At 35.0% G+C, this 60,470-nt stretch overlaps 4 protein-coding genes across 5 annotated transcripts; 2 read left to right on the forward strand and 2 right to left on the reverse strand.

The window, feature by feature from the left end:
• Nucleotides 1–3,100: 3,100 nt before the first annotated feature.
• Nucleotides 3,101–5,991, reverse strand: LOC125668290 (uncharacterized). The gene is made up of 4 exons (XM_048902219.2): nt 5,837–5,991; nt 4,856–4,933; nt 4,556–4,618; nt 3,101–4,449 (listed from the first exon to the last, which is right to left on the reverse strand). The coding sequence occupies exons 1-4, from the start codon at nt 5,848–5,850 to the stop codon at nt 4,116–4,118; spliced, it is 489 nt and encodes a 162-aa protein (XP_048758176.1). The 5' UTR covers nt 5,851–5,991; the 3' UTR covers nt 3,101–4,115.
• Nucleotides 5,992–6,082: 91 nt separating this feature from the next.
• LOC125668288 (L-xylulose reductase-like) lies at nt 6,083–20,823 on the forward strand. The gene is made up of 7 exons (XM_048902218.2): nt 6,083–6,228; nt 9,754–9,851; nt 16,453–16,607; nt 16,990–17,032; nt 18,910–19,074; nt 19,332–19,449; nt 20,451–20,823. Exons 1-7 carry the CDS (start codon nt 6,177–6,179, stop codon nt 20,552–20,554), a joined length of 735 nt encoding a protein of 244 aa, XP_048758175.2. The 5' UTR covers nt 6,083–6,176; the 3' UTR covers nt 20,555–20,823.
• LOC125668287 (AP-4 complex accessory subunit Tepsin-like) lies at nt 20,723–37,949 on the reverse strand. The gene is made up of 12 exons (XM_048902217.2): nt 37,753–37,949; nt 36,712–36,784; nt 34,089–34,180; nt 32,011–32,104; nt 31,782–31,849; nt 30,658–30,727; nt 29,441–29,509; nt 26,938–27,129; nt 23,976–24,096; nt 23,284–23,479; nt 22,557–22,691; nt 20,723–21,599 (listed from the first exon to the last, which is right to left on the reverse strand). The coding sequence occupies exons 1-12, from the start codon at nt 37,810–37,812 to the stop codon at nt 21,525–21,527; spliced, it is 1,245 nt and encodes a 414-aa protein (XP_048758174.1). The 5' UTR covers nt 37,813–37,949; the 3' UTR covers nt 20,723–21,524.
• Nucleotides 37,950–38,021: 72 nt separating this feature from the next.
• LOC125668291 (uncharacterized) lies at nt 38,022–54,010 on the forward strand. Of its 2 annotated transcripts, none has more exons than XM_056162208.1 (9): nt 38,022–38,325; nt 41,481–41,653; nt 43,499–43,564; nt 46,287–46,392; nt 50,142–50,257; nt 50,368–50,459; nt 50,996–51,030; nt 51,546–51,582; nt 52,252–54,010. In XM_056162208.1, exons 1-9 carry the CDS (start codon nt 38,284–38,286, stop codon nt 52,344–52,346), a joined length of 762 nt encoding a protein of 253 aa, XP_056018183.1. In that variant the 5' UTR covers nt 38,022–38,283; the 3' UTR covers nt 52,347–54,010. The 2 variants fall into 2 exon arrangements, with proteins under 2 accessions (XP_056018183.1, XP_056018182.1); XM_056162207.1 differs by having other exon boundaries at nt 38,120–38,325; nt 50,945–51,030.
• Nucleotides 54,011–60,470: the final 6,460 nt, after the last annotated feature.

The raw sequence follows: 60,470 nt of genomic DNA on the forward strand, positions 1-60,470 counted from the left end.
TAATTGAATGAATGCGCGCATTAAATCAATTATTGCTCTCATCAAATGAATTAATGCACGCATCAATTCAATTATTGCTCTCATCAATTGATTTAGTAATGCGCGCAATATATCAATTATTGCTCTCTTCAAATGAATTGTAGCGCGCATCAATTCAATTGTTGATATCATTAAATCATTGGAAGAGATCATTAATTCAATTAAAGCGCGTATCAATTCAGCTGAAGAATTAATGCTATCATCAATTCAATTAATGCGCGCAATAATTCAGAATTGAAGATATCATTAATTATTTGAAGAGATCTTTAAAAAAATTGTTGCGCGCATCAAATGAATTGATGATATCATCAAATAATTGAAGATATCTTCAATTATTTGAGTTTATGTTAATTTGGCGCTCCACATTATGGATCTTCACTTTTCATTTTTGATATCTTGTGTACTTCATTGTTTCTATTAATCAATCGGAACTCCTCGAATGTCTCGCGCACTCGACATAGATCTCGGATGTAATACGATGGCATCCATGAGTGAATTTGATGCATTGCCAACTGTAATACGATGGCATCCATGAGTGAATTTGATGCATTGCCAACTGTAATACGATGGCATCCATGAGTGAATTTGATGCATTGCCAACTGGAAATGCATCAAATTGGCAATGCATCAAATTCACTCATGGATGCCATGATTTTTTTTGTTTTTTTGGCGGCGATATGTGAAATGTGTGGGTCCCTATCTCATCTCAATTTCGATTTATGTAATGGATTCACGCCTTTTGTAAGCTTTAGAAATTGGCCTTCTAACGGTATAATCAAATATGAAATGCCGCAAACAAATCAGAAGGGGGGGGGGGGGGGTAATAGTATTCATACTTCGATGTCTGTGATAAAACCAACCAGTCAACCTTCAACACATGCGTGTAGACAATGCATATAAAACACTGTCTTTGTAGTATTTCTGTATTCAAGCTGCCAAATGATATTCCAGAAGATCGTGACTCCCAGACTTGGTCCGAGCTACCACCTGCTAACTAAGACAATTTTATATATTTAATTTTGTCCGAGCTCTCCAAGAGACTTATTATCCCCTAGTTATTCATTGCAAGAGGTGATATATATATATATATATATATATATATATATACATATATATATATATATATAGTAATGATATATGTACAGTGCCGGATTTAAGGGGGGGGGGGCAACCCCCCACCTAAAATTGTCAAATCTAAGGTAAATCGTGGTCTCTTGTTTAGAAAAATGTAAACGATAAAAGAAGCAATGATTTCTTCCACTTTCGGAGAAATAAATGACAAAATCTTTTGATATATTGAATTACTTTTATTGGGAGAACTTACATTTTTTCCCCCAAAACTCTTAAAATATGCATCATTTTATTAATTTCACCTGATTAGAAATGCTAGAAAATAGTAAATATGACTACATAGGAGATATATTTCAAGTCCTATAAACTCTGTAAAATCCAAAGGGGGGGGGGGGGGGGGGGGGCTTCACCCCATGGGCCCCCACCATTCAGGGCTTTGCCCAGGACCCACTGGAGGACTCGATTAGGTGGCCCATAGATCCCTTGCTTCATAAATTTGCACCCCCTAACCACAATTCCTAGACCCCATGGTGTGTGTGTAACACTGAGCTTGTATCCACTCTACAGGTCACATTTTTCTGGATTTATTTGATACTTCACATGTACAGTAGTCAGTAGCTTTGTTACCAAGGGAAAAAACTTATTGATTTTGGGATCCTAAGGTCAAAGTAACTATGAGACTTCTGAGAAAAAGCTTGTAGACACTCATTGCGAGGGGATACGCCCCGCCTTGTAGACACTCGTTGCAATGGTATACACCCCCACCATGTAGACACTCATTGTGAGGAGATACGCCCCGCCTTGTACATTGTGAGGAGATATGTCCTGTTTTGTATATTGTGAGGAGAAATGCCCTGTCTTAATTGTACATTGTGAGGGGATACGCCCCACCTTGTAGACACTCATTGTGTGGAGATACACCCCGCCTTATACATTGTGAGGAGATATGCCCCACCTTGCAGACACTCATTGTGAGGAGATATGCCCCACCTTGCAGACACTCATAGTGAGGAGATACGCCCCACCTTGTAGACACTCATTGCGAGGAGGCCCTGCCTTTCAGACACTCATTGAGGAGATATGCCCCGCCTTGTAGACACTCATTGTGAGGAGATATGCCCCGCCTTGTACATTGTGAGGAAATATGCCCCACCTTGTAGACACTTATTGCGAGGTGGAACACCCCACCTTGTAGACACTCATTGTGAGGAGATATGCCCCGCCTTGTACATTGTGAGGAAATATGCCCCACCTTGTAGACACTCATTGCGAGGTGGTATGCCCCACCTTGAGGAGATACGCCCCGCCTTGTACATTGTGAGGGGATACGCCCCACCTGTATATTGTGAGGAGATACACCCCGCCTTGTAGACATTTATTGCGAGGGGGTACACCCCACCTTGTAGACACTCATTGTGAGGAGGCCCTGCCTTACAGACACTCATTGTGAGGAGATACGCCCCGCCTTGTAGACACTCATTGCGAGGGGGTATGCCCCACCTTGTACATTGTGAGGAGATACGCCCCACCTTGTATATTGCGAGGAGAAGCTGTCTGCCTTGTAGACACTGTGTGTATTCTGAAACTGAAATAAGTCTAGCTTCTCCTAACTAAAAGTACAAGTTATATTGTCTTTATCAAAAGAACTCACTGTCAAACTAAAGTATTTGGGATCAGAAGGACTATGCATTGTGGCCACAACCCTTGTTTGAATCCTGGTTACAGCACCAAATGTAACAGGGAGAAAATGCAACAAGCCAGACCAGAATTTGAGCCGGGCCCCCTGAATCTCTATTCAGGTGCTCTACCAACTGAGCTATCTGGCCACAGGCGATCGAACCTGGCTGACCGCTACAAGTTTAATAACATCAATACTGGGTCAATGACTTAATAGATGGGACTTTATGATGATCATCATAGTCATCTCCTGTTTGTTGTGGTTAGATTCTAAAATTCTGCTTGAAGGAAATCACTTTTTCAGACACAGAACATCAACAGTCAAGTTTATTTTTAAAGAATTAACAAACATGGCAACTGACACATAAAAAATGCGACTTTAGCTTCAAGAACATGCAATACAATGCGTAAAATCAGCTGATAGCTAAATGTTGCAATACTAAATTTAGATGTTTCCACAGGGATCTAATCAAATATAACACTCCATTCCACAGCTAAATAGACACTAATTTAAGTTCTATAGTTCAAAATATAGGAATCTTCTGAGAAGGTTTTCAACAAATTATGTCAGAGTGAAATGGATTGTGTCACAATATCTACATTTATCAATAAAAATATGCTGTTTCAACGTATTTATTTCTCCATACAAACATTCACCTTTCAACTTTACATAAAATCCTGCAACTGTATGTTTATGAAAAAAAGAGACAAATTACAAAATATAGATTCACTTTTACATGGAATAGCTACAGAAATAGCTATAGGTCTAGTTTGTATTAAAGGAATATAAAAATAATGGAAGCAAGTTCAACAATACTTCCAGTGTTTTTAAACTCTCATAACACAAACCTAGAACTCTTTAAAAAGTTATTCTGGATGTATAAAATTTGTACACAAATCATATTCCAATACATAAACTTGTATGAAACATTTCCAAAGTAATCTATGTGTATGGGGAAAATGTAACTGTAATGATAAAACCTTAGAAAACATCCAAATCAAGCATAAGAATGAATCAGTCCCAGAATGCAATAAAATACATCCATGTTACAGAGGATAACATTCAACTCTGTACAAGAATGAATGAATCCATCATTTAAAAAAAAGATCACTCAATATCGTTAAAAAGTATGAATAATGAAAAATAACTAGTACACTACTAGTGCTCAAAATAAATAACATGCATACTAACATGAATCAATAACATCACATCATATTTTCCTTCAGTGAATACGCCTCAGCAGTCGCTCGTACTTAATCAGCAGTCAGACATAAACAAATGACAGATCTGTGTACAATGATATCACTAGAGAGATTATGGAATAAGTTTACGAGTTGGAAAAGTTGACTCTATGCCGGCCTGTTCTGCTGGCGTGGGCATCAAACAAGAGTCTGTTAATGCTGAAATAGAAGGGATTGTCTTCCTGTGTCAGTTCTGGGTTGTAACCCTCCATTAACTCCTGGTAATATGGATCACCCTGACCCATGTTACACGCCATGCAGTTTGGATTTTCAGAATTTAAATTGTTATTGATGGAGGTGGATGGAAGGTTATTTTCTGGATGTAAATTAGCATCATTGGAATTGGAGTGGATCCGCAAGTTGCGGCACTGTAAATGTAGGTCATCAGATTCATTGGAACGTGCTTTTGGAATACAGACCCTGCAAAAATTGAATACGGAATTAATTTCAGAATACAAGATCATACAAAAAGTAATAAATTATACAAAAAATATATTTCTTATAAACAAGGAAAGAAGAAACTCACCCCATGTTCTGAGCTGCAAGTGTGTTCTGAGCTGGAAGTGTGCTATTTTGATTTGAAATTGTTCTACACAAAGAAAAAACAAATACAAATTTTTTTAATTAAAGTAAAAAATACATAATATTCAGAAATTCAATCAACCATCAGAAGAAGGTAGTCACCGAGAATACCTGCTTTGAAGATGTGTTTGCCCCACCCCCCCCCTCATATAAGTGACCTCTGCTATATGACTCCTTACAAGTACTCTTACTCTATCTGCAAACTGCCTGATAGCCTATAGAAAACAAATAAGCAAGGTCTTACTCTATCTGCAATCTGTTGATTCTCTTGGATATTGGATAACACTCTTCACAGTCATCATCTCTTGGTCTCTTTTCACCCCTACAAAATAAACATCATCAACATTATAAAGAAAATTCAATATGCAACAAGTCAGCTGTAGCTAATCTTTAAAAAAATCTAGTACAAGACCTTTTTCCTACCAGGATAGTAAGCTGCATCATTCTAACCTATTTTCTGTTAAGACACTAGCCTACTTACTAGAGGGCGAAGCCCTCTCACGGCCCGAAGGGCCGTGAGAGTGGAGCTCTCCCTATAGGTAACACGTATATACATGTTTAAAAGGAAAATATAGGGAAATAATGAAAAATTAAACCATACCTATGGAACTTGAAAAGTTTGGTACTAATGGCGTTGATTCGAATATTATCGCGTGGACATGTATTTCTCCATTTTGAATCTCGTCTACCCTAGTTCACGTCGTTCTGAGATGTTACATAAAATTCGTAAAAGCATGTAAATCTTATTTTCTTAATCATGTATAATCACTCCACGATTAACGCCATGTTTGTTGTTGTGGTTCAAACGCTATGTTTGTAAATTTCCTAAATAACGACGCTGAATATGACGTCACAATGTACTGTTTACATCAATTGCGTTATATTTCCCGCGTTCAATATGTAGGCGGATCAAATATCCAAAATTAGGATGCTTTGATACAGTTCCGTCCTCGTGCTAACTTCGGGTTGTCTTTGTTCTGTTTTGGATATAGATACCAATGCCAAAATTTGTTTGCTTCGCCCTCAAACACGGTCACGCCGTAAAACATATTATGTATACATATAAGGTTTCATCACACGCACAACGATCTCGAGCACACCCATTACTTCACAGTGATGTAGCAATTTTTCTTTCTTTCTTTTTAAGTTCTCCATCGTTTCAATAACTAAAATAGTTCGTTTTTTCAAATATCCTTTATTCTAAGATAAACAAAAAAGTACGTACCTCTTAGATGTCATGTGCAATAACTTGGTCCTCAGAATTAAGCGATTATGGTATATATTTTTTCTATCTTCTGTGAACCTACTAAAATTATCATCTATCGTCAGTCTATCACCGGAAGTCCCACTGTGCTAGTAAATTTTGTTATTGAGGTCTCCCGGAATTTTATGTATTATTCAATTTCAGATATGCATATAAAAATATTAATTATCAACACAAAAAAATATCAAACTTGATGCAGTTTCAATCTTATTTAATGAAAAAGTAATTCAAAATCAAAATTGCAGTATATTTACTCGGGTTCAATATTCCTTTAAAAAAATCACGAGGAAATTCGACCGAAATGGAAATCCAGTTTTCGGGAAAGAGAGCTCTTGTCACAGGTGCAGGAAAAGGTATACATTATGTTGATAACACATGTTGTTCATAAGAATGGATATTGTATTGTTTATATTTTACACTGGCTCATTTTGAACACAATTAATTCGTTCTGAAGACACGTCCATGATTTGGTTTCCCATGCCCGATAAAAATTGCACTGCTATATTACAAACCATGAATCTTTATTGTTTTCTGATCTATTGCAAACTCACATGGCCTTCTTTTTAACAAGTTACTTGACATAAGTCACAAGAAAAATAAACAGATCTCTTCTAGAGGACTGACTGATCAATACGGTCAGAGTAGTGAGTAACATATGATCGGGGATATATAGATAATATATCAATTGCTTTGTGAACTATGCATCTCAATAAAGATTTCAGGGTCCTAGGTTCAACTCCAGTCTGGCTTGTTGTATTTTCTTGATGCAGTATTTGGTGCTTATAAATGTGCTACCATGTGTGCATACATGCTGACGACTTAATTGGCCTGATCAAATGTAGATCTGCCAGGGGCTTCCAGCTGCTAGATTGTCTTTGGAGAATACATTTATCGGGGATTTCGCTGTCAGACTAGTTTCATTGCCAGTGATCAAATAATTACCTGGATACATTGTATATGTGCATGTAAGTCGATCAGTATATTATAAATTAAATTATATATATATATATTATATATGTCGTATATAGAATTTTAATACGTACTGTAATTTAACAGTTTTGATATAATGATTCCTAACTGGTCTTACCCGCAATTCTGGCATTTTCTTCATCCCTTCCTGAGACATTTGTATGGACAAGACCAAGATTCAAACACAGGCCGACTTCCTGAATATTTAGACAGGAGCTTTAACAACTACCAGTATATTTATAATTAGCTAATCTGATCGACTTTCACAATTCCTTTATGACCCTTTAATTGTCTTCATGACAGTACTGCATGTAGTCCAATGGTATATATCATGAATCTTGATGAATCACTTTTGAACTGTTTCACTTTGATATGGATTTGTTCTCTACGTAATTGCACACATATATTTATTTTCAAACGTGAGTTTCACTTTTGAAATTATCTCATCAAGTTAGAAGAGAAGAGATCAAACATACTCTCGTGAATGAGTTCTCATGATAGTTGCCTCATTTGCATACTGTTCAAACCTCACTCACAGTTGAATCACATTTGATTCAAATGTGACGAGGTTAGGAAATTCTGTACGGGATGTAGACCTTGGGGGAGATTAGATTATGACACATCCTCATGTACATGTATTATTTTTCTGTGACGTGCTGAAGGGAGGAAAAAATGCAATGAACCATGAGCTAGACTAGCTCCTTGAATCTCTAGTCAGTTCCTCTACCAGCTGTTGAGCTATCTGGCCACCAGCGATTTTACCTGTCTGACCACCACATTCCTCCCTCCTTAATGTCTTCACACTTTGAAGACATCAACCCAGGATCTTTATCCCCTGGCAGGCATTTTCACCTGTCAGTTCAAGGGGCTGGTCTATGGCACCAAATGTAAAAGGAAGGGAGAAAATGCAATGAACCAGACCAAGATTTGAACCCGGGCCTCCTGAATCTCTGTAGTCAGGTGCTCTACCAACTGAGATATCTGGCAACCGGCGATCGAACACGTCTGATAACTACATATATGGCAACACCAGTCTGTTTCACGACATGCTCTCCCCATAAAATTTCTAGTCAGGACCTGCTCTACCACCTACCAGTTTAACAGAGCTATCTAGTCACCAGCGGTCAAACCCATCTGTATGATCACCACATTTACACATGTGTACAGTATGAGCACCTTGTGTTGTTGCCGATATGCATACATACTTTGAATGACATTGTTCAAATCACCTTGATCAAAGCATTATCCAACATCATATGTACTGTATATCTTGACTGTCCTTTTTATGAGGAAGCTGTATAATGCTCTAGGATATAGTTGTGGTTGTAGACTGAGAGGACGTGTGTGTCGGAGAATGAGGGCGAGATGGAAATTGAAGAGAAAAGAAGGGAGGAAATAAAAAGAGAAAAAAATGAAAGAAGGAAAGCAGCAATGGGAATCCCTTAAGCTGAGACATTTTTTTCTCCCAGAGACCTTGACATTGTCCACATGACCTTGGGCATGATCAGGACGCAGTGTCCCTCATGTGATAGGCAACCTCTGGGTGACCTTGGAGACCTTGGACATGATTAAGACACAGTGTCCCGCATATGATAGGCAACCTCTGGGTGACCTTGGGCATGATCAGGACACAGTGTCCCTCATGTAATGGACAACCTCTCAGTGACCTTGGACATGCTTAGGACACAGTGTCCCGCATGTGATAGGCAACCTCTGGGTGACCTTGGAGACTTTGGACATGATTAGGACACAGTATCCCGCATGTGATAGGCAACCTCTGGGTGACCTTGGACATGATCAGGACACAATTGTCCCTTGTTATAGGCAACCTCTGGGTAATGTATGAGCATCTTTTACAATTCAAGTTTCATTGTTGTGTAGATATGATGGTAAGAATTGATGGAAAACTTTTAAATCCTTAATGCAATGAAACATGCATGACTCTGAAAATCCCAGGTGCACAGGTTTAGATCATGGCAGTTGAATATATTTTCATGAATTTGGTGGGAAAACTGTTTGAGATAATTAAAACTCTGGACAAAAAGGCAACAGATGGATAGAGATGAGGATTCCGGGATAGCCCCATCCCCTTCCTTTTCTTGTTCCTCTCGCAGTGTATAAAAATCAGAAATTACCATAAACCCTTTAATACAATATGTATACCTGTGTAACAGGAAAGGAGAAAATTTAAAGGTGGACCAGGAGTCAACCCGGGACCCCTGCGTTACTAGTCAGGTACTCTAACCACTGGACCAGGAGTCAAACCCGGGACCTCTGCATTATTAGTCAGGTGCTCTAACCACTGAGGTATTCAGACTAATTAATATCCATGGTCCATATCGTCCAAACCACTACATTCCTCCCTAGCTCCTTAAATTATTTGCCCTAAAGACTCAAAACTCAGATTCTTCTGCTCTTGGCAGGGCTTTTGTCAACAGCACCATACCGGTATGTATAACAGGAAAAATTATGACTGGACTGGGAATTGAACCCAGAACCCATGCATTACTTGTCAGGTACTCTAGACACTGAGCTATCCAGGCTGATATCTAGTCCATATAGATAGCCCAAACTAAATAATTGAGTTATAGATTTCATAAACTACAGTGTAAGATGCAATTTATGTCTGCCAATTTCAAATTTAGCACAAAACAAGCACTTAATTATCATTGTTAGGGTGTCACAAGCTGTGCAACCAACATGGTGATAGTTTTATGATGATGGTTATAATTGAGAAAGCTAATATACCTTTTTTACTGTAATGTACAAATGTTGACTGAAGCAATTTTATTTTCAATTGAATTAATTGTTATATGTTAATGACATTGATTTATGTAAGTCAGAATTTAACAGATTGAGAGCAATATTCAGTATAAGACACCAGTGGTATTTCTCCATTTTAATTACAGGAATTGGGAGAGCAATAGCCAAGAAGCTAGTGGAATGTGGAGCAGAAACAATAGCTTTAAGTCGAACCCAAGCTGATTTGGACAGCCTAAAAGCAGAGGTATTGAACAAACTCAGCTAAACTAATGAGCTGTGCGTAATATTTTTTTTTTTTTTTTTTTTTTTTTTATATATATATTATTCATTTATTTCCCAGAACCTACTCTATAACAATTTTAAAATAACTAACTAATATAATAGGGCAGCTGCCAGGGATGGGGCCCTGACTAAGCTCCCTCAATATATAACAAAGTTTTTACTAAAGTACCACGCAGGGTACATATTAACTAATTTAGATGTACATTCATTGAATACATGAATTTCATTGCATGTCAGAGTAATATTGTCATAGTTGACATTTAGATATATAGGTTATACAGTATTCATATTGTATGATGATCAATGTAACAATGCCATAATGTTAAATATAATAAAGCTAGGGATTTTCTTAAAACATAATACCACTCATGCTGCCTCAGGGTCCACACACACACAAACTAGAGTCCAGAGATGACCCTAGGGCAGCCTAGCCGGGAGACCATTTTCTCCCAGTAGAGGTGGATTTATATCATACGTAAAACTACATTTACATAATTAAATACATGTTGTACGTGAAGATATCGATTACAAATAAATACAGACATATGAATAGTAAGAAATATATGTATATTAATTAAAAGTATGTTACAATACTGATAATGTCTCACACATTGATTTAATTTTATTAAAGTTTATCCGAAATTCCTAATATAATGTCTATATAATTCGAGTTATGAGTGTTACATTTCTTAAGTACTTTATGATATGTTAGCAATTCATATTTTATATGTTGTTTAACTCTTTCTTGTGTTTCATTTTTGCTCTTGAGTCTACATAACATTTTGAATTTGTATATACGATAAGCAATGAAAGAAATTAAAATATTAAGAACTGATATTTTGTCATTTGTTTCCTGATAGAAGCCAATAACAATATGTTTCCAGCTAATTTCAAATTTTAATGAGGAACTTATCAAATTCCAAATATCTTTGACATTTGAACAATCAAATATTATATGTTTACAATTTTCTGTTTCATTTGGACATGAGTTGCATTTACTGCTTATATCTTGGCAGCATTTACTTAAGAATAAATTATTGCTGAGCAAGTTGTTCAGAAGTTTATAGTTGAACTCTGCAACCTTTTTATCAAAAATATTTGCAATTTTATGTCTATATATTTTTACCCATGATGATTTACACTGAATATGAAATTCTCTTTCATAGAATGACTGATAAATAGGTGTACGTGATTTTTTACTGCATAAAATTTTGTAAAAAAATTTTGAAATACCTTTGCTTAAGTTTAATAGTTTGTTACCGTACTGAAAGCGAGGGATTATTGAAGAGTTTGTGATAAATGGAACAATTGAAAGATCATATTTGTTTATAAATTCTCTAAAGACTGAATATAAAATCTTATATTGGCAAATCCAATTACTTTTGTATTTTAAATTATCAAGAAACCATTTAACAGGTTTTAGACCACTTGAGTCACATATATCTTTGACATAGAGCAGATTACTTTTAATCCAATCAGGGAAATATAGTGTCTTACCTTTATATGTGAATAATTTATTATTCCATATTGGTTGTTGTAAGAATTCTGTAGCTGATAAATGCATTTGTCTCTGTTTACATTTATTGTAACATATAAAAATTTGTTGATAGAAAATTGGAAAGTTTTTGATTAAGCCATAGTTTTTCAAATCTGTTTCATTGGTAATTAGAATATATTTAAAGTAAATATTATTTTTCAGACATAAGGATTCTACATATGACTTTAATTTTCCCTTTGAATTTAGTAATTTTTCAACCCAAGATGCTTTTATTGACATTAATTTTGACTCAACGTCTATCACACCAATACCTCCTTCATTAATGTTACGTATTAAAGTATTTCGTTTTATACGATCTGTTTTATTCCATAGGAACTTAAATATAAGTCTATTTATTGTTTTTATTTCTTCATTGCATGGTAAAGAGAGAACAGAGATTCTATATAAAATCTTAGATAGAGCTAACGTGTTGATCACGCAAGTTTTTCCAAAAAGAGTGAGGTTTCTTGTTTTCCAAGCCTCAAAAAGTTTTTCCATGTCTTTTATACAATTCAAAATATTATTTTTATAACAAAGTGTTTTATCATGACCGATGTAGATTCCTAAAGTTTTTACACAAGAGGAATTTATATTTATTCCACAAATATTATCCGTATAATTATGTTTTAGGTTTCCCATTAAGATACTTTCCGATTTGGATGTGTTAAGAATCATTCCCGAAACGGAACTAAATTTATTTATGATATCTAGAGCATTATTCATTGAGACTTCATCTTTTAAAGGGAGTGTACAGTCATCTGCATGTTGGACAATTCTAATTTCATTATCTTTGTCATTATTAACCATGTTAATACCTTTGATGCTATTGCTTTTTCTAATCTGAATTGCAAGAATTTCAGTAACAAACAAAAATATTATAGCAGAAATGGGACACCCCTGACGGATGCCCCGGGACATTTTACAGGTTTTTGATATTCACCCATTATTTTTCATTCTGAATAAAGGCTCTGTATATAAAATGTTCAGCCACTTTAAGAAATTAATACCGAAATTAAAGGATTTAAGTGCTTTAAACATAAAATTCCATTCCACTGAATCAAAAGCTTTTTGAAAATCAAGAAATAATAATATTCCGTCCTCATTACAATTTTCACAATATTCAAAGATATCAGCTATTATTCTTGCGTTTAATCCTATAAATCTACCTTTAATATATGCAGACTGGTCATTTGATATTAAATTATTAATTACTTTTTGTAATCGTCTTGCAAAAGTAAATGCGATGATTTTGTAGTCAGTGTTAGTCAAACTAATTGGTCTGTAATTTTCTAGCAAATTTTTATCTCCTTTTTTGTATATAATGGATAAAACTGACAATCTCTGAGAAAGTGGTAATTTATTATCATCAAAAGATTTTTGAATGGTAGAAAAGAAATGTTTTTTAAGTTTAGGCCAAAACATTTTATAAAACTCACTTGGTAGTCCATCAAGACCAGGGCTTTTATTATTTTTCATTGCAGAAAGTGCATCTGAAAACTCTTGTAATGTTGGGAATAGTTCAAGTATTTGTCTATCATTTTCATTCAGGATATTTTCAACACTTACATTGGAAAAATATTCTTCTATCTTATTTTCTTCAATATCGTAAGATTTATAAAGATTTTCATAAAAAACACTCATTTTGCGTAATATTTCATCGTTATCAGTAGTTAAAGTATCATCTTCATTTCTTAGCTGTTTAATAGTATTGCATGTTTGCCTTTGATTCTCCAATCTTAAAAAGTATGAAGTATTTTTTTCACCCTTTTCTACCCAATTTGCCCTTGATCTTATTTGCGCTCCCTTTGATTTCTCATTTATGAGGTTTGATAAAGATTCCTCTAAGAAACGTTTTCTGTTCATATCAATTTCACTAGAGTGTAATATTTCAATTTCATTTAGTTCATTTTCAGCTTCTTTAATTTTTAGATTATATGATTTTCTGATTCGTTTAGAAAAGTTTATACAAAATGTTTTAATTGAGGTTTTTAATTTTTCCCAATGTGTATGTGAGTCATCATCACTATCTTGAAAGTTTTCCAAAAATGAGTTCATCGAATTTATAAATTCTTTATTTTCAAGTAGAGATGTATTAAATTTCCAATACCCTGGCCCACGTATGTTACCTGATATATCTAATGTAAGTTTTAAACACATGTGATCAGACATTCTAATACCATTTGAGTGAGAGCCAGGAACTCTCCTCACAGTTACATTATTTGGTATAAAACATAGGTTAGAAGATATGAAAATGTAGTCGATTCTAGAGGTTGGTATATTGTCACCATTGCACCATGTAAAACCTTCTTTATTATACAGTGATCTCCATACATCACTTAATTCAAAACTATTAATAAACTGTTTGAGTGTATATAAACTCTTATCTGCACTATTTTCATTGTCTAACTCACAATTAAAATCCCCTCCTATGACAAAATTTTCTTTGTTAATTGTATATTGATTACACCATGTTGAAATTCTTTTTAAAAAAGCATTTCTTTCTTTTATCTGATTTGGTGCATAAATATTAACAAAAGTGAAAACATTTTCTTCAAATTTTAGATTAACAAGAAGTCTCCTACCATCATTCGATCTATGTACATTTAAAATTTCAACAGGTAATTGTTTTCTAAACAGTATTGATACTCCTCTGCTATATTGAGAATCTGAAAAACTATGAATACTTTTTCCATGCCATCTTGAGTTGTAAATATGTTCATTTTTTTCTATGAAATGTGTCTCTTGAATAAAGATTATATCAGCGTTTATATCATTTAACCATGTAAATAGTTTAACCCTTTTTTCATAAGTGTTTAAACCTCTGCAGTTAATTGAACGAATTGACAAATTTTTCATTTCTAGTATGTCAGATACAAAGAGAGATAACTCTTACATCCAGTTACGATTTTTTACCACGCTGAGAAGCCGGGGCTTAGATTACGGCCGATCTTTCTGTTCTTGATTAGGTCCATGAATATTTTGCCGAGAGTGTTTTTCCCTGGCCATTTCCTCTGTGTGGTGTGTAGAGTGCCTGCTTTGTCCAAGCCTGACCCCCAATAGTCATCATACACGGCTTCGACGATGGTGCTCTGTTTTCCGATTTTTAATAGTTGTTCTTTAAGTTCACTGCATTGATTGATTTTTTTTTCAATGATTTCACGCATCACCACATCTTTTGTGTCCTCCCACTGGTCTGTCGTGGTCACTTGTTTTCCGATCCGTTTTGCCTCAAGTGGGGTGGCAGCTTCTCTAATGCTCGTAGCTCGCAGCATGTCTCCAGACCTCATAGCCTTCGCATATTGAAATGCGTGTTCGGAAGTAGGGTGATTGAATCCAAAAATATCTATCTCACACTCATAAAAATTAGATAGAGGGTCATCTTTTCCGCCAAAAGTAATCACATCCTTCTGTCGGTTTTCATGATGTCTACAATCCTCGGACCCCGGCTTGTGTCCAGATTCATGACAAACTTTACAGCAGGATTCGTATTCGCATTGATGCCTCATATGGTCGTCTCCCCAGCAGTTGGTACAACGCAAATTTCTCTCTCGTTTTGGTTGGCCATGATGAAATATAGAGCACTTTAATCCAGCACAAAAACTTGATTTTGGTAGGAATTTGCCATCAGGGAAGGGTCGCATGTATGCGAAGCGGTTTCCGTTGAGTATGTCCGTCATTTTCCTAGTGGACGGATTTCGTATTTTCTCATACTTGATTTCTGACGTGAGCTTAGCGCCTAGTTTGGTTAACATGTCAGTAACACATTTGTCATCAACAGATAAAGGGACTCCTCTGATTGTCACTCGGAGTATATCCTCGTCGGGCTTCTCGGTACCCGCAGAAAACGGATTATTTTCAAACACATTGATCGTTCTCTGTTGAAGTTCAAATCCCTCTGCCACTAACACCTGTCTGCTTTCTCTAGAATTTAGATATATGCGCCAAAGGTCGCGATCAAGTTGGATGCATTTTATATCATTCACTTTCTTCTGAACTGCCGTAAGCAAGTCAAAGTCTGTTATTCTTGAAGTTTTGTTGCTTTGAAAGTCACTGTTACGCAGATAAACCGGTTTTATCATTTGTTGATTTGTCATTGTGGATATGTTAGAATTTCCTGAGCAGTTTTCACCAGTTTTCACCGAAGGTATCGGCACAAAGAAAATGCACAAAAAACTCCAAATTAAAATAAAGAGAAATCCAAATGTCATCAGAAATTATTAAATTGCACAATATATATACACTATGAACATTTGCGACCAAAAACTGGCATTAAATCCAGGAAAAAATTGTCAAAAAGACGGAGCGTCACAAAAAGCGTGTTGCCTTTTCGCTCGTCACGTGACCATCCGAGCTGTGCGTAATATGTGCATGATAAAAAGAAGGAAAATTCATGTGAGCATTTTGAGATAACATACCTCCTTGTGTGACACTGAACCATGATAATATCAACAACTAGTTCTTACCATTTTTTGTAATCAGACATCAGAAATGAAGCATATCATTTTAGCTCACTTGAGCCTTCCTGATAAAAATTTGTCCTTAGTGTCTGTTGTTGTTGTAGACTTTTCACAATTCCCTCTTCTTCTCCAGAATCATTGAGCCAATTTCAGTCAAAATTGGCACAGAGTATCCTTGGATGAAGGGAATTCAAGCTTGCTCAAATGAAGGGCCATCTCCCCCTTTGAAGGGGAGATAATCAAGGAAGGCAAAAAATAGAGAAGGATATGTTATTTAAAGACCTTCTCTAGAACCACTGGGCAGAAAAGATGAAACTTATGTTGAAGCTTCATGACATAATGAAGATTCAAGTAACTTTTTACACGAAATGAATGATTCAGAGTCAGATTCTCTCATAATTACAAACTGCTGGTAATTAATTGATAACCATGAATTACAAAGTGAACTTAGATTCTGTCTTTTAAAGTTCAGCATCTCTGGAGAGCCATTAAATGACTTCCTGTCTTATCTCTGTAGACCTTGACTTCCTGTCTTTCTCTGGAGAGCTTTGATTTCCTGTCTTTTAAAGGTTCCTGGGATGATCACTGTTCAGTGTGACGTGGTGGATTGGAAGGCTACTAGAAAAAGCATTGAGGACCTGGGTCCCATCCACCTGTTGGTTAACAATGCTGGCATCACACGGCTGAACAGCTTCCTAGAATTCTCCATGAAAGATTTCGAAGAGTAAGTAAGAATAACTGTTTTAATGCCCTGCTATGTAAATGTAGGTCATATTCATCTCCATTTTCTGTTTGAAGGTGTCTGTCCATCCCTGTACTTGTAGATAATTTCTGAATGAAAATTATTTTCATCGAACTACGTACACAGATATGTATGGAACTGCAAAGCAACATACCAGTGTACTCAAGTATTTAAGAGCTAGGTCTCTAATTACAGTCTTTTTAAAAGATAATGCTTAAATAAATCATTGCTCTCTAATTTAATTATGGCTCACATTAAATGAATAACTGCCCTTGAGACTGGATTACTGTGTGCATTAAATGAATTCATGTAAGCACTAATTATTTTTTTTTGATTTTGCATAAACATTGACATTTACTTACAGCGTATATAATGTCAACACCAAGGCCGTCTTCAACATTTCTCAGGCAAGTTCAATAAGTACAAAAGTAAAATAAAATTTGTATTTTTATATCAATAAGCACAAAAGTAAAAGTAAAATCTTATGGTAATTATCGTCAAACGAGATGGGATTATAACTTCAGTATTTATCAGTCTGACTAAAGGCAGCTCCTATTAATTCACTTCATTGTAGTTTTAAAATTAGTAGGGGCTGGCTTTAATCAGACTAACTTCAGTATTTAAATGTGATTATTCTAATAGAAAACCCCTTTATTGTTGTGATAATTAATCTAAAACAATACACAATACAGAATTGTGATGTAGTAACTTTAGTATTTGTTATTTAGAGGATGTCCTTAAGGTCTTTGATTTAATGATATAGCCAACATTTAGTTTTATAAACCATATAATGGATATTTTCTGCTGGTAGCTCCACCCCTCACAGGACTTATTCAAAATTAATGGTCCAAAGTAGAAAAGTTTTATTGATTTCCACTTAATATAGGTTAATTTAATCAATAACTGAAGAAAATATAAATGTTGCCAGGTTTTTAAAGATACATACAAAATCAAATTTATATCAACATCAGAAAATTGCACATTTTCATTAAATAGCATGATAAAAATACATAAAAACTAGTTAAAATGACAAAATTTTAATTTCAGCATTTTCAAAAAACTGCTGCTTTATGAATACATATAACTTAATTGTGGATATCAAGGAAATCATTGTATTACACTATAATAAACATACATTAGAGAAATACCAGCATAGGAGTTACTGCCCTTGACAACATTTTTGTTGCATAGATAATTGATTATTCATAGAAAATATAAACCTTTTCGATATCAAATTGTTTAGCATATTTTTTATAATACCCAGTGTATAAAATCTCTCCTAAAGATATATTTCTATCATGCACAAGTTTTAATGAAATAAAGATTTTGCAAAAATCTATTACATCACACGAGGGTAGAATTATTTCCATTCGCAAAAACTTAACAGAGCTGCAGAAAATAAATGTCCATTATACGGTAAGTGCCAGGTGGCTAAGGCTTGTGATGTAATGTCAGTGTTTAGTTATATATAGGTGGTAGTTAAGGCTTGTGATTTAATGTCAGTGTTTAGTTAAATATAGGTGGTAACTAAGGCTTGTGATATAATGTCAGTGTTTAGTTATATATAGGTGGTAGCTAAGGCTTGTGATATAATGTTATCGTTTATTCATATGCAACAGGGAGGGAGAAAATGCAATGGATCAGACCAGGATTCGAACCCGAGCCCGTGAAATCTCTAGTTAGGTGCTCTACCAACTGAGCTATCTGGCCACCAGCAATCGAACCCGACCTGGTCCGTTCCATTTTCTCCCTTCCTGTTTCATTTGGTGCCGTAGACCAGCCCCTGGAACTAACAGGTGAAAATGCCTGCCAGGGGATAAAGATCCTGGGTTGATGTCTTCAAGTGGGAAGACATTGAAGGAGGAGTGTAACCGTCTGCCAGGTTTGATCGCCGGTGGCCAGTTAGCTCAGTTGTTAGAGCACCTGACTAGAGATTCAAGGGGCCCGGGTTTGAATCCTGGTCTGGTCTGTTGTATTTTCTTCCTTCCTGTTATATTTGAAAAAATGCTGGATCGCGCCAGAGGATTCCAGGGACTGGTCTACAGCACCAAATGTAACAGAAAGGGAGAAAATGCAACGAACCAGATCGGGATTCGAACCCGGGCCCCCTGAATTTCTAGTCAGGTGCTCTACCAACTGAGCTAACTGGCCATCGGCTATCGAACCCGGTTGACTGCTACATATATATAGGTGGTTGCTAAGGCTTGTGCTATAATGAGTGTATAGGTATATATGGGTGGTCGCTAAGGTTTGTGATATAATGTCAGCATTTATTTATATATAGGTGGTGGCTAAGGGGATGGCGGAGAGAGGAGATGGTGGCTCCATTGTAAACCTCTCTAGCATGGCATCCACCCGAGCTTTAGACGACCACATCGCATACTGCTCCAGTAAAGCAGCAGTGGACTCGCTGACCAAAGTAATGGCCCTGGAACTCGGCAAACACAAGGTTATAAATCCATCAGGTTTTTTTACTGCATACACTTCATTTGTTAGCAGAGATTCGTTATTCATGAAGGAGGAACTCTCAAAACTTGTAGATATTCTTCGCATGAAAAAAAAAAGTTGCTTGGCAGTATTTGTTGCCATTAAAACTCTATGAAGTGCAAATGTACAAGTACAGCACAATGAATTGTTTAATACAGAAAAAATAAATGTTGAAGGTGCACATAAAATTGTTCCTGATCGCTATCTGTAATCTTGTAGATCCGCGTAAACTCTGTCAATCCGACAGTAACCTGGACAGAAATGGCGGCGTATGCTTGGAGTGACCCAGCAAAATCAGGCCCCATGTTGGCCAAAATCCCAATGGGGAAGTTTGTGGGTAAATTAATTTTCACATTCCTCCTAGAATAGTTTAGCATATCAGTGACGACCACTCAATTCATCATGCCACACACAAATCTTATTTTTCACATATTGTATAAGAATGGGGTGTTGTTACATTAAAAACCAGTACAACTGAATGTTGACATCAACTTTATACAAATATTTCTGCAGTACAGGGGATATTAAATCAGACAAGTTTCCCTTTTAAAGGGACTGGTTCACGATTTTTGATAGAAATATTTTCCATTTTTGATGGTAAACATTAAAAATAAAACTCATTTAATGTCAACAGCCAAAATTTTGACCTTCTGAATGCAAGAATAAAATCAATATTTTAGCCTTAAATCTGTGTTATGTAAATAAGGACTCTAGTCTTCTTATGTATACAAACAAGTGAAATATTGATTTTGTTAATATAAAGCATCTTAATTTTGCATAGTCACAAATTTTAACATTTAGATGACACATTTTACCCCAAAAATGCTTGAAATGTGAAAGATATAATAAACTTTATAGATCGGTATCCATTTCTTTTGAAAATTTCGTAAACAATAACATCCCGCAATCTTTGTTTACAAAATAAATAATAAACTCTCTAAAATGATTTTCTGTGATGAAGTGTAACCTTAATTTTCATGTGAACTCTTTTAAATACATTAGACAGTAGATTTTGATCATTAAAAGTGAAAAAGAAAATTTTGGGGGAAATCGTGAATCAGTCCCTTTAACCAATATTGTTGTCTATTTAAACATTCGTATGTATATTCATTATATTATACATGCTGTATATACAATAAGACATGCTTATAGCAAAGTCATGAGGACGAACAATTTTGATTCGTTTTAAACATAACTCGTTATATTCAATACAAATGTAAAGTACGTGTTTTAAAACTACAGGAAATGAAAATCACTTCACTGTAAGCATGAATTCATTATATGCATTTTTGCTATATCTGTTTTATTATATCTGTATACAATACATGTAATTAACAGAAATTGAGGATGTGGTGAACATTGTTTTGTTTCTACTGAGTGACAAGAGCGCTATGACATCCGGTCAGCACATCATGATAGACGGGGGGATGACTGCCTGCTGAGTGATTATTCACAAGAAAAGTCAATGTTTTACTGGTCAAAAAACCTGTGATCCGGGGCCACTAGGAACCCTCAAATGACTGGCTGATTATGCATGATTATCCAAATCAGAGCCCGTGATTGGTGAATGAATTAAGAAAGACATGACCTACTGATGACAATATCTGTGATATGTTTGATCATTTATTTTTCAAAATAATGATTGTTGATCAGTTGAATGATACAAAATGTGTAAAACAATGCTAATTTGACATAAAATCATGTTATTTCATACCTATGATTATTACTGATGATCAAAGATATTTGCGTTTTCCCTCAGTAACCATAGAACTGAGATCTACATCACACAATTTACACAAGGCATGAGTTGCTTCATTTTAAATTACATCCAGACCTAATCCAGATATGAATCTGGAATGTATGATTATACCTGCATTTTGGAAATTGATTTCAAGATCCTAAAATTCATGACTCTACCTTCAGAGTTAGAATAGCATGGATCCATGATGGGTGAAAATGTTTTTGTCATGACTGAAAAACATATTGAAGGTTTTTCATCTCTTTTTTCAACTTCATCAAATTTAATCAGATTTTCAACAAATAAGTTATATTCTAAATGGAAAATGTAACAAATATGTCTGTTTGAGTCAGCATACAGTATAATGCTATATTATGGAGGTTTTGATTTTCAGGTGATTGATATAAATAACAAAAGTAGATTCAAATCTGAATATGCATTGTAAATCTGGTTTTGTTGTAATCAAACACCACATAAAATGTTTACTATACACTAGTATGAAATGTTTACTATACACTAGTATGCAGGAAAATGCATGGATATATCTCTTGTTTACTCCAAGAATGTTTCATGCATTATCTGAGTCCACTACTGTTTTAATGGAGTCACACTGCTGGGTTTTTTTTTTGTGGGTAACTATATTGCACAAAATGTCCATCCTTCTCTCAGTGCACTCATGGAGAGACTGGGTGTGGCAGTGTGTCATGTTTTAGCTGGAAGGACTGCAACTTCTCCAAAATTGAAAGAATCTGACAAATACACAAGAGATAACTGATACAGTACAAAGAATTCTAAAGTTGTGTGTGAAGTTACTTTATATGATATCAGCTGGCAGAGTTTTCAATTATTACAAAAGTAACAGAGATGGTACTTAATACACCTGTCATAAACTTATGTAGGGTGTTTTTCTTCAGTTGTAGACCTTTACTTAAGGTAGTATCCGACATCATCAAGCTGTGGTAAACTTTCTTTTGCATTATATGAATAAAATCTTAAAAGGTTCTAGCATAAAAACATGGGATAGATGGATAAACCAAGATCTCTGTGTGTAAAATATATCCCCAAAGTTGAATAAGTTCAACATGTAATTTTTTCAACTATCAAAGAAAACTAGAACATTGTTGGGAATCAAAAATCCTTGGAAGACACACTTCTTCAAGTTATTTACAAAGGCATTAACTTTAAACTGTGAGAGAAGTTAAATACTGAACAAATCATGTACTCAATTTGTAATATTGCCTCAAAACTGACTAATTTCAATAATCTGCATCTAAAAAAATAATTTAAGAATATCAAAATCCTTGCCATACGCACATCTTCAATATCCAGAAGGTCCTCACTTGAAAATTGTGGGAGGAGTTGGACAGATAAATCATGTATCCTCCATATAACAAGAAATATTTCAAATAAAGGAGCAAAAGTCTTGCAAGGGAGGTAAAAATGGATCAAAATTGCAACGTGATTTTGAGTGACCAACAAAGAAGCTACACAGCAAGTTTCAATTTGATATGTAACAGAGAAATGAAAATAGAAACAGGAAACGATGGACATAAAGACATCGCTGCACCACAATACCTCCTTTAAAATGGGCATACAAAAAATTATTTTGCAACTGGATCAACTATAAAAATTATTATAGAAAATTGTATTGATACACTTACAGTGCACCAATACATTTCTAGTATACCGATTAGTGCATGGCTTACTTTTTTGGCTTTGGACGTCTCTGGACTACAACTCCTTTCCGAGATTGTTGATAAGTGTTTACCACAGGCTGCAGCAATCTCATCAATACTGAAAATGTCTGTTCTTAAAAAGTTCTCTACCAACAGCAAAGCCCTCTGTAAACAGAAAGATCAGAGTGCTAGAATCTATTGTTGTAAAGGACAATTATAGACAAATTGAAATACTTTTTTTGATTTGAACAAAAGGTTAAAACAAGTGAGTAGGTATTGCAACAATTAACAAGGAAGAATTGTTTTAGCACACTAAAACTGACTTCCCTTCCATTTTCCATAGTTTTTTTCAACAAAAAAATGCCCCAAAAATTCTATTATTTGACCTTTACATAAAAGGTCCAGGGTCATCAAAAATGGCATGCAACACAGTCTTATCATGGTATACCAACATCCCAAATATCAAAGACCTTTGTCAAGACAAAAAAAAAATGCTCAAAAATTCTATTATTTGATCTTTACATAAAAGGTCAAGGTAAAAAGTCATCCAAAATGGTACACAACATAACTGTCTTATCATGGTATACAAACATACCAAATATCAAAGGCCTATGTCAAAAGACAAAAAAGTTATGGCCTGGACAAACTTTATATGAGAAGCGAAAGAAGAATTCACACTAAAACAATATGTCTCCCTTCTGGGAAGGGGAGACATGATTATGAACAGTTGTATACAACAGTATTGTTCAATTATTACCATTAGGAGGAGACCATCTGTTTCCTGTAGACTCTGAGACAGAAGCTCTAACACCTTGTCACAGTTACATGACTGGCAGGACTTGAGAAACTCCGATATCTGGGCATTCGTCAGCAGATGTTTGTCACTACACGAAACAGTTGACTTCACCAGATTTTCCTCTGCACTCCAGTCTTCAATGTTAACACTCTCTAACCTGGAATTTCAATGAAAATATAATAGTTAGCCTTGCAGACTTTCATTATCTTTTTCATGGTTTAATCATTACATTTTTTTTGCATAATATTATTTTTAGGCAAAAATACTCCCAGATACATATTTGATGAATGATTTTCTTAATTCTCATAAAGCTGTTGTTCCACAAAATATTGGAAATGAAATACAGTAAAACTCAGTTATAGCAAACCTCCAGGGCCAGTGAAAAACAGTTCATTATAACCAAACTTCAATATACAGTAAAACACAGTTATAGTGAACCTCCATGGCCAGTGAAAAACATTTTTTTATACCAAAACTTCATTATATCCAAAATAGTTTTGTTGTTTTCCTCTCATTAGGGAAAAATTATCACTTTGCAATAAGTGTGAATTTGTTATAAATGTGATTATTTTAAGTGTGGTTTACTGTATATTTTAATACACTTCTTGTACATAAAGTTACAAGGTGCCTTTCACTTAATCATTTCTTCTTACCTTGAGTTAACATCAGTGTTGGAGCCACTATGTTTATCTGATGATAAACTGTCATCGACATTGTCATCAACATCATCATCTTCCCAACCCCCTCCTGCCTTACCAGGGATGTGAGCAACTTCTACAAAAATCGAGTCCTACATACTTATAAGTAAGATATTGAGTCCTACATACTTATAAGTAAAAAATCAAGTCCTACATACTCATAAGTAAAATTAGATTTACTGTCAGTACAGTAAAACTCAAATATAGCAAACATGAATACAGCGAAATTATGGCTATGGCGAAGTGAAATCGATTTCCCCGACAAATTCTTTCTCTATTCTATATAAAAATCTGCGTCTATAACGAACACGGATATAGCAAATTTATGGATAAAACGAAGTAAATTCTTCCCCTTGAATTAAAAATGAACGTATGAATCACCTTTTATAACGAATTTGGTTTTGTTTTTTCATGTTAAACACGTGATTTTTAACAATCGCTTTCCATTGCCATAAAGGATCCACACTTATTACGAAATTTTTGTTTGTATTTTTTCAAAAGAGGTTGTTAACGCAAAACAATACCTACACATAAGAGTCAGTGTTGTTTACCATTCTTGTTAATTAAATTTGAAGTTTGATTGCATTTATTTTATTGTACACTCTTTTATTTTTATAAAGCAACAAGTAAATGACAACTGCGATTGACTGTTTGTATGTATTGCACATAATTTTGTTGACATTTTCCTTTCGACATGTTCTTGCGTGACTTAATAATCCATCAAGATAAATTATCATATATAAATCATTGAGTATATTTCTTGTATAAAATTTTCTTGACGAAAATATACAGGCTTAATTTCTCTTAGAGACAGTATACCGATTGCTGCTTAATTCTTATACAACTGATATACATGTAGAACAAATCAGTTTTATAACGAATTCGTTATATTTGAATTATGAATTCGCTGTAAATGTATAGCGAATTACACTTAAAGTGAATTTTTATAGAGTATCCCCAGAAATTTGCTATATCAGAGTTTTACTGTATATCTAAACATGAATGAAAATTCTATATGAACTTGGTGTCACATATAATCAAACATTATAAGAATTACAATTTCATTGCTACATCAATATGTTTTAAAATTTGAATTCATTGTTAACAGGAAAATAACTAATGAATATTTTAAACCTTCACTAAGTAATTTTTATTTACAGTCAGAACTATTTATGGTGAACAAGCTAAATAGCCCTTTAACTGAATAAATACACATCGCATAAATGTTCTTACAGCATACATTTAGAATGAGCAGGGGCTCTGATACTCTGTTGGTAAAATTTTTTGTAATATATTGGGGAGGATGCTTTCTGGTCCTACATATTCCTTTATGTAAAATGTTATAAATATATATCTAAGTGTAAAATGTGCTAGCAGGATGTCGATACCAAGGGTAACTTCAAATCACTGAGGTAGAGACTCAATATTGTAGTACATGTACTAAGCTGTGACTAACATGTACTGACCTGTGACTAACATGTATTAAGTTGTGACTAACATGTACTAACCTGTGATTAACATATACTAATTTGTGACTAACATGTACTAAGCTGTGACTAACAAGTACTAAGCTGTGACTAACATGTACTGATCTGTGACTAACATGTACTGTGACTAACATGTATAAAGTTGTGACTAATGTACTGACCTGTGACTAACATGTATTAAGTTGTGACTAATATGTACTAAGCTGTGATTTACATATATTAAGCTGTGACTAACAAGTACTAAGATGTGACCAACATATACTAAGCTGTGACTAACATGTATTAAGTTGTGACTAACATGTACTAACCTGTGATTAACATATACTAATCTGTGACTAATATGTACTAAGCTGTGACTAACATGTACTAAGCTGTGACTAACATGTATTAACCTGTGACTAATATGTACTGACCTGTGACTAACATGTACTAAGCTGTGACTAACATGTACTAGGCTGTGACTAACAAGTACTAAGCTGTGACTAACATGTATTAAGTTGTGACTAACATGTACTAACCTGTGATTAACATATACTAATCTGTGACTAATATGTACTAAGCTATGACTAACATGTACTAAGCTGTGACTAACATGTATTAACCTGTGACTAACATGTACTGACCTGTGACTAACATGTACTAAGCTGTGACTAACATGTACTAAGCTGTGACTAACATGTACTGTGACTTACATGTACTAACCTGTAATTAATATGTACTAAGCTGTGACTTGCATGCACTAACCTGTGACTACTATGTACTAAGCTGTGATTTACATATATTAAGCTGTGACTAACATGTTCTAAGCTGTGACTAACAAGTACTAAGCTGTGACTAACATATACTAAGCTGTGACTAATATGTACTGACCTGTGACTAACAAGTATTAACCTGTGACTATAACATGTACTAAACTGTGATTAACATATACTAATCTGTGACTAACATGTACTAAGCTGTGACTAACAAGTACTAAGCTGTGACTTACATGTACTAAACTGTGACTAATGTGTACTAAGCTGTGATTGATATGTACTAAGCTGTGACTTACATGAACTTACCTGTGACTAATATATACTAGGCTGTGACTTACATTTACTAACCTGTGACTAACATGTACTAAGCTGTGACTAACATGGATTGTGACTTACATGTACTAACCTGTGATTAATATGTACTAACCTGTGATTAATATGTACTAAGCTGTGACTTGCATGTACCTATACTAACCTGTGACTAATATGTACTAAGCTGTGATTTACATATATTAAGCTGTGACTAACATGTTCTAAGCTGTGACTAACAAGTACTAAGCTGTGATTAACATGTACTAACCTGTGACAAACATGTACTGTGACTAACATGTACTGACCTGTGACTAACATGTACTGACCTGTGACTACTACAGACAATGATAAGACCCGACCAACCTTTTGTGGGTCTGATGAGTTGTCCACCCAAACTGCTGTCTGTAGAGGAGATGAAGTTGAGGCTTACAGGGGGTTTGTAGGAGCCTGGATTATCTAGGGTGGATAACACGTTTCTCTGAGAGCTCTCGGGATCCTCTGTCAAGTGCTGGGCAAACTCACTGAGGTTTTGTAACAAGGACTTCCCCATACCAACTAGAATACAGACAATATCTGAAGCTTTAAAACACTTAACTCAGATTTATACAGTTGTTACCATACTTCATAAAAAGTTTGAGGTTGCACACTTATAGATAAAACACAGTGATGTTGATGTTATATGTATAAGATAAAACAATGGTTTGTACAATAACACTGATTCATACTATAACAATGATTCGTACTATAACAATGATTCGTACAATAATAACGATTTATACTATAACAATGATAATTTGTAGAACAGCAATGATTTGTACATTATTATACCTCAGTATAAGAATTCTATGCAACACGTAATCTGATTGGTTTAGACAGTCACGTGCCAGGGATGTTAAAACTTCATTTCTCCCTCTCAAACGTCATATCTCCCCATCATATTTCACCCCTTGAGCAGCCTCGTGCATTTTCCATAAATTTAATGTCAATGTAAACGAAGTTTATTGTGATGTCACAATAAGCCCAAGTCATTGTAATTTCATAGTTCGTAAGGCACAAAATATGCAGGTCTCTGATATACAGTTTAAAAATTGCCTGGTTTTGGTTGACAGAAGAAGCAAGTAAATCAGCATTCATAGAGAATGGAAATACAACAAGAGGCCCATGGGCCACATCACTCACCTGAGTCACCTTGGCCCATATCTGAAGACTTTCCATATACAAAAATGTATATCTACATGTAAAATCTTAGTCCCTATTGTGGCCCCAACCGAACCCTGGAGGCCATGATTTTCACAAACTTGAATCTGCACTAGGTCTGGAAGCTTTTATGTAAATCTTAGCTCTTCTGGCTCAGTGGTTTTTAAGAAGATTTTCCCTATATATTTGTATGTAAAACTTTTATCCCCTATTGTGGCCCCATCCTACCCCCCAGGGGCTATGATTTGAAAAACTTGAATCTGAACTATGTGAGGAAGTTTTCATGTAAATGTCCACTCCTCTGGTCCGGTGGTTCTTAAGAAGAAGATTTTTAAATGACCCTACTCTAATTTTGCATTTTTGTGATCATCTCCCCTTTGAAGGGGGCATGGCCCTTTATTTGAACAAACTTGAAAGCCCTTCACCCATGGATACTTTGTGCCAAGTTTGGTTGAAATTGACCCAGTCGCTCTGGAGAAGATGAAAATGTGAAAAGTTTACAACGACTACAATGACTCCTACGCCGACAGACAATGCAGGGTTTGACACTAAGGCACATCCGACCGACCGAGTCTACTAAATGATAGGTCCGGTCGGGTAAAATGTCGATTTACTAGTCCGACTGGTCGTGTTAAATAATAAACAAGAAACTACCAATCTTGAACCGTGTGGTGGAATAATCTCTATTTTTAGTTCTAATAGATAAGTCGCGGTCGGTAATGATGTTTTACGACATCTACTCGATGTTAATTTTAAACAGTTTATTTGAATAGACTATAATAAAGTGTTTATCAAGTTAATAAATTACGTCGTAAACGTTTGTCATTTACATGGAGTATTTAGATATGGAGAAACTATCAGGGTTTTTTCTGGAAAGTTGGTCAGGGCTAGTGGATATAAAGTCAGGTCTAGTAAAAATCATTTGAAGTAGCCCGACTGGTCTAGTGCTGAAAAAAGTAAATGTCAAACCCTGGACAATGGGACAAATTTTGATCAGAAAAGCTCACTTGAGCCTTTGGCTTAGGCGAGATAAAAACTGGTTATCATATCACTGTATTTCGTTGTTTGTACCCTCTAATACGTTGATGGCACGGTGTTACCGTTTGGGCAATCTCAGCTCAATATAACGTATAGATGACCGGACTCCAATTTCAAATGCATTTTTGTAGTCTTGCTTTGTTTCGGTATAATAAACAATTTATTGCATGAATATTTGGGAGAAATAATGATTTATTCACCCAAGAAAAATTATATTCCCTGAGGGCAACGCCCTAGGGGAATATGATTTTTCTTGGGTGAATAAATCTTCATATCTCCTTCACTATCATGCAATAAATGTATAATAACAATGATTCGTACAATAACAACACTGTTAAACTATATTTACACACTGAAGATTCTTTATCATGTGTGAGTAAATAATCTTTGCTTTAATTTGCATGAAGCCTCTCTGACAAATTCAAAAGTCTTGCTTTTATTCATTTATCACTAAGTTACTTAGATGTACGTTTCTCTGAGTTTAGTGATTGATCATAGAATCTACACCTGTGGATTTTTTCTTCACATAAAGCCTCATTACAATAATATTGATTGCACGAGTTGTGTGCAGGATGTGTTACTCTGACAGAGGATGAAATATTCAGATCTGTCACACACGTAGTCATCTTACCTTTCTGGGGCGAAGGTGTATTTCCAAAGCCTTCCATCTTTGATTTAATTCCACCCTGAGGTCCATAACCTGTGTGTATATTAATCACCGAGTTAAATGTAAAGCAGGATGTAGGTAAAACCTGTATGTATAGTAATCATTGAGTTAAACGTAAAGCAGGATGTAGGTAAAACCAAGTGGTTAAATAGTCAATGGTACATGTATCTGTTGTGGAGCAGTCAGACTTGTTTGATTACCAGTGACCATTGTGAAGATGATAGAGCACCTTGCAGGTGATTCAGGAGTTCTGGTCAATAGCATATTCAATCTTCAAGCAGGGCTTGAAGCTAACTTTTTATGTCACCAGTCCAGTCGGACTGATGGGGTATAATTTCAACCAGTCCGCAGAAAATTTTACCAGTCCAACAGAGTTTTCCGGAAATATTAAACATATTTCGTTAATGTTAATAAAATGAAATTAAACTCAATATGCCTCAGTCAGACAATATTGTAACACTTAAATGTGGGATTTATATTTACAAATCAGATTCGTCTGATATCTACAGATCGAAGCATGCCAAATGTGTGTATAAAATTTCATAAGTATATTTTCCAAAATGATGCTTTAGAAAATTAACCAGTCCCATCAGACTGACTAAAACAAATATCAGTCAGTCCGCCATACTTTTAACCAGTCACAGACTGACGGGCATATGTTAATTTCGAGCCCTGTCATGTTGTAGAGCAAAAAATGACAAGTACATGTACATAAACTGTGTGTTTTCTCTATTGCGTAATGCCTCTTTTTAAGCCTATAACAAACGGGTACTATTGGTAGAGGTGTGTAACTGGAAGGGAGAAAATCCAATGCACCAGACTGGGATTCAAACCTGGACCCCCTGAATCTCCAGTGAGGTGCTCCACTAACTGAGCTATCTGGCCACTGTTCAACAAACCTGGCTGATGGCTGCATTCTTCCCTCCTTAAATGTCTTCACATCTTGATGACATCAACTCAGGATCTTTATTCCCTGGAAGTTCCAGGAGCTGGTTTACGGCACCAAATTTAGCCGGCACAGAGAAAAAATGCAATGGACCAGACTGGGATTCGAGTTCGGGCCTGCCTGAACTCTAATCAGGTGCTCTATCAACTGAACTATCTGGCCACTGGCGATCAAACCCAGCTGACTGCTACAGGTAAATACATGATCTGATCATCTTACTGATTAAATACACTACCTGAGGATGCTTTGAAAGGTGACTGTGAGCTTGGTAAATCTTCCGTATCAAACAGCATCTCCAGGAGTTCCTGTGACAACAAACACAAAATACAGAGGCATTTAGATCACCCGAATATTAAATGATTGTAAATAGGAATAAAGAATTAATTTTGTATTCTTATGAAGTTTTTCTGACAGTGGGGTATGAGATGTTCTTATGCTTTAATTAATCATGTACATAAGAGGTAATGACCAGTAGATGAACTTTTGCAGTTTTCCTGAGAAGATTTGAGATACAGTAAAACACAGTAACAGTGAACACACTTATAATGAATTCACACTTACAGTAAAACATGGTTACAGTGAACACACTTATAATGAATTCACACTTACAGTAAAACATGGTTACAGTGAACACACTTATAATGAATTCACACTTACAGTAAAACATGGTTACAGTGAACACACTTATAATGAATTCACACTTACAGTAAAACATGGTTACAGTGAACACACTTATAATGAATTCACACTTACAGTAAAACACAGTAACAGTGAACACACTTATAATGAATTCACACTTACAGTAAAACATGGTTACAGTGAACACACTTATAATGAATTCACACTTACAGTAAAACATGGTTACAGTGAACACACTTATAATGAATTCACACTTACAGTAAAACATGGTTACAGTGAACACACTTATAATGAATTCACACTTACAGTAAAACATGGTTACAGTGAACACACTTATAATGAATTCACACTTACAGTAAAACATGGTTACAGTGAAAACACTTATAATGAATTCACACTTACAGTAAAACATGGTTACAGTGAACACACTTATAATGAATTCACACTTACAGTAAAACATGGTTACAGTGAACACACTTATAATGAATTCACACTTACAGTAAAACATGGTTACAGTGAACACACTTATAATGAATTCACATTTACAGGGACGTGATTTTCCTTCCCTGCAGTTTTAAAATATTTTATGAACTTGCTGGATATAACAAATTCGAAATTGTTTGTCCCTAGCATTTCACTATAAGCATATTTTATTGTATTCCAATGTTATAATTAGTTATGAATAAGAATGATAATGATTTTAATGATATATTATTGTACCTTTGCGGTTTTTCGAACAGCGAGGTACGGAATATTCCCATGCAGTGGATCTGGTGGTCCATTGTATTCTACAACACAGTAATATTCCACATCAGGAAAACAATTCTTTTTGCTTCTAACACAATTTAATCCTTTTAATTTTTCTCATCAATCTTTCCTATCCTTAAACATTTTCTTTTACAGCATTTACTACAAACATCAATTAGACATTAAATCTCTGCAAACCTACTTTTGGCTTCTGTAATTCCCTGAGAACATTTCATTAACCCAAGCTTAAACCGGGGATTCCCATGTGTCAGGATGTGCTTCATCAATTTCATCACCTACAAGAAATATTTTATTTCACTGAGCACAGGACACTTAAATTAATGGATATTGATCAAATGGAATCAAGTCAATGACAATCTGAACTTTAATTTGACAAGACGGGATTTTTTCCCCATTCTGACACTAATGTAACAAAATTTCTTTCACAATTCTTCACTTTTATTTTTATTTCCCTTTACTTTTATCTTTCACAGGAATATTTTCTTTAATCTGACATATATTTACCTTTAATTCAACATGACAGGATTCTCAGAACTATGATCAGTTTTGCCTGCCAATAGGCATTAACCATTAAAACATTTTCATCTTCTCAAATTGTATTACTGGGCTCATATTTACTAAAGCTGGATTGTAGCATATATGGGTTATGGGGAACAAACATTGTATATCTTATGACCTCTGCCATCCTGGAGCTAAGGGGCAAGGTCAAAACCTCCAAAACTAAAACTCTTAAAGATCTTCTTTACTCTGATAACTAGACCTACTGTGCAACTACTCAAGAAGAATAAGAAAGCCTGTACTAATATTGTGTAATTTTTTTCTGCTGGGTTAGAGTTTCTGATGCCAAGGTGGAACTCTTATAATGGCCTGTATAGTGTTCATGCACTATTTTTTAAAAAAACTTCTCCATTTTCACACATCAATCGGTGTACAGATTTGAGAAGCCTCGACCAAAAGTATGAATTTTGAGGTTCCATGGTCTGGTGTTTGGTGTTACGCCTCTTAAGATCCATATCATGAAAATGCATGATTTCTTTTTAAACTCCTTTTAAGAACCACTCTGAGTGCACAGCAATCGTCATCTGGAAGGTCAGTTACAGCTGTAATATTGTGACACTCTGAAGCAAGGTCATTGGTCTAGGACAGTAGATATGTAGTATTTAACAAGATTGCTATGCGTAGCCATGCCCCCCACCACTGCAAAAAAGGTTGAAGCAAAAAGTTCCATAACTCCTGTAAAATTTGTCGAATCAAAATGATGATGCATTATGATCAACTATATATGGTGAATAACAATCCATTGAGTGGTTTCTGAGAAGTTGCGTCTCCAAAGTATTCCTAACCTGTAGCATGTACAAATTCAACACAGTCCCATAACTCCTGTAAAATTTGTCAAATCAAAATAGCGGTGCAATATGATCAACTACATATGATGACCAACAATCCTACAAAATTTGAACAAAATCCGTTGAGCGGTTTCAGAGGAGTTGCTTCCACAAAGTCAAGTGGGATGGACAGACAGACACTGGTATTTCTATGTCCCCTTCCGTGTTGCGGTGGGGGACTAAAAGTAATAGATACAGAAAAAAACAGTTCATTCTTAACACAACTATTTCTTATGACCGGAAAGTGTCATGACCTTGAAACAAGGTCATTTAGCCAAGTCAAGGTCACTGATAATTCAAAAGCAACATAACAAGATTTCTGAGGAATGGAGGGATATCAGAAGTTCATACTATGCACAAGAGTTGATCTGAAAAGACAGTGTGCCATGGCCTTTATTGAAATTAGTGAAATTCACAGAAATTGGTAAACGTCTTTGAATTTTAGTATTAGGCCATACTTTTACATAAGAAAAACAGCAGAAGCTTGACTAGACTCAGATAGTGCATGGGTCTTTTTTCTCAAGATCAAAGCCACAAACGCAAAAGTTGTAGAAAAATTTGTTAGGTCATACAATATTTTGTAATGGAAAAATAAAAACAAGAAATGAACATCATTTTTTTAATTACAAAAACAGAAGTCATTCTAATTCTCCATCTTTGAAAGATACACTCATTGCACTGCAACATGCAATTCATATATAGGCCTATGTTGTACAGTCTATTACCCTAGTTACCTTTAATTTGCCATGACAGAATGTTTTGTTCAGTTTGCAACCCTTACCTATAATTTGAAATGACAAGAATTTTTGTTAATGAAGTCTGCCACCCTTAATCACCTTTAATTTGATTTTTTTATTCAGTATATCACCCTTACCTTTAGCTTGACATGACAGGATTTTTTGTTCAATCTGTCCACCAGGAACTCCAGCATTGATTCACAGTAGCCATCTGACTCCAAAGTGATATCTGATTATTCAGTCTAGGAACATTACAAAACAAATCAACACATAAATCCCTGCCACATTTTGATCCACTATAATACAACCACTCTGCTTTTTTTCCTGGTCAATCTTGCCATTTGTTTAATCTTACATTGTGCATAATTGGATGGAACTAATTAATTAAAAGTTAATGACATGTGCCTATAGTGTTTTCATTCATTGTGTCTTGTTAGTTTTAACAAAAGTTGCCAGACGTGGCTCACTGGAAAGTGTGACCCTACTTACTCTATCTCTCTCCAGTCTTGGTTCTAAAGAAATAGCCAAGGTTAAAGTGTTTGAAAAGTAGGTCAAAGTTCAAGGTCACTAGGTCAAACTCTTCATACGAAATGAAAGGCCTGGTCATAAGAAATCTATATGTGAAAAATCAAAGCCCTATCCCCCTTGATTCAAAAGATATAGCCAAGGATAAAAGTTTTGAAAAGTCAAACTTTTCCAAATGAAAGACCAGGTTATGAGGAATCTCTGTGTGAAATATCAAAATCATAATCTCCCTTGGTTCAAAAGATATATTCAAGGTTAATGATTTTTCCTTGAAGTGTGACACTGACACCGGACAGTCATCCCAGCAAGCTAATAAATGTTTACCATCTAATTGAAAAATAAAAAAAATTGTTGCAAACAATCAACAGCTAATTAATGTCTACATCGAGAGAGTCACTGATGAATTAAAATTCCATTATTACTTATGTAGTAGTTGGACATTCTGCCACTACTATTGATATGTTCTTTTTACTTCGCGTTGTGTTTTTTTAATGATGATAGGTGTTATATAAAGTATTCAACCCTTTAGATTTTTCCAGGTAAGTTTGAGTCCGCCTAGAGTGAGGCTAGCAATAAAATAATAAATAAAGTTTTAAACCTTTAATAAAGTTCGACAATTGTATGATAAATACCAAAATAATAATCCCGGGGAATGAATGTGGCTTGAGAGAAAAATATAACTAAATAGGAAAAATAAAGAAACAATAATCAAAAATACAGGGTGAGGCAACTCCTGATATTTACCTTGTTGCAAGGAATGGCTCAGCAGAAGCCCCGAGCACAGTTGTGCTCGGGTTTAAATTCTATTCTTAACAAAAGAATGAAAGTAAAAGTTACCTGTAATGTGATTTGATAATAAATCTAGAAGTAACCAATGAGAAGTTTTGTAATAAAATACGTTTGAAAATAAAAGATAACTCGCTTCCTATTTCATGAAATAAACAACTCGAATACGAAGATAGGAATTTACGTAGACAAGTAAGTAGAAAATAATGAAATGGAGATAATATAGACCAATACTACCACACTTATAAAAGAATTTTTTTAATCACACACAAAATTTATGAATTGTCGTATGTGCCCACAGATGAGTGAATAAATAAAAAAGGATCAGCAAAACCTAATAATATCTTTTACGCTGTATATTTGTTAGTGTAAACACCAATACATACACTGAAACCTGGGTTGGCAAAAAAGTTATCAATATGAGTATTGACCGGGCCGGTCAATACTGGTTAAAACCGGTCAATACTGGTCGATTGAAGATTATTTGGTCATTATAGTCTTTGTTATTTATTTTAAATGTTTAAGTGACCATTATGGTAAATACTGTAATTCATAACATGCACTATCAATTTATAATAATGTGCAAATGACTCTGTTGAATTGGGGAAGATGTAAAAGTTTCTGTTCAAATACCTTAGTTTAACAAGAAATGCCTATAAGTATTGTTTCATCAATCTTTATTTTTAACTGTTGAATAAACATTTGAGGGGGTGGTTGGTGATGTTTTCATAATTGTTATAGGCACACTGGTCATCAAGCCTATTTTTATTAACACCTGTCAACTCTGCTTCCTGTGCTCAGGTAATGTCCAGCTACCTTTTATTCTTAATCTGTCCAGGTACATGTGTTAAGAGGTCTGTCTCCAATTGTCAAGCTATGCTATAGAACTGTGACCCTCTGGTAGGTACTGAAAATATTGCAGTCAGTTTCAGCAAACCAAATATATTAAACTTATGAATTTACATTTGATTATCTTATGAAAAATATTAATCAACAATTGATCCATATAATGAAAAGACTTAATTTATCTTTATCTTTGCAAGAAATGTACAAAAATAGGAAAATGGACAGTTTAAATCACAATTGACCATTAATGACCAGTATTGACCACTTGGGGAGTATTGACCGGGACGGTTAAAACCATTGGTTTAAAAACCAGGGGCGGTTTTAACTGCCCAACCCTGACTGAAACAGACATTATAATTGTTATGAATGTGGTAGCTTTAGTTAAATGGCCTTCCTATTCGCACTGGCTAGTAGGTTAATCCTTTAGCTCGATCAGTAGAGCACTAGACTGTCAAGACAAAGGACCATGACAGTTTAATCCTCAGCAGGACGAATTTTGTCTGAATTACTGGCATTGTCTCCTTCTTGTTGTATAGTACACCAAATACAGTCTGGTCACTACGCTTTAATTCAACTATAATGATGTGCATGTTTTAAGGATACTGCTGACTTCTACATACAGGTGACCAGGTACTGTCCCTTCATCATCTGAGGTGGCCTTCAAAACTGTGCTAACCTAAAATGTATTCTACTGCAGTCATTATGCCACGATCTTGTTAATAACATTTTATTAAGCTTCAGCAAAATTCAGCTCAGCTGCGTTATTTGTAATGATGACTTCACTTATTGGATATTACAGACTATGTATGTAAACTTAGGTTTAATCAGGTTGGGAACACTTTCCTTATAGCAAGATCTTTCCACTAAAGTGTGATTATCCCTCTCTGGCAAGAAAATAATCATTACCATAAACAGGTGTTCCGTTGTTTTGATGAAAATAATGACCAATCCTGCTACATACACTCAATGTTGCGCGAATTGTTTCAATAAAATTGATAACAGTCAAGAAATGTTGCTGCATATGAGGGAGACTGAAATCCAATGCACATTGTGTCAGAGTGTTTTTGTTTATGTATTTGATCATATTTGCAATAGCATTGGACAGCTTAGCACTTTTTCTTCTTTTTCACATGAATATTCCTCGGGTGTTTTTCTCGGTTGTACGGTACACATTAACTCTTACTAAAGAGGAATAATCGCATTTTAGCCAGATTAATAGCTTGCTATCATATGCTTAACAGGTTTATGTAGTAATATGTTGGCAGCTGATGGACTAATATCACTAAATTATTCAGCTCTCTTTTCTATATCAACATCTGTGAAGCCTGAATCACATTTATAAAATATTGTATTTTTCTTAATGGGCAAACCTTCATTCCATATGAAATTTTGAGGTGGGGACACGAGGGGATATACGGGATCAGAAATGTCCAACTTCAGGAGTTCAAAATGTTATCAATAACACCAATAAAAATCACTCGGTTGACCAAACCATGAACTATATGTGTTGATAAAATTTCGAATTCCTGTGATCCAACGTACCGACAGGCTTGTGCTCTGAAGAAATGTCAATGAAACAAAAGATAAATTACTTTTTTATATTTGTACATATTTTTACCAATGAAAAACATTGTTTTTTAGTACCTTGCTCACAAAGGAAACTTTTTCAATCACTGAACTGACGGCTGCTCTGTTGTCTGTCATGTCTTAAAATGAAAGTAGGCTATCCACCGGATGTCGAGCCCGATCAAATTAAAAAAAATTCTTATATTAATAATTTTAGATATATTTGGTATTTTATGTGTTTTAAAGACCTGACAGAATCGTGTGGCTTTCCCTCTTATTTGTTAAAAGATATTTTGAATGAAATTCCATGCAAGATATCACTTATATGACATTGCACCATCTCCGTCAGAGGTTGCACTAGGCCTAGGAAGATCAGAATGTTCTCGAGCTCGACATTGGTATAAAGAAGGAGGTTGGACTTTTTGCAGTGTAATACTGATGTTGTGACACGGAACAGTGGGAGAATATTAATTATCATCTATGAAGTTCCAAGCTAGATTTATTGATATTTGGCTGTTAAAATCTATTGTTGGTGTTCTGTCGGATATCTAAGTCTTCAACATTTCCAAGTTTGTGCTGTTGTGTACCTTGTCTTTAATCTCGTTCAAAATGTCAACAAGAAAGCTTGAACTATCCAAATATGTCCGTATGGTATGTATCTTGCGCAGAGTTTGTTATGTTATGTGCTTTGTAATCTTCATAAGGCGTTGAGGCATTATGCCCCACCCCCCTTTTACCCACAGAATTTTGTATAGTTATACTTAAGGCCTAATTAACAGGTTGGGAACACTTCCCCTATAGCGAGACATTCTCGCTAAAACGCGATTATCCCTCTTTAGCGAGAAATAAACATTGCCATAAACAGGTGTTTTGGCGTCTTTATTGAAAATAATGGCAAATCCCGTGCAACGCTGAATAAGTGCGACACACACTCAACATGAAGTGAATTGTTTCTATGAAATTGACAACATAGTCAAGAAATTTCATATCAAAGTTGCTGCATAAGAGAGAAGCAGTCTGGAATCCAATACACAGCGTGAGTGTTAGTTTTTGTTTCGATTAATATATTTGCGGAAACATCACACATTTTAGCACTTTTTCTTCTTTTCACGTGAAACACGAAGATATGTATTCAACGGGTGTTTTTCTCGGTTGTACGGGATATATTTACTCTCGCTAGAGAGGGATAATCGCGTTTTAGCGAGAATATCTCGCTATAGGGGAAGTGTTCCCAACCTGATTAATAGTCTGGTAATTTTTTGATAAATAAGAATAATTTCACAACAATGTGTGATATTTCTTTTGTTGACTCTCTTGGAATGTGTGAGGATAGCCATTAGTATATCATTAGATCTTATCATGAAACTGCAGGGGAGAAAGTTTTGATTTTGAGAGGAAATCTATATGGAGTGCCAAATTAACATAAACTCAAATAATTGAAGATATCTTCAATTATTTGAAGATATCAATTCAATTATTGCTCTCTTTAATTGAATTAATGCGCGCATTAAATCAATTATTGCTCTCATCAAATGAATTAATGCGCGCTACAATTCAATTATTGCTCTCATCAATTGAATTAATGCACGCATCAATTGAATTAATGAGAGCAATAATTGATTTAATGCGCGCATTAATTCAATTATTGCTCTCTTCAATTCAATTGATGCGCACATTAATTCAATTAATGAGAGCAATAATAGATTTGATGCGCGCATTAATTCAATTATTGCTCTCTTTAATTCATTTGATGAGAGCATCAATTTAGTAGAAATATTGCTCGCAATAATTAATTTAGAGCTCGGTTTAAATAATTTGATGATCTCTTTAATTCAATTGAAGATATCTTTAAATCATTTACAATGCTTTTGTATAAGGAATTAATGCGCGCATCAATTCTTTTAAAGAGAGCAACAATTCAATTAAAGATATCATTAATTCAATTGTGGATATGTTGAATTGAAGATATCTTTAATTATATAGTTGCTCTCTCTAAAAGAATTATTGCTCTTTTCAAATGAATTAAAGATATCATTAATTCAATTGAAGAGAGCAATAATTGAATTAATGCGTGCATTAAATCAATTATTGCTCTCATCAAATGAATTAATGCGCGTATCAATTCAATTATTGCTCTCATCAATTGATTTAATGCGCGCATTATATCAATTATTGCTCTCTTCAATTGAATTGTAGCGCGCATCAATTCAATTGTTGATATCATTAATTCATTTGAAGAGATCATTAATTCAATTGAAGCGCGCATCAATTCAGTTGAAGAATTAATGCTATCATCAATTCAATTAATGCGCGCAATAATTCAGAATTGAAGATATCATTAATTATTTGAAGAGATCTTTAATTCAATTGTTGTGCGCATCAAATGAATTGATGATATCTTCAAATAATTGAAGATATCCTCAATTATTTGAGTTTATGTTAATTTGGCGCTCCATAAATCTAAGGTATGATGTCATACATTTCAACTTGTCCCCAGTAAAACACACCCCCATATATATCTATAGACGTCATATGTGGGGAAATGGAATTTATATGGAGAAATGGAATTTATATTGTTCTCTCTCTCTCTCTCTCTCTCTCTCTCTCTCTCTCTGATCTCTCTCTCATCCTCACAATGTGTAGAAGAGAAATTAGAGAATACACACATATATTATTCTAAAGGCAAAAAAGTACTATGTTAGGTATATCTATAGGGATATCTATAAAAGTTTATCTAATACTCTCTTTTGAATTATGAAAAAAAGGTTTTTGAGAGAGAATATTAGTAAGGACATGTCCTCACACCACTTGTCCTCACTAAGCTAATATTTTGTATCTACATCTTTCGCATGCTGTAGGTCACATTTATGAGGACGTAATTGTGAGGACATTTATTTGTCCTCATAGTGGAATTCTTGTCCTCACAACGTCTGTCCATTGGTTGAAATTTGTCCTCACTTTACACTTTTACTGGCTCTCTCTCTCTCTTCTCTCTCTCTCTCTCTCTCTCTCTGTGTGAAACCTGTTAAGTGAGGACGTCCTCAGTGTCTAGAAGAGAATACACGGATATGTTGTTGTAAAGGCAAAAATGTACTGTGTTGGATATAGCTATAGGGATATCTATAAAAGTTTATCTAATACTCTCTTTCGAATTGTGAAAAATAGTTTTTAGAGAGAATATTAGTGAGAACGTGTCCCCACACCACTTGTCCTCACTAATCTGATATTTTGTATAGATCTACTAAAATCTTTCACATGCTGTGGATCACATTTACGGGGACGTAATTTAATTGTGAGGACAGAAGTTTGTCCTCATAGTGTACTCTCTGTCCTCACAACTTCTGTCAAATGGTTAAAAATTGTCCTCACTTTACACATTTTACTGGCCCTCTCTCTCTCTCTGGAAATAAGAACATCAAATGCTAGACCAAACCATGTGAATTTTTCTTCATGCCCCATAATCTAGTTAGGTGCTTGACCACTTCAAATCAAATCTGGCTGACTGCCACATTTCTTCCTCCATACTAAGGTCATCGAAGGACCTATAATTATCCTTAGGCAATCATTTTCACCTGTCAGATGCAGGGGCTAATCTATGGCCATTGAATGTAACGGGAAAGAAGAAAAATCAACAGACCAAGAAGATTGGGATTGAAACCCAGGCCTTCTGAATCTCAAGTCATATGCTCTAATAGTGAGCTATCTTGCCATTGCAGCAATCAAATTCAGTGGGCCACACTAGTATAAACTTGTGTTGAGTGGAGTATTTCTAGCATCATTACATGTAAAACTCTTCGCATTCTCAGGCTCTAGAGAATGAACTGAAGGAGACAACAAAAGCAATCGATGAAGATGACATCAATGCATTGTTAAAGACGGATGGAATTGCCCTCAGTCCAAGGGAGACAATCATTGGATACCCATCCTACCCACTGTGTAGAGAGATAAGCAACATGCTGCAACAATGGATGGAAAACAAGTAATTATAACTCTACTGGGGAATCATTTAAATTCGTGTAGCTAAATTTTCGTGGATAGTTGAGATTTGACAGTTTCGTTGGGAAGTAAATTTGTGGCTATGGTTTCTGTGAATTGATACATTAAATAGATTGCATATTTCATTGTGGTTTGAAATTCGTGGAATATGGGGTATATCCACCAAATCCTCAAAAATTGAGCCTCCACAAAATGTAATGATTCTGCAGTAGTTTGTTAATACTGCAGGGATTTGATATCTAGAAATTTTAACTAATGGTCTTAAGTGAGCGAATATAGAAAACTGGGCAAATTTCAATCTACTCATGATCCAAAATTAGTAATGTAATTAGTAGTCTTGGTGAATTTAAAATTGGAGAAAATTGTTTTTCAATGTATCTGGGTAAAAATGAAATGAAGAGAAAGTCAATTTCCCTAAATACAGTAGATTTGTATATTTTCCCCTATATATATAGTAGACTTACATATACAGTACATTACATTAAATTGCAGAAATGTAAAGTGTGAATCTCATTTCAAATATCAATATAGTAAAATCCAATGGCTTGAAACTATGTACAGTAGTCATTTTTTTATCCCAGGTTTTATATATTGTTCACGCTATGAATTCTTAACCATTCCATCATGGTGTGGCTAAAAGTTAATTGACTTTTTCACAAATCGTATTATGAGTAAGATGAAAAAAATTGGTTGTCATTTCCATCAAATACATTCCACAAAGTCATAAGTAAGTATGCAAGTTATATTCATCATAGATGGGGTTTTTTTTGGCATACTAATAATCAGAAAATCTGCAGGTGTTTCAAGATATTACAGTGCACAATTTATCTCTCACCATTGACCCATTATGATGACATTGTATATTTGTTTATTACAAAAATGGTGACAATGAAAAGGAATGGTTGGAACCAAATTTTCTTGTAATTCTCTCTCTCTCTCATAGATGTTTTCAACCTCATTGTGAATTATACAGAATGTGTATAAATTTTGAAAAAAGATAATTTAAAAAAATCTGATATGCTTTAAATTTCCCTTTGGAACCCTCTTCCAGTAAATTCTTAACACATGGCCTCAATATTCATTGTATCAAGAAACTTTGTAGAATTATATAATGGCCAAAGTATATTTTAAAGTAAAAGTCAGAAATCGTAAAATTCAAACTTAATCCATCTTTGCTAGCCAAGGGTTTTTGGTCTACTTCACTCCCCAATTGCAGAGTACGGACTGAAAAACAATGGCTAGTGAAGATGACTTAAATCCTGTTTTCTGAAACACGAAAAATTGCTTTCAACGTTAATAGGTCATGTGAGGAAAGCTTGATCAGAAAATGACACATATCTGTAAATTAGTGTGAAAATCATTCACTGAGTTGTCTTATCACCATATCATGTCCGATGAAGGTCCCTTGCGAGTCTGATTATTTTCAAATGTAAACGGGTAACAACTTCCCAATGGACTTAAACAAACATGTATATCTGGAATAGAGTAAATCCGGATTACTAGAATTGTGTAAATAACAATTAAATTACATATATACACCATAGATTTTATTGGTTTACAATCTGGCAGTTTAATTCTTGATATTGTGTTTAAAGACAGAAAAAAAAGCTGACTTCCTAATATTTGTAGGTAAAATATTCCTCAGTCTGACTCTATTGAGTTTTTGAATTGATCGGTGTTATTAACTTTATGACAAGTCTCATTCCATTTTAATGAAGACTATTAAAACAAACAAAATAGTATAGAGCACAGACAGACATACAGACAGTATGATGCATATATATACTTTAGTAATATATTTATGGAATTGCTCTACCGATTTTTCTAGATATTGTCCTGTTTCTGATCTCCCAAAATACGAACTCCTGGATGAGCAGTCGTACACAGAGGCCAGGTAGGCAAATTCAGTTACAAAAATAATATATAGAGTATGTTTACTACTGTAAACGGACTATTATGCGTGTCACTTTTTATTTATGAATGGCTGATGATAAGCTTAACCATGATGATACGCGTAGTCGCATTTCATAAATTTCACAAGAGTCTGACGACGTTACAGAAATTGAGACCTGCTCCTAATTTCCATACATTGTTACAGGGAGTAATGAGTAGAGTTACACTTAATACCGTATAAGCAGAAATTTTAGCGAGGATTAATTTTGGCATTATTAGTGAGGGTGTAATTCAGATTGCTAAAATTGAATATCGCTTACAATTTATTCTGTATCGTAGGTAATAGTCATCTTTCTTGGAATTACAAAGTCGCTAAAAATATCTCTCCTTAAATATATATACCCATTTTTATAGGAAAATCACTGAATTTGTGTCTTGCTAAAAATTCCACTTATTAGCTCTTCTGAGCCGAAGGCTCAAAGAGCTAATGCTATGGCCATTTGTGCGGTGTGCGTAAACTTTTTAGAAAAAGGGCTATAACTCAAGAACCCCTTGGCCAATTTTTTTCAAATTTGTTACAGGGTATCATTGGCCCAAGGGCTTTCATACATACTAAATAGAGGGATGTGACCCTTTAACAGGGGAGATAATCAGGAAAATACAAACAAAAGTAGTGGTTGCTAAAAAATCTTCTTCTCAAGAACCACTGGGCAGATTATCACCAAACTTACACATAAGGATGAGGATATGTTGTAGATTAAAAATTGTTCTAGGCATTACCCTGGGGCAAAGGGCGTGGTCTCAAGGTCACTTCAAAGTTGACCTAAATTTATATTTCCTTAAATCTTTGATATTTTAGTCATTATATGGACTAGGATCATCACATTTTGACAGTTGATGCATCTTAGGACCTTGTGTCAAGTTGTCTCAAAAGTAGGTCACGGTGACCTACTTTTTGAATTTTGCAGGTATTTATTTTAAAATTAATTTTGATGCATATCTTGGACACTTTGAAGCCTATGATCATCAAAACTTGTCAGTTGGTGGATCATGGGACCTTGAAATGCGTCAACTGAAAAATAGGTCACCGTGACCTACTTTCTGAATTTTATGGCTTATCATTCATAGATATATTTTAAGTTGTTATTTCAAATACCGAGAGGTTTAGAATCATCAAATCTTGTAAGTTGATGCATCTTGAGGCCTTGAAACATATTTATAAAAAAAGTAGGTCACAGTGACCTACTTTTTGAATTTTGCAGATATTCAAATTTCACATTTTCAATTTTAGATGCATATTTTGGGCACTGTAAAACCTAGGATCATCAAACTTTGTCAGTTGATGCGTCTTCAGTCTTCAGTTTGTGTCGACCAAAAAGTAGGTCACCGTGACCTACTTTTGGTATTTGACAGCTAAATTACTATATTTCAGACACTATTTGACCTACAATCATCAAACTTTGTCAGTTGATGCATCTTGAGTCTTCGGAGTGTATCGACCAAAAAGTAGGTCACTGTGACCTACTTTTGGCATTTGACAGTTATATTTATATATTTCAGTCACTAATTGACCTACAATCATCAAACTTTGACAGTTGATGCATCTTGAGTCTACGGAGTGTGTCGACCAAAAAGTAGGTCACCTTGACCTACTTTTGGAATTTGACGGCTATATTTATATATTTCAGATACTATTTGACCTACAGTCATCAAACTTTGTCAGTTGATGGGTCTTGCATGTTCGAAGGGTTTCGACCAAAAAGTAGGTCACCTTGACCTACTTTTGGAATTGGACGGCTATATTTATATATTTCAGATACTATTTGACCTACAGTCATCAAACTTTGTCAGTTGTTGGGTCTTGCATGTTCGAAGGGTTTCGACCAAAAAGTAGGTCAACTTGACCTACTTTTGGAATTGGACGGCTATATTTATATATTTTTTTTCAGATACTATTTGACCTACAGTCATCCATCTTTGTCAGTTGATGCGTCTTGCATGTTCAAAGGGTGTCGACCAAAAAGTAGGTCACCTTGACCTACTTTTGGAATTGGACGGCTATATTTATATAATTCAGATACTATTTGACCTACAGTCATCAAACTTTGTCAGTTGTTGGGTCTTGCATGTTTGAAGGGTGTTGACGAAAAAGTAGGTCACCTTGACCTACTTTTGGAATTTGACGGCTATATTTATATATTTCAGATACTATTTGACCTACAGTCATCAAACTTTGTCAGTTGATGGGTCTTGCATGTTCGGAGTTCGCTGACCAAAAAGTAGGTCACCATGACCTACGATTGGAATTTGACAGCTATATTTCAATATTCAGATACTAATTGGCTTAAAATCATCAAACTTTGTCAGTTGATATTTCTTGGTTTCTCAAAATGTGTAAACCAAAAAGTAGGTCACATTGACCTACTTTTTTTGAATTCTTAGGATTTAACTAAAGATTTAGAATACTAAGAGGCTAAGAATAGAAATGGTGGGGTTGTACAATTTATCAGAAGAGCGATTCTAGGCCCTTGGGCCTCTTGTATGATACTGTAACAATTGTTAGATATTATATGAATCCCTGTTATAGTCTTGGTGTCAGATAGAGTTATTTACTGATTAATGACGATAAATATCAGTGTGCTGAAGTTGTTTGTGAATCTCCTTGATATTTCATACATGTATATAAATGTTTGGTTACTCACCAATGTTGTGTTGGGTTCCAGAGAAGCTAACTTTAAAACCATCACCCCCCTTCTGGTGGGCCTACAGAGTCTATGGGAACTGTGGTCAGATGAAGAAACCGCTTACAGAGTCAAGGAAATACTTCTAGTAAGTTTCAGTACTTTGTTAAACTTCCAGCAAGTTTCAGTACTTATGTTAAACTTTCAGCAAGTTTCAGTGCTTACATTATCTTCCAGGTATAGGTTGTAGTAACAGCAAATCATCTTACAATATTATAGTAGATTTCTTCCAAACTTTGGTCGCCGCCTCACGCATTGCATATGTCAGTGAGTTTTTGTGAAGACCAGAATATACTGATTGCCCTGGTTTATATAGATTAGGAAACGTAAAAAGTACCTCCCCCAGATTTCAGTGTCATACTTGCTAAGAAATGGCAGATTGATATTTTGATATCTGGGTCAAAAGGTCATAGGTCAAAGTTACATTCAGTAATGGAATGTGAGGCCTGAGGAGGCTCTGCTTTGTTTTTAGATTTAACTTTTTGATTTAACAGACTACTGCCACTCCTCTAGGACAAGTTATGTGTTCAATAAACCGCTTCCTGGAAGTTTCTGACAGAATAATCACACGACGTACTCGTGTAATAAGAAATTGTCTGGATTGTGTAGACTTTTAAGGAAACTTGTCATTGGGAAGCAATATCAATAAATCTTGATATTTACAAGGTTGATGAAATTATGTAGACGAAGTAATAATGATGTACTTGGTAGATATAGATCACAATAAATGAGTCTAGTCTAAGAAGTTGGTGCTGACAAAGTGTTTATTCTTTGATGACAATGTGATTTGTTTGTTTGCAAGTTTTTGGTAGGTCAGTCGGTAAAGCGCTCACTTCAAGTGTGGAGGGCCTCATTTTCCATATATTTTTTTCTTGCGAATTGAGATATTGATATAAATTTTGTTATGTGGATTCCGTATAAAAACTCACAGATCAAGTTCGATTTTCTTTAAGGAAGATTCTCATTAAGGAAAAAATCTCGTGGGGATATGGGTTAGAATAGGCCCTCAGTACGTACAGTGTAAGAGGCGACTAAATGGGGCGGGCCTTTGGATTAGACTACAAAAACCGATGCCTCATTTCACAGCAAGTGTGGCATGATAAAGATCCCTCCCTGTTCAAAGGCCATACCAGTAAGCGCTGAGAATAGGCCTAGATTTTGCAGCCCTTCACTGGCAATGGTGACGTCTCCATATGAGTGAAAAATTCTTGAGAGTGATGTTTAAACAACATACAACCAAACAACTGATAAGGAAGACCCATTGTTACAAGAGTTGTAGCCCTTTGTACAGAATTTATTTTCCTGCTTATGAATATGCATTGTTTTGTAATATTCTCAGAATGATATTGATAATTGGACATAAACGGTAGAAGTATTCTTTATGAAGAATTTAACTTTGAAACTATATTCCTGTAAGTTCTTTCAGCATTATGAAGCTTAGTTAGTCTATAATGCATGTACATCTGTAAATCGGGAGTGTGTTATGAAGCTAAAACCTGTATGACAGCATGTATGTTCTAAGAGCATTATGAAGTTGGAAGCAGTTTATAGCCTTATAGCATTATGAAGCTTTAAACTCTATACAGTCAAACCCCATTATCTCCAACACCATGGTGCTGAGGAAAAACTTCAAGATATTGAGGTTAAAATGCATAAAAAAAATGTAGTGGATATTTTCTTTGTGTCTTTTAACTTCAAAATCTCAAACCCTTGGATATCTCAAAGTTTTTTGTTGACCTCATCAAGTTTCAGATAACCAGGTTTAGCTGTATCGAGAAAATAATGAAATCTATCTCTTATATTCTATCAAATTTTTACAGGATTTGGAAAGATTTAATGAAAAATATACATTGTTTAACAGAAAATTTTCAAATTATCGTGATTTATGGATTTGTAAATAACATAGAAAGTATAATCTACAAGCTCTTACTCAGTAATACATATTCATAATTCAAAATCTTCTCTACATGCATGTTAAACTCTTCACTTCGATGTGTTGTTTACATTGAATGACTTGGAGGTGTGTTGCACATCGTTACATTTCTTCTCAAGACACCAGTCTTAGATTTCTCAAAAAAAAAAAAATATCTCAAAGAAAAGTTTGAGTTTTCTTTTATTTGAGCAGGCAAAATTTGAGTAAAATCTCAGACTTTAAAGTCCAAGTTTTGACTTATTCAGTTCTTTTTGAGAAATCCAGGCTTGTTTATATTCCCAGTACAGGTTCTCTAGACAGGGACAAGATTTGTTTTGGAAATTATTTAATACAATACCAAAGGAGGGTTGAAAGTTGAAAGCAATTGTCAGATCAGTTAAAAACAAGACATGTTTTTAAAACACAATGCACCTCAGAGCATGGCCACATTCAGTTGTATATAAATGACCTTCACAATTAGTGCTCATATTTGCTATGACCTTCACTATTCAGTTCACTAAGTATGGAGTGTATCTTGTATGATTTAAAAGGTATGGTAATGTGATAACAGACAAAGCGACAGACAGACCCAGACATGTAGAACTTCTTTAACAAGAAGTATGGAAGATTTAAAGTTATGAATAAAACCTATATAGTGACATATGGAGTACTAGACTCCCCCCCCCCCCCCCCATAAAAAAAAACCATAAAAAAAATGGAGGCAGTCACAGTAGAAGACAGCCCCCCCCCCCCCCCCCGACAACAATAACACATTAAGATTTTGAAGATTTGACAAAGCACCATGCTTCTTTGTTGTTTGTTTTTTTGGTCAAGATTTTTTGGAGGTACATGTACCAACTTCCATTTTTTCTTTTGGCTGCTCCTCTCCTCCTTTTGAAAAATGATGATATTAGGATAAGAACCTGAGACCAAAAAAACAACAACATGTCCCCAATCTATCAGGGGCGTATAAATGAAGACATATAAATGTAAAAAAAAAAAACCAACAACAATATGTCCCCAATCTATCAGGGGCATATAAATAAAGACAACAATATGCCCCCAATCTATCGGGGGCGTATAAATAAAACAACAATATGTCCCCAATCTATCAGGGGCGTATAAATAAAGACAACAATATGTCCCCAATCTATCAGGGGCGTATGAATAAAGACAACAATATGTCCTCAATCTATCAGGGGTGTATAAATAAAGACAACAATATGTCCTCAATCTATCAGGGGCGTATAAATAAAGACAACAATATGTCCTCAATCTATCAGGGGCGTATAAATAATGACAACAATATGTCCTCAATCTTTCAGGGGCGTATAAATAAAGACAACAATATGTCCTCAATCTATCAGGGGCATATAAATAAAGACAACAATATGTCCCCAATCTATCAGGGGCGTATAAATAAAACAACAATATGTCCTCAATCTATCAGGGGTGTATAAATAAAAACAACAATATGTCCTCAATCTATCAGGGGCATATAAATAAAGACAACAATATGTCCCCAATCTATCAGGGGCGTATAAATAAAACAACAATATGTCCTCAATCTATCAGGGGTGTATAAATAAAAACAACAATATGTCCCCAATCTATCAGGGGCGTATGAATAAAGACAACAATATGTCCCCAATCTATCAGGGGCGTATAAATAAAGACAACAATATGTCCCCAATCTATCAGGGACGTATGAATAAAGACAACAATATGTCCCCAATCTATCAGGGGCGTATAAATAAAGACATATATGTAAAGGGTTTATTGTTCCAAGAAACAGTAAAATGTGATAGATGGATGGAGAGACAGACAGACAAACATGTTGATCTGATTGCCAGTGAACACATAGATATAGGGAAATACTCCCTGACAGGAATATGTCTACATGTATTTGGTAAAAACATTTACAGATTCTGGGTAAGAGAGGAATGCTGGATTTACTAGGGGTGAGGAAGACCGTGGGTACCAAGGATCTGTGGCCCGTCAGTCGAGAACTCCTAGTCAAGTCATTTACCGCAAAACACGGGTCAGCCTAGCTTCTCTTTGCAAATAAATAAGAAATGCTATATCTGCAATAATTAGTTTGAGATTTGCTTGATTTAATTTCTTTTTTATTTATTTATTACATTTTTACAGTCCAAATTCAGAGATTTCTGTGGGGGCAAGAGCACTCTCAAAGCACTTCCACCGGGACAGCTCAACGTCCTGGTGGGGAGGGTGCACAGGAAGTAAGTCTCTTTTTTTCTCTCTCTCCATCTCTCTCCTCTCTCTCTCCATATCTCTCTGTTTCTCCTCCACAATCATTATTGGTTGAAGTTATAGTATCCATTTATTTTCTTCATTTGAAAGCACACTGTACTTATGTACACACTGTACTTATGTACTCACTGTACTTATGTACTCACTGTACTTATGTACACACTGTACTTATGTACACACTGTACTTATGTACACACTGTACAGTGTATGTACACTGCATGTGTTTAGGTGATTGATTGTGCAGTGTAAAGTTATGAAATATTTGAATTATGATTTACAGACTTCAAATTAATCTGAAAATGGCAGTGTAATATCTCCATAGTGATGGGATAGTGCATTGCTTAATCATGAGATGTAATGCTGGAATTATAAAACAAGCATACTTTTGTGTAGTGCATGTTACATGTATGTGAGAATTTGTAAAATTTGATGTGTGATAATTGTGTGATTTCAGGCGAGAAACAGAAAAATGAATATGCATTGTCAATTCTGAATAAAATTTTAGACAATGCCACTTGGATCAACATCCACTGGTTACCAGTAAGTAGCTTTATTACATGTAACATCCACTGGTTACCAGTAAGTAGCTTTATTACATGTAACATCCACTGGTTACCAGTAAGTAGCTTTATTACATGTAACATCCACTGGTTACCAGTAAGTAGCTTTATTACATGTAACATCCACTGGTTACCAGTAAGTAGCTTTATTACATGTAACATCCACTGGTTACCAGTAAGTAGCTTTATTACATGTAACATCCACTGGTTACCAGTAAGTAGCTTTATTACATGTAACATCCACTGGTTACCGGTAAGTACCTTTATTACATGTAACATCCACTGGTTACCAGTAAGTAGCTTTATTACATGTAACATCCACTGGTTACCAGTAAGTAGCTTTATTACATGTAACATCCACTGGTTACCAGTAAGTAGCTTTATTACATGTATGTACATAACTATGCGAGTACAATCATGTTTCTACATTCCGTGTGCGATATGAAAATGAATTGATGATGTTGTGTATACAGCCATTCTCCCTCTCTGTTGTAGCATGACGTTTACATCATAGAAGCCAGGCAGGAAGAAGGTCAGAAATATTTCTTGCAACAAAATTTTTCATCTTGCTGACGTAGCTTAGTATATATCTATCAAAAATGAAAGTAAATTTTCAGATTGTTTATCTCCTAATATCCCGGTATCACGGTGTTAAACATTTATAATGATACAAGGAAAATGATATATATATTGCCTTATTTCACATAATGTGTTATTAACTCCACAATATGGTTGTCAGCTGAGGACTATTTATCTCCCTCCCTGGTTAATTTCATCCTTCCTATAGCTCTCTGTAATGATCATAATGTATCAGTGGGCCAGCTTTCACAGCCTGTTTATGGCTCTGTTTGACCAGTTATTAGACTCTTCACAATTTACGAGGGGATAACATTTGTGTTATTTGACTGGGATCCTTTATTAACAAAAGAAGTTGCAGGGATGTTGTAAATGTCAGTAAAAAAAGCTAATTATCACGGTCTGAATATCAGAATTTTCTACATGATGTCGAGTTAGGTATGTCCTGAATATTGAACAGGATTATAGAGGAGTATAAAACCGAATGTGATATTGTAAAAAATATCAATATAGCGCTCCTACGTCTAGTAATTTGTTTGAATGATACACAGTTTAGCTGTACCCTGTAATGTACTGACAGAAGCATGTAGTATCAATATTAATTACCTCAGTCTGCTTTCTGCAGGCTACGGTGCTCGGTGGACCGCGGATGGTTCGTCCTTCAGAGGTTTCCTGGAGCCACAGATGGTGGATGGACATGCAGTTGGATGGAAGCACTGATTCATTGTCATGGCAACCAAGAGATCATGAGGATCAGCAGTGTTAGTTTACCACGTCCCAGGCAAAACTTAACAATCTGTCCATTTTACAGTCCAAGGCAGCTGACTCTAAAGCTGCGTTATGAACTATTTGATACAGAGGTTGTTATTTTTTAGATTGTGCTGTTTTTCTGAAAGAAAATTCTCTCTTCAAGACAAATTTAGTAAACATGTACATGTGTGTAGGTATTTGCATTGTATTTGTTAACAAACTAAATAAAACACTGACAGTACCCCAAGGGACAAATCCTGCATATAGAGCACTGCAGACAATGACCTTGACAGTGAGACATGAACAGATGCTGTACATGTGCAAACAAATGCATGTAGCCTCAAACTTGACCTTGTTATATTTTAGTGTTGACCTTGAACAACCGCAGGGCAAGTTGGCTCATGTGAGCAATGTGGCCCATGGGGCTCTTGTATTTGCATCCATTGACTGTGAAGTATGTGTAAATGTATGTTCTGTACCTTATGATATATGCATGTTCCAATATGCACAAGAGGTTTGTTGTACTTTATTTCAATAAGCATCCCAGGTTTTTCTAGAGAGGACATGCATCAAAGCTGTCAAATTTATCTGTATTAGTGTAAGGTATTTGCATGAAGGAAAAGTGTGCATTTGTGCAAATTTGCCTGTGTAGAAATCAAAGGCCATGCAACAAAAGAATATGTTCAAGGAATGTTGAAAGAAAAGGACCTTAATTCATCACCTGAAATTTGATATTGTACATCAATATATTATTGAATCAATTTAAAATAAGATTAGCAACTCATGATTTGATCATGATGCCCTTCGCTGAATGTCAGAATAATGAATGTGTGTTTTGCATAAGACTTTAAAAATAATTTTCTAACACCAAAATGATTCCATTCTGTATTTTCTTTGTGTGTCAGCCTCAGGTAGTTGAAATTGTGCAAACATCTTTCAAGAAAATGGCCTCTTTTCCTTCATTGAAATGTGCCTGCCTGACACTTGTCTATAATTGTACTATGGGGCCTACTTTAAAATATTGTTTGCAACCCACAACTTCAACAAATGGCTAGACAGATAACCATAGAAAAAAATATTTAGCTAAAACTGAAGGTGATGACAGTCAATGAACAGACCACTTAATTCTTATATGTTACAGTGGATCTAAAAAGTCATTCTAGACTATCCAATTCACTTTTCTGCAGACTTCTTAGCAAAGTATGTGGACTCTGAACACTGGCAAACGAAACTTAGATAAATTTAACATTGAACAATATCATCACAAAACTCGCATATCATTTCAGTAAATTCTGGGGAAACTTCAAAAGAATAAAACAGTTTTCACAGAGCAATGCAAGTAGCATTTGTGAGTTTAGACATTTTATCCCAGATCAGTTGAAAATGGCATAAGCTATATTTTGATGTGGGCCTTGTATTCACTTATTAAGCCATGTTTATCTTACTTCCTATACATATAATAATTATGGAGTACAATTAGGAGAAAGGATGGGTGTGTAGTCTTTGATTGTAATGGGCAGCTCTCTTGGGAAGAATGGGTATTGGGACTGATACAGTATCTATGTATTAGGAATTTGTGAAGTTTTTTTTTTTAACTTTATAGCTTTTATGAATTAAATACAATATTGTGAATATTCTATTGTTATTCTGATGTCTGTACAATTGGTCTCTGAAGGAGTGTCGTATAAAGAATTGATTGATGTCAGCAGGACCCCAGTCTTTGTGGCCACTATGAAAAATGGACCTCCAATCACTAATTAAACTAATATTGAAACTTTATTTCCAGTATTTCACACTGACATTTGGAGGAATACTTGCATATGACAAAGTAGAGCTATGGAAAGAAGGGACCAGGCAAAGGGTACCAGATTAATTTCATAATTCGTGTAATAATGAGCAACACATGGATTTTAAATTGAACAGGACTCTATCAAAGTCAGCAGGATCGCCATTAAGGGAGACACCCTATATTGCAACTCATCATATTGATTATCAAGTCTTAGAATGGCATGGAAGTAAATATAGACTTCTAGGTATCGGGTGTTGTTGGATTTTAGTGATATTTTGTATCATTATTTATCCACTGCATCATCTTGATCCGCCTGTATACATATTAACCTTATTGTTTCATAATTTGTATCAATTCCCTCCCCTGACCCCCCCCCCCCCCTTTACATTTCATTTGTTTGCCACTGTTTTCATGCATGTGTCTTTGTCATTTGACTAATATTTGTTAGTTGACGCGCCTTAATTCAAGTGGTTTTTTTTTATAAACGTCCAACTTATCTTCTTCCGTGTCGATCTTGAGTTTTCAATTTGTACCATTATTGTATTGTTCCAGATTCTCCCATGTGAACTTGCCTTCCAAAACAGTTATTCAATTTACTTCATTTTGGCCTTGAGTATCGACCTTTTGTTTCTAAATCGTACCATTAATGAATCTTTTCACATATTTCTGTCCTTTAAAACAGCGATTCAAGCACAGCTTATCTACGTGTAACTTCGTTTTGGCCTAGGATTTTCAAATCATATCATTATTATATTAATGTTCCGGATTCTTGCAGTGTAATTTTTGTATTCCTAGACAGTGATTCATTTAAATCTAATTTATACATCTGTAGTATTTAAATTTAGTTCAACGTATGGCTTATCTTATCTGACTCACGGCCCCAGGCACTTGTTTCATACATGAGTCCCCCTCCTTAATAATGGTATTATAAAGGAGGGGTGGGGGGACTCATGTATGAAACAAATGCCTGTGTATGAAACACTGTCTTTGTTCCTATTTGTCCTATATTTCTTTATATAATTCTATTTGTCCTATTCATGCTTTATAACTCTCTTTTAGATATTCCTATTTGTTCTATATTACACTTGTTTATATTCCTATAGTATAGTCACAATTGTTACTGGACAGCGTCTGTTTGTATTTATTGTCTATTATTAACTTACCAGTTGGTGTTTCCTCATTCCTTCAACAATCTGTACTTAATCTAAATCTTACAAAAAGGAAACGTATATTACTGAAAATTTTGTGGGAAATTGACAATGATATATACATCACAATAGGGGAATTTAGTGTGTATTCGGACCATTTCAGAGACATTTATTGACACTTTCCAGTTCTTTGCATTTGGTTCATTGTAAAATATCATTCCGTCACAATCTCCCGTTTTCTTTATTTGTTGGATCCTAGCTCATAGTAGCAAAGTATCGAAGAATACTGGTCTATAAGTACACATCATTGTAATTGCCAATCAGATTTCAAGTCTTGCTGCCTTTTAAAGTTTTTTCTTGTCTTCAATTAGTCTGTAGAAAGCTCTTTGAAATCGACTCTTGGTATCTTAATGATGGTTAGAATTCAACTGATAAGGGATGTGGCTTCAGATTATGTTTGTGAAACAGTAAATGCTTTTGGCTCTTAGATGTTTGATTCTATGTTTCACATGGTGACTTTAAAAAACCTTCATATTAGAAATATAATCAAAAGGATTAACTTGCGGTAGAGTGTATTTTATCAATGATGAAACTTGGCTCTCTACTGCTTGCAACCTCCCCCTCTGGCTGTGAAGAGAAGATGATGAAAAAAAAATATGTCAATTTTATGTCATTTTAGAGGTTGCAGCCCAACCACTCCTTTTTAGATAAAAGTTTCATTCGAGATAACAAATCCCATTTATCCTGAATCCGCCCTTGAAATGAGTAAATGACAATATACCAGTTGGTTGGTTATATGTTGTTTAACGTCCCGCTCGAGAAATTTTCTCTCATATGGAGACGCCACCATTGCCGGTGCAGTAAAAATAGAATAAAATAAATTATTTAACTTACACCTTTACCTTTTATGAAAGCCGATCACTGTCAAGGAAAAATAAAATGTTGCTTCTTATCATCTCATTATCACAAGAAAAGATCTTGATATTTCTAACTATATGTATTACAGTGTACAAGAAAAATTTTCGAAATTTCGATATGATTATCTTTTCTCGTAATTAAAATTAACTAAACTAATAGGACATGTTTTAATTCTCTCCCTAGTTAACATATTGAATGGCAAACCAAACACAATTAACATGCATTTGTAGTGTAAATACGATAATTGTAGATTTTTGTACATACGCGTATCTTACGATCTTTATCTATTTTTAGTATTAAACTTTTTGTTTGTGCCGAGGAAAGGACAGGTTAATTGTTCCGAAATATTAACGTAATTATTTGTGTTTTTGGTCATTCTAGTGCTATGCGCACGCAAGGACGCACGCACGCACACATACAGTTCATGCCATCATGTATTTTCAATCATCTTAAATAGATCTCTATACATTCTTCTTTCATTTCTGTCTACAACCCCCGCCGTTAAAATTGGCGTAATGTATCAATAAAGATTCGTACGAACATTTATTGTTCATAACTGCGACGTATTCAACAAAAATATTGGAAATGTGTACATGTATATGGTAGTCATACTAGTATCTCTATGTTGATGGCACCCGTGTCTCCTCCGTTGCACGTCTTTAACACTCGACTATGACGTAGAGTTTTTGCGGTTCCTGCACCTTCAGATACCATAGTAACAAAGTTTAGTGTATATGGCCGTGTTAAAGAACCCCTCGATGGTCGTTGTTCTGTCGTAGCCGGATTTGAATGTCGTTTGAAGTTTTATTCAGCCATTAACGAATCTCGTCTTACTTGTCTGCTCTCCGCAGGATGCGATGTGAAATTTCTAATATTTCAAAAATTCCTTGTCACGTCTATTTAGAGTCGATGTCTTCCCTGTACCAGAGGTTCAAAATATCCCCTATCTGCTGTGCCTATTATATGTTAATTTTATCATCTTCTCACCGACTTTTGGGATATCCAAATTAAGCACAAATAGGCCTTGCATTATTTTTAGATTCATTCAGCACACTTACATTTGTACAGTGTGCCACCTGGTTTCGAGATGTGTTGCTTTGTACACTTTCTGGGATTTGGATTATCACAGCTGGATCATATAGCCTAACATCTCGACTGATTCATGACATGTCCTTCATTTTACAAAGTTCCACTCGGTATAACGGATGTTTAAAAAAAATCATTAAATTCAGTGACTCCATACCCCCTGGGGAGCACAGTAAATTCATACTTTGTGTCTACAGTAATGACTTCATGTAGGAATACATCATTTTCGTAAAATTGTCTTCTTAAGGACATGGCATATAAAAAATTGTTACAGAATTTTTGTAAAACTATTTGTAAATGATTTTTACTTTTGCTGAAAACCCATATTTACCAGTTACCACAAGAATTTCTTATAAACACCTTTATTTTTGCATTATTTACAAATATTTACCAGAAAATTCAATGAAAACCAACCTCACCTCTCCGACAAAAAGACTTTAATCCTTCGAAAAACGTCTTTGTTGTATCAATGACTGATTTAGATTGTTGTTTGATCAAATATTGGAAAATCCCACATAAACACGACAAAATCCTACATAAACACGACAAAATCCTTCTTGATTTGATGCGTCTGAAATCTTTGGTATCCTATGACCTTAAGAAGAATGAGATGTCCAGAAACACAGAATATGAGAGAGAGAGAGAGGAATGCACAAAATCTGCAATGTAAATCTGAGTATGAAGGTTGATGGCCACCATAGCAAGCGTTCTCTAGCAGTTAGCCTGAAAATCAAGTTTAACTAGTTCTATGTTTTGTCTTGTTTCATAAATAAAAATCTTGAAACCTCAAAAAAAAAAAGAGGAAAAGTTTAACTAGTTCCAACTGACGTCACTCAGATTGCATAAGTGATACCACCTAATTGTTTAAGTTATAGCCGAAAGCTCATTTGATAACGTTTCATTACTTAAAGGCGATATCACTTTGTCATTTATGAGATATCATTAAATGGTAATGAATATTAAATTGGCACCTCAGCGCTTATATCTTAAAAATCATTTGATTAGCCCAGTGAAAAATTGTAAGAATATTTCGAACTTCCAATTAGGGTAAAACTTATGATAGAACTATACCCACAGCTAACATTATTTTGCGTTTCATTGGAGCAATATTCATTCTAATGTTATAATCCAGTCGAAAAGTTTGATCTAGAATGGAATTATGAAGTATATATGTCTCATAAGGAATTGAAATCTCAATCAGGCTAGTTTGTGAAATTGGCATCCTCGGGACTGATTAGTCGTGTGAATTAGATTTTGTTCGTGTCAGGTCTTCCTGACACAGGATAGACATGCCTTAGGGAATGTTTTGAAGAAGTAGTCTTTACAGAGGAATAACAGATATCTGGTGAATTATGCCTCCTCAAAACTTGTTCTTTTCACAACAAAGCTAACATTAAGTGTAGATTCAGGTTCTATAGGGGACACTAGAAAGTAATAAGGATTTAAATATAAAGATATTTTCAAATCTTGAGAAGAATTATTGAACTAAAGATTTGCAAACACCCCTGATGTAGTCTAGAGTTGTTCAATTTTAATATCCAATAGGAACCCTTGATTTATTCTAGAATCCTTGGCTTAGTCACGAGTTGTCCAATTGTATCCCTTGGTTTAATCTAGAGTTGTCCAATCGTAATCCTTGGCTCATCTTCACAAGTCAAGGGTTATTGATTCGTTAGCTTAATACCCGAGGCCTTCCGAGGACCTCGGGTGTTCGGCTAATTGATTCGTTCCCTCGCACGAACCCTTGACATCAGTCACCATTCAAAACATGGGCTCGAGACGGAGCATATGATTTGTTTGCAGCGTGCAGCCAATCAGACAACGGCTTTAAAGTTTTATAATCGGTTGAAAACGAAACTAAACACGCATGGCGCAGCATCGGCAACATGGTGTAGAATTTGTTACCGTCGATTTTTGGAAAGAGGTGTTGCACGTCTCATGTTAATTTCCCTTAAGGTGTTGCGTGAAAGATCGAAAAATTTAAGTTATTCAAATATATGATAAAACCAATTGGAACGTATATTTTGATTCAATATTTTTTAAAAATAAGTTTAAAAGACGTGTAATGATAATATTAGCCAATATATTTCGAGTTTAAATCAAACAATGAGCGATTTATATGATTTTTAGCGTTAAAATGGAGGGGTATCCCAGAATTTCAGAAAAATTGCCTCCGTGAAACAAAATAAATTTAGCATGAACATGTTCTTCGAGTTTTCCTCATAAAAAACTGTCGCTTTGAAATTTTGTTTTACGCGGGCATTTTTTTGTAAATTTAAAATAATCGAAACCGCTTCACTGGTATTATTTTCAACTTCACCTGTACGTTAATTTTCCTTAGTAATTGATGGTATATTGCGTGGTTCAGTGGAAAAGGTCGTCGACTCTTAAATATGAGAATGTTTTCTATTTTTAAAACGACGGGGTTCGACTCCCTCACGAACACATTTTTTTTTTTTTGGTTTATATTACGTTTTCCATCTAGATTTTTTTTCTTAATTGAAACACGCTTCTAATTTTTATGCCCCCCTTTGAAAAAGAGGAGGCATATTGTTTTGCAACTGTCGGTCGGTCGGTCTGTCGGTCGGTCTGTAGACCACATGTTGTCCGCTCAATATCTTGAGAACCATTCACTTGATGCTAATGATATTTCATATGTGGGTTGGTTATGAGTGGAAGATGACCCCTAATGTTTTTCAGGTCAAAAGGTCAAGGGTCAATCTACTCTGGACATAGGAATATAATGTTCGCTCAATATCTCGAGAACCCTTTGCTTGAAAGACATCAAACTTGGCACACTGGTACATCCTAAGGAGTAAATGACTCCTATTAATTTTGAGGTCATATGGTCAAAGGTCAAGGGTCAAACTGGGCATAGGAATATACAAACCATTCAATGTCTAGAGAACCCTTTGCTTGACAGACATCAAACTTGGTACACCAGTACATCTTCAGAAGAAGATGACCCCTATTGATTTTGAGGTCACATGGTAAAAGGTCAAGGGTCAAATTGGACATTGGAATATACTGTCCGTTCAATATCTTGAAAACCCTTTTCTTGACCGACATCAAACTTGGTACACTGATACGTCTTCAGGAGAAGATGACCCCTATTGATTTTGAGGTCACATGGTCAAAGGTCAAGGGTCACAC

The sequence above is a fragment of the Ostrea edulis genome, chromosome 4 (assembly GCF_947568905.1).
Source record: "Ostrea edulis chromosome 4, xbOstEdul1.1, whole genome shotgun sequence".
NCBI lineage: Eukaryota > Metazoa > Mollusca > Bivalvia > Ostreida > Ostreidae > Ostrea > Ostrea edulis.

Excerpts from the sequence above, each read along its gene's own strand:
- LOC125668290 (XM_048902219.2), bottom strand. Across the intron at positions 4,619-4,855 it reads ATCAACAGATTGCAGATAGA|AACAATTTCAAATCAAAATA; the intron begins GTAAGACCTTGC and ends TTCTTTGTGTAG. Across the intron at positions 4,450-4,555 it reads CTTGCAGCTCAGAACATGGG|GGTCTGTATTCCAAAAGCAC; the intron begins GTGAGTTTCTTC and ends CAATTTTTGCAG.
- LOC125668287 (XM_048902217.2), bottom strand. The coding sequence starts at position 37,812 with ATGACAGACAACAGAGCAGCCGTCAGTTCAGTGATTGAAAAAGTTTCC. Across the intron at positions 31,850-32,010 it reads GGGAATTACAGAAGCCAAAA|AATACAATGGACCACCAGAT; the intron begins GTAGGTTTGCAG and ends ACTGTGTTGTAG. Across the intron at positions 30,728-31,781 it reads CTGTTCGAAAAACCGCAAAG|GAACTCCTGGAGATGCTGTT; the intron begins GTACAATAATAT and ends TTGTTGTCACAG.
- LOC125668288 (XM_048902218.2), top strand. The coding sequence starts at position 6,177 with ATGGAAATCCAGTTTTCGGGAAAGAGAGCTCTTGTCACAGGTGCAGGA. Across the intron at positions 6,229-9,753 it reads TGTCACAGGTGCAGGAAAAG|GAATTGGGAGAGCAATAGCC; the intron begins GTATACATTATG and ends TTTTAATTACAG. Across the intron at positions 17,033-18,909 it reads CCGTCTTCAACATTTCTCAG|GTGGTGGCTAAGGGGATGGC; the intron begins GCAAGTTCAATA and ends ATTTATATATAG.
- LOC125668291 (XM_056162207.1), top strand. The coding sequence starts at position 38,284 with ATGTCAACAAGAAAGCTTGAACTATCCAAATATGTCCGTATG. Across the intron at positions 43,565-46,286 it reads CAGTCGTACACAGAGGCCAG|AGAAGCTAACTTTAAAACCA; the intron begins GTAGGCAAATTC and ends GTTGGGTTCCAG. Across the intron at positions 46,393-50,141 it reads GAGTCAAGGAAATACTTCTA|ATTCTGGGTAAGAGAGGAAT; the intron begins GTAAGTTTCAGT and ends AAACATTTACAG.